This window comes from Hydra vulgaris, chromosome 13, assembly GCF_038396675.1.
Source record: "Hydra vulgaris chromosome 13, alternate assembly HydraT2T_AEP".
NCBI lineage: Eukaryota > Metazoa > Cnidaria > Hydrozoa > Anthoathecata > Hydridae > Hydra > Hydra vulgaris.
The window spans coordinates 40,239,157-40,311,245 of NC_088932.1; the positions used below are offsets into that span (position 1 = coordinate 40,239,157).

General features: G+C 28.1%; 3 protein-coding genes across 3 annotated transcripts; 2 read left to right on the forward strand and 1 right to left on the reverse strand.

Annotated features, from left to right (window-relative positions):
• Positions 1–12,724: 12,724 nt before the first annotated feature.
• Positions 12,725–49,526, reverse strand: LOC100205352 (probable serine incorporator). The gene is made up of 12 exons (XM_065814905.1): positions 49,369–49,526; positions 49,114–49,287; positions 44,380–44,561; positions 42,602–42,681; positions 42,279–42,372; positions 36,064–36,101; positions 32,820–32,896; positions 26,560–26,656; positions 22,345–22,434; positions 18,539–18,685; positions 14,895–15,024; positions 12,725–13,359 (listed from the first exon to the last, which is right to left on the reverse strand). Exons 1-12 carry the CDS (start codon positions 49,399–49,401, stop codon positions 13,209–13,211), a joined length of 1,293 nt encoding a protein of 430 aa, XP_065670977.1. The 5' UTR covers positions 49,402–49,526; the 3' UTR covers positions 12,725–13,208.
• A 942-nt stretch (positions 49,527–50,468) lies between these two features.
• On the forward strand, positions 50,469–54,149 carry LOC136089886 (uncharacterized). The gene is made up of 3 exons (XM_065815980.1): positions 50,469–50,619; positions 53,278–53,473; positions 53,864–54,149. The coding sequence occupies exons 1-3, from the start codon at positions 50,469–50,471 to the stop codon at positions 54,147–54,149; spliced, it is 633 nt and encodes a 210-aa protein (XP_065672052.1).
• Positions 54,150–55,393: 1,244 nt separating this feature from the next.
• Positions 55,394–55,876, forward strand: LOC136089887 (uncharacterized). The gene has a single exon (XM_065815981.1). The coding sequence runs from the start codon at positions 55,394–55,396 to the stop codon at positions 55,874–55,876; it is 483 nt and encodes a 160-aa protein (XP_065672053.1).
• Positions 55,877–72,089: the final 16,213 nt, after the last annotated feature.

Genomic DNA, 72,089 nt, shown 5'->3' on the forward strand with positions numbered 1-72,089 from the left:
AAAATAAGAAAATAAAAAAGCAATATTTTGCGCTAAAAGTAGTGTATTTCATGTTCAAAAAATTATTTTAAGTGAGTTTATATAAGAAATAGATAGAATGTTAACATTACATATATACATTTTATATTAACATATTCGAATCGTCATTTACGCACCGACCGCCACCATTAGATCTGTCGGGTGCATATTTCAACAAACTCATGATATCTATTCTGACTTCAGCAACCGTAGTAGTCGCTTTACTAAACATGACGCTCTCTATAAAAAAAGGTATTGCCTAAGTAGTTTGCAACAAGTACAGCAAGAACTTAAAATAAAAGTAGCACCAATGTGCTACAGTGTAGCACAAATGTTTGTGCCTTCAAATTTCTCTTTACCCTTGCCGCCAGCCATGTTGAATTTTGATTGTAAACCATTGGTCATCAACCTACAACAAAAAGTTATTATTTTTATAAATACATTAAACTTTGATACAATATCAGGTTAGGTAGCCCAATGGCACCGCGTATACCGCGGAATTCCGAATGGTTTTAAAATTTCAAAAATTCAATGACTTTTTTTTTTGTAGAAATAGGTCAATTTCAATAAAAATTATACATATATATATAATAGATCATCCAGGTCAAATTTGAAAAATCCGAAAAATTGTTTGCGGAAAAAGTCTGGAATATTCCCCCCCCCCCCACTCCCCCTTATTTTCCCTCTTAATTTGCTTTCATCTGAGTTGCTTTTATTTTTAGTTTTAAATTTCATCCTGTAAGATAGAGTCTGAATTATATTCAGAATCTACTATTGCAGTAGCCTCACAATTGCTGCTGCTACAGACATCTTCATTTAATGAAGCTGAGCAATCAATACCAATGTCACTACTAAGAAGCTCATTAACCAAAACATTATTCCGTCTCCATCGCTTTAACCGGGTAGCCATTTCCCTAAACAACAGAAGGCACTTTTATAGTATCTATATATATATATATATATATATATATATATATATATATATATATATATATATATATATATATATATATATATATATATATACAAGTGGAAGTTTTTAGAATAAAATAGCTAAATTAAAATAACATAAAACACACTATTTAGTTATATAGTGTGTGATTCTTCACCATTTCGTAAACTTGGCATCGATGTTCATTTTCACGGTATATATTATATATGTATATTTATTTATATATTTATATATACATATAATATATGATATATTTATATATATTTATAATATATATATATATATATATATGATATCATTATATATAACATATGATATATACATAAAATATATGATATGTTAATAAAATATCATATAGACTATAATAATCATAATACTATATTATAGTATTTTTATTATTGTTATTATTATTTTTATATTTTTTTTATAATTGGGAAGAGCGGAAGAAAAAAAGTGATTCTTACGCCAACACATACGTCACTTTTAATTTCTTTTGACTTTCGTCCAACATTTGCGAATTGTCAGAAAGTTAAAACCATTAATTGAATAACAAGCTGATCGTTTTTTAAAAAAACCACAAAAACGCAAATTTAATTGACCAGAATGTTTTTAGAAACATTCCGAATGTTTTTAACAATATAAACAATGTTTTTATTTTAATTTTTTTTAATAAAATGTTTTTATTTTTAATTTTTTTAATAAAATGTTTTTATTTTTATATTTTTTACTGTAAATCATCCGCGGAGTGTTGCTACATCGACTATCTTATAGCCTGACTCGCTTGGGAGTGCTGCTACATCGACTGACAAATAGCCTGACTCGCAAGGGAGTGCTGCTATATCGACTGACAAATAGCCTGACTCGCAACGGAGTGCTGCTACATCTACTATCTTTTAGCCTGACCCGCAAGGGAGTGTTGCTACATCGACTGAGGGTTTGGTTGGGGCAGGCAGTCTATCAATTTATAAAAAAAAAAATTCCGGTCTTGCATTTTAATTTTTACTTTTTGTCAACAAAATATGGACTTTCTGACAACATATAAGAGTTCTATATATATATATATATATATATATATATATATATATATATATATATATATATATATATATATATATATATATAAAACATATGATATGTACATAAAATGTATGGTATGTTAATAACATATCATATAGACTGTAATAATCATAATACTATATTATAGTATTTTTATTATTGTTATTACTATTATTATTATTTTTATATTTACAAATATATATATATATATATAACATTGATAATATATATTTTATATTTATATAATGTAAAATTAGTATAGTCAAATATACTAACATACATAGTAAAACAATTTAATCAAACTTTAAAAAACTACTTACTTAAACAAACTCTAAAACAAATTCAAGCAAATTCGTTATGCAATACACACTGATGAAATAAAAAAAAAGATCTATTTAATTTTTATCACTAATGCATCGCAAATTAAGCAATGTGGTATCGTTAAATTGACAAACTCAAAACCTTATGAAATGGCAATAGATGGCCTAATCAATGACTCGTAAAGTCACGCATGCGTATTTGAGTTCTCAAAGTGCAAAACGAACGGTGAAACTCATAATATAGACGTTGAATTAACGTTGATTTAACATCGCGTTAAGTTGATCGTTTTCAACGAATTTTCAACGTTGATAAAATGTTGATTTTTGACGTCGCGACTAAAAATCAACTGTAAATCAACGTTGAAATTACGTCGTGTGTCCACTGGGTAGTTGATATATATGCATATAATCACAATAATGATTATTAATTGATAATCACAATAATAACATCGTTATTATTGTGATAATCAATTAAGACTAGTATAAAATCTTACGCACATATAATTGTATGTAGTTACGCACTTATAATTGTTTGTAATATCGCCCCCTCAGTATTATCCTGATCAATCTACAAATGTAATAAATAAAATGTTCTATCTAATATATTAAATAAATACAATATATATATATATATATATATATATATATATATATATATATATATATATATATATATATATATATATATATATATATATATATATATATATATATATATATATATATATATATATATATATATATATATATATATATATATATATATATATATATATATATATATATATATATATATATATATATATATACAATGTTCTACCTGAAATAATATATTAAATTACATAGAACATTGTATTTATTTACATATAATTTTTATTAAAATGCAAAATATTAAATTTTGATCATAAATTGACTATTTAATTATTTAAGATAAAAGTTTTTTTTCAAAATGTTTTTTTTGCCTAACGCGTAAAGGGATATTTATTTATTAATTGATTGATTCTTTTTATCCCCCAAATTAGAGGTAAAACAAACAAGTGTAAAAAATTAATAGTTTATATTTTCAGTCTAAAGTCTAATTTAAATTCTCCTTGGAATATTTTCCTCTATCAAATATGTAAATATTAGTCTTTGTTCTCTGGTATTCCAGAATTCAAAGAAATGATTCAAATTTGCCGCTATATTGTCTCCAACGTCATTGTAGTTGATTGCAAATTTTTATTACTTTGTTGATATATAGGTTATCTTTAGTAACATCGGATATCTGAGTAAAAATACGAAAAAACAAGTTGGATTGTTCTGATTAACAGATTTAATTCGTTTAGAATAAGAATGGTAAACATTCCATCAATTTTAAAGAAGGGATGCAGGTAGTTTTTTCTGTACTTTGATTAACTAAAGAGGAATGCTGATCTTCCTACAGAGTCCAATTTATTAAGAAGGGAATTACTATAACAACAATTTCTAAACCGTATGATTGATTAGGTATAGCCAGAGATTTGAACAAATGTATTGTAAATAATGGTCGACAAAAAATAATACCAGATTGTAAAGAAAAAAAAAAAATACCAGATTGTAAATAATACCAGATTGAAAAAAAAATAATACCACATTGTAATTTATAAGAGCTTTGGGGATTGATTGAAACTGAATTATACGTTTGTTTACATTTGCTGTTTAAAGTTTAGCTATATTTTGTGTATGATTTTGATTATACCATAGAAATCCGAGATGTTTCCGTTTGTTATTGAGGTAATAGGGAAAAACCGTTTATTTGAATTGTGTTTTTTGTAATTGAACTTTTACCGGATATAATAAACTCGGGTTTTTGTTTGATATATGGGTATTGGCATTGTGGCTGAACTTTATTAGCCAACTCTTGTAAACCAGAAAGAGTAGGACTTTTTAGGATTATATCGTCTGCACAAGTAATAATACTAGTGAATACACCGCTTACTCTTGTTCCAACTTTGCAATCTGAAATAATTTGATTTAATATACTTCGAGTGAATATACATTATATAAATGTCGTGATAAAATCGATCCTTGTCGCACGCCTTGAGACAAACGGAAATAATTTGATTTATGACTAAGGTACGATATATTAGCAGTACCCAATAAGTATAATGATTGTAGTGCGCGAACTTTTGATAGCGGTAACTTGTTGTTGTAATAAAGTTTTTTAAACCACAAATCCTAGTTACAGCTATCAAAAGCCTTATTTGCATCTAAACTACAAATATATATTGATGAGTTATTATTACTGTAGTATTCTAATGTTTCACTTAAAGGGAACTCTGCGTGAAGAGTGGAGCTATTTTGCTTGGAACCAAACTGATGAGAGTGGCTATCTGATATTTCCGGACATTTTTTTATAATAATGTATTCAAATAGCTTTGTCAAAATAGGCATGACACTAATTCCGCAATAGATATCGAGATTATCAAGAGATTTTTAATAGGATTTTACTATTGGAACTAGGGATTGCTTTCCCGCACACTTTTCAATCCCGCGGGATCCGCGCGAAAATTTTTAATTTATTTGCGAATCCCGCGGGATCCCGCGCGGGGTTGGTAGATTTCTTATGCACATCATAAAAAGCAAAATGACGATTTATTTTTCTTTCAAGTATTTCAGAAAAAATATACTCAACTTATTCAATTGATAAGATGAGGTAAATAAAGCCAAAAATCACAATTCATTTGTAAATCAATATAATTCTTAACATTTTATGAATAAAAAGATAAGCCAAAATACGTAGAACATCTTTTAGCTTTTCATAGAACGTCTATTAGCTTTATATATATTTTTTTAATATCAAATATGAGAAAATCATTGTAAGAAATGCGCTCTTAAGAAACAGACCCTACTTAAAGTATCATCACTTAATCTACTCCTCAAAGAACTGCATAAGCAGCTAAAAAAGCTCGCTCGGCCTCTACACTTGTTCGTGGTATGGTCATCAAGTAACTATACGCTATATCTAGAAACTTGCCTCTTACTCCGTTACTTTCATAAGCAGACAATTCCTGCTTCAATAATTTAACAAAGTGTAAAGAATCTATATTTGGTATCTCCTTTACATTTTCTGTCCAGCTTTTCCTGTCTTTCTGTATTAGATTTTCTGGTCCACCATGATTTGGAGTTTGAATTTAGATTACCAGCTTTCTAAATTTTAACATTTATTTAAATATTAAACTACTAAAACTTCACACAAAAAAAAAGTTTTGATTTTATTTTATTTTATTCGTATTTTTCGATAAACAACCACTCCGACAAAAATATATTTAATTAAATCGTCAAAACTTTTTAATAAATCATATAAAACGAAACTTTGATTTCAAATTTTTTAATATTTATATTTTTAATATATATATATATATATATATATATATATATATATATATATATATATATATATATATATATATATATATATATATATATAATATATAAAATATTATTATATTTTTAATATTTATTCTTAATTTATTTTGATTTTTTGTACACTATGTCTTGCTGTTGAATAAATGTTACATAAATTTTCTAATAAAGTTAATACTAAACATTTTATTTACTTTACTTATGTAAATAAATAAGTAATAATAAACATTTTATTTACTTTATTTATGTAAATAAATAAGTAATAATAAACATTTTATTTATTTTACTTATGTAAATTAATAAGTAATAATAAACATTTTATTTACTTTACTTATGTAAATAAATAAGTAATAATAAATAAAGTAAATAAAAAGTTTAGTTTTTCTAAAAAATTAATATTTAAATTGCTCGTTAACCTAAAAACAATTTGGTGGCAACAGCCAGCTTGGAGGTAGATGTCACTGGAGGTGACCTCAAAAATTTTGTTTGAAGACGGACACCAATGACCTCCGCCTCCCTGTTGGCGTCGGCCTCCAAAACATTTTGTCTCCAAAAAAAATTTCTGGCTGCGGCTGCCAATAGAAAGGCGGAAACCATTGAAGGCAGAAGAAAGAACATTTTGCATTTAAATCTTTTCGCCTTTAAAGTGAAGCCAAAAAGATTTACACCATTTATCAACACTGTTTTACACTTTAAGAAAATTAGTTAAAGATAAAATGAGTTGCGGTTTTTAACTCGTTTGTGATGACAAACGAGTTAAAAACCGCACCCGAATGGAGACTGTTTATCGATAGCCTAATGCGAAACCTCAAAGGCGTTTTTTTTTAACAATGGTAATATTTTTGGTTCTGTTCCAATGGCCCATTTTGTTTATTCGCAAGAGACTTACCATGACATTAAAATAATTAACTTGTTTAAATATTCAGAACACAGCTAGATTATTTGTGTTAGTTTAAAAAACGGTAAACTGTTTCGTTGGTCAGTAGAAAGGGTGTACTAAATTTCCGTGTTATCTATGCATGTGAGATCTCGCAACGCTCTCACAGTGGGCATGGCAAATATAGTAAATGAACTGATTGTTAATAAGTGCATAATAAAACAGTTTTTTTCCATCTTAAACTCAGTTTTTTTTTAAACATATTTGCTTCCAACAAGGCTGCAAGCAACCACTAATTAAAGTTGGAAGTTACTGGAAGAGAAAAGATGAAGATTGTAGAGCAAGATAACGATTGACAGACGACTTAAAGGATTGCAAATTATATAAATCAGGAAAGCAAGACGAAGGAAGCGAATTCCAAAGAACTGATGTTTGAGAATAAAAACTAGACGAATAAGCGTTTTTGGAGCACTTAGGAACAGTCACAAAAAAAGGATGAGACTTATTTGAATGACGAGTAAAACGAGAATGAAATTTAGTAGATGGCACAAGAGACGCTAGCTCTTTAGAGCAGTGACCATTATAATATTTGTAGAAAAGAGAAAGAGAAGCAACATTATGACGATTTGATAATGGTTGGAGGTTGCCTGCAAGAGCAGGTCCATCTATGTTTACAATGCGTTTTTGCACCTTGTCTAAAAGAGAAAGGGCATCATTAGAAGGTCCGCCCCAGATATGGCAACAGTATTCCATACAAAGCCGGATTTGAGATTTAAAGAGATAAAGAATAGAATCCGAAGTAAGAAAGTGTCGAGCTCGATAAAGAGATGCAACCTTAGCAGATGCTAATTTTGCAACTGATTTGATATATTGTTTCCAAGAAAGATTGGAAGTAAAAGTTAATTCTAGAAGATGAAGAGTAGATGATTCATCGAGTACATCACCATTAATAAATATAGGAAGATCTAAATTATTGCGATAACGATTGGCTGAAAAAAATTGATTTTTATCTGTATTGAAGTTCACCAGCCACTGTGAGCCCCATGCTGTAGCAGTAGTGAGATCCTTTTCAAGCTCAAATGCTCCCTCCAAGGAATCAGAGAGTGTTGGTTTCTTATTTCGACAAGACGACAAGAGTAAATGGTAGTATCATCAGCAAACAATGCCACCTTAGATGTGAGAATATCTGGAAGTAAAATAATGTAAATTAAAAAGAGTATAGGGCCAAGGATAGAACCTTGAGGAACCCCTGAAGTTACAGAATAAGAATAAGAGTGCTGTCCGTCGAGGGCAACTTTTATACTACGATTAGAAAGGAAGGATTCAATAATCTTAAAGGTGTTTCCAGATACACCATAAGAAGAAAGCTTTTGGAGCAGACCAGCATGCCAAACTTTATCAAAAGCTTTTGAAATGTCAAGAGCGATTGATTGAGCGCAAGATTGTCGTTTGTGTCTATGTTGTAAAATATTTTTTTGGAAATAGAAAAGCTGAAACTATGCAGATTTAATTGATAGAAAGTTAAAAGCCTTTGGTGATTTTGGATGTAAAATGAATATAAAACTTTATTATATAAATAGTAATTTTGGCAAGTTTCCTGAAAATCTTGGAGATATGAGTGAAGAATTTCACCAATTCCATCAAGATCTTAAGACAATTGAAGATCGTTACCAAATGGATTGGGTCAAACACATGATGGCAGACTACTTTTGAAGCATCAATGGAGATGACTCAGGAAAAGTTTATAAAAGAAAAACCAATAAACAAGTTTTTTTCCGAACAAATATTCTTTATTAAACAATATAATTTATAATATAAACAATAAATAAAAACTACTTAAATTTTAAAAAACAAAAAATTGTTTATAGCAAAAAGTGTGTAGCTTGCCAAAAAATTAACGAAATTGATAACCGAAAACTTAATTAGGTATACAATTTTTTTTTTATTTAAAAAAAAAAAAATACAACAAAAAAAATTGGGCAACTTCTAGAAAGTTTCTAATTTTTGGAATTTTATTTTCCTAACCTATTACTAAAAGTTTTCCGAGAGTTTCTTAAGTTTGCTACGTCTTTCACTGAAATCATATTACATCCACGCGCAATCGAATAGGATTCATTCAATTGCACGTGCAAATTAATTACTCATTTAAACCAGAGAAGTTCAACCTTTTTACAGTGAGAGCTATTATTTTATTCTTATTACCTAAAATATAAATTCCAAAAAGCTTAATTATTGAAACTTGAAGGTTTTTATTTAAATTTAAACAAACTTAAAAAAATTTATTTAATGTGAAACTTGTTTTGTTTTTTGATTGCCTCTATTTACATACTTTTCAAGCCTGCATTTATAATGGTTGAAAAATTCGAAGAGTATCAGTAAAGGTGCTCATCTTTCATTCTTTTAATTTACTTGATAGAAAATAGGTTTACACAGTTTTTATCAAAACGTGTAAATATTGCTACGAATTAGACAAAACTTCAATAAAGTAAACAAAAAACTAGTTAGTATATTATAACTATAATAGTACATGCTATTGATATTAAATGAACAAAAACTAAAGATTGAAAAAGTTAAATCAAATGAAAAGATTGAAAAAGTTATTTTTTAAGTCGATTAATTGATAATAACATTAGTTTTTGAAAATATAAAATAAAACAAATAATCTTTAAGAAATGTGCCTGTTTTTGTTGTTATTTAAAATGTTTTTTGCACTTTTTCAAGTGGTTTTTATACATTATTTAGATTGGGCTCAAACTAGGGCTGCTTTGGTAGAAATGCCCAAGTTTAGGATGTGTAAATACAGCCGCTAAAACCACCCATTTAAACTTTTTATTCATAGCTCATTTTTACTATTTGAAGTTTATTTTTTGTCACAAGATATCTTATTGTCAATTTGATGGACAATTGACGTGAGCCCATAAGAGTAAAAGTGGACCAAGTCCATATTTCTATATTATTAGAAATAAGCGTTCTTAGTGTTTGCATATATTATAAATCAGCCATATGTAATATTATTGATGTATCATTTTAAATCTTTTTTCTTAGACAACAAGATATCTAAAATGCACAAATAAATTTTTGAATAATTATTAATAATATAATAATAGTTATGGACTTGGTCCATTTTTTCTCTAAACATAATCAACAAATCGCTAAATCATTTTAGTGTAAAATCATGAACAAATTTCATATTAGCAATAGCAATTCAAATTAAGACAAGTAGTACAAATTCATACTATGTTGTAAAAAAACACAATTACTATTTACTATTTATCGGCAAAAATAGTCCTCATTATTACAAACAGTACAATAAAAACCACACGAATTTACTGATCATCATCGCCGCTGTCATCGAGCAGTTCATCTTCTAGTACATCCTTGTTGTGACCGCTGTGTTCCAACTTTTGATAGAAGTCATGATAGATGGGAGGAATATACTTTACCAGTTTCATTAGATCTGAGTATTTTTCTTTGCTCAGTTTTGTTGCTCCACAGTACAGTGGAGCCAAACTCACTTCACTAAGATTCGTTTGACGTCCGCGTTTCGCTAGCGAAATGAAACTGAATGATGCGTCATCATCTAAAGAGTATTTAAAGAACAGTTTGTATGGCTCGTTCTTTCTAAGTTGCAGCCATTGCATATCCAGCCAGTTGACCTTCTGATCACTCTCATCCACTTTCCGATTTGTAATTAATTTCAATAAGGGCTCCACACTCTTGAAATTGTCAGTGCTTAATCTTGCAACACTGAAGCGCTTCTTCATAGAGCAGTTCTCGATCAATTTGTACCACTGTTCTGGCACGAAGATCTCTGTGGATTTTGGTTTTGCTCTCTCAATTATTTCAAAATCTGCATCGTTAGGCAAATAAGAATGCCCAGAGACCATAAACTTATGATTCACCAGTTCAATACTCGTCGTCTGCGTCAAATGCATCCATAACAGTGCAATTTTTATATTTCGATTTTGGCCGCCGCACGAGTCGCTGAATGCTGTAATAGACGTAATATCCCTATTTGCCAGATTTTGACAATATGCCAATAAGCATGAACCGATCTCACCTGCACCTCGTGAGGCTGTTCTCTCATGCCATACATTCATCACTGCATTGTCATTTTTAAGGTCATGAATGCCTAGATTATACACTGATAATTGCCGGCAATAATAAACTTCATTGGTTGTAAGGCAAGGCAATGACATGACCTTTTGCAGGTCAAAACAAAAAGATGCATGTTTATTGTCTTCATTTTCCTTTTCTAGTTTTAAGGATTGACGCGCCTTCTCTGCTTTGCGCAAATGAATCTCATGCGCTGCTTTTAGTTGAGCTTTTTTGTGTTCAGTTTTTTCTATTTCAATGTCTGTTTTAAAAATGTCACATTTCTTGCACGTATCTTTTAGTGGCTGATGGAACGTCAAGTTAAATTCATGATTAAAAATGTCCCGAAATTTCCACTCTTTTTGGGGTTCGACTGAATCCAGTATGCATTTTTCTCTATACATGTCGTACATAGTGGATACCGTCAAATGAGCAGGTAGAAAGCGGCGAGATGCACTGTGACTTCTAGTATAGTGACTTTCGTATGTGGGAAACATGCGAATATGATCTTTAATGCGAGTGATGTGTTCCTCATGAATGCGTTGTGTCTTGTGATTATATTTTCCTCGTCCATCTTTGCCTGACACACCACCATTCTCCCGTTGGTTGACTAACGCACGATTTAGTCGACCGCTGCTAATGTCAAATATCGCCAAGAAGTATGGTTTGCAAACAGTAACGGGCTTATTATCTGCAAACACAGAGTATACTCGTGCAAAATCCTTTGCATGTTTTTTTTCATTTTTCGTAATTTTGTTTTTTCTTATTCTTGGTCGTCTACGTTCTACTGTTGATTGTTTCACGCAGCCAGCAAGAAACAGATTTTGTGCATCAAAATCTCCCAATTTCTAGAAATTTTCAAACATAGTTTTAGTCTGCTCTAAAGTCAAATTTTCAGCACATTTGTTTTTGCAACTGTGATTTATTAAATAATGTTCGTTTAATTTCTTAGCTTTTTGTAACGTTCCGCCATGCTTTACATATTCGCTACCTGTATTTCGTAAGCGTTTAATCACATTTTTCTTCCAGTTCGTTACACAACGTTTTCGTTTTCGAGGGCGTTGATCGGTTACAATCGGAGATTCAGTTGTTACAATCGGAGATTTAACTGCTACAACCGGTGAATTATCGGCTACAATCGGAGATTCAGCTGCTAATGTAGAACGTTCCGTCTGTATATCTGCTGCTAAGTTAGGATCTGCAATTGTTGTATCTGTAGCTAGAGATCTCTGAACCTTCTTGCACTTTATCAATGCCAGTGACACCATGTGTGCGGCTCGTGAATGCATGTTTACACTATTCTACAATAAATATTTTTTAAATATTACATACATTCAGAATATTATTAGAAAGAATAATGTACATGTACACAACATGCATGCAAGTGCTCCCCTAGCTAGATGTTATTAAAGCCACAAAATAGACCTTTCTAAAGAGGATGTAACTTTGGTAGTGACAGACCATTATATCTACTGCCTAACAAATCAATATTTATATTCCTGCTGAGAGCAATTGAATAAATCTTATATTATCGCTCACCAAACTATTTCAGTTTTGTCACTTTATAAAGTGTGAAAGTGCTGTATACTTCACTATATTAATATAAAACCATAATCAGATATTCATTTAAAGCATCTTACCTGTACAAATGTTGTTCTTGTTCTAATATAATAATAATAATTCTAAGAAAATGTGTAGTTTATGTGGTCTTGAATCTTGATTCCTTACATTAAAGCACTATCAGTGGACTTGGTCCACTATTACTCTCTATACCTGGTGATTTATTGTTAGAGTAAAAATGTGCTGCCCTCTGTTGAATAAGAAATAAATGTGTTATGGACTAGGTCCATTTTTGCTCTAAAAATATAGCAAATTTTTAGCAGTTTTACATACATTTGAAAAAAATTGGACTTGGTCCACTTTTACTCTCATAGGCTCACGTGTTAATGCGAATGCTATTGTGTTATGTTAGTTGACCTGTTAATGCGAGTGTTAACAATACTTATTTTAATAAAAATGACATTAAAAACTCATTAAAATTTCTTTGTAAAAAAATATTTATAAGTATACACAAAAATTATTTTACAATTTTTCATTTTATAAATAAAACGATAGTATGAACGATTATGTATGTTACATTAGATACATAAAAAAAAAAATTACATAGATACATTTAAAAAAATAACTACATTACTAGCTCGTTAAATTATTTTAATAAGAGCGATCGTTATTGGAACGCAAATAAATAAAAAAAAACCTGAAAAAATTTTGCGATTTGCAGCAATAGTTATAAAAAAAGCTATTAAAACAAGTTGCCAAGTGATTGCCACAAATAAACTTTCAAATCCGTACATAAAGCCTTACAATAGCCCATACATGTATTGAATATGTTTAAAAATCATTTAAATATCAAAAGAAAAATGCAAATAATTTTCTTTCAAAATATTTTATTATTTCAAATCCAATTTATCATTAGCTATAGTTAACATATCATATAGTTAAATTATCAAAAACCGCTGCTAAATCGATCAGGAAACAAAACTGGTGCAACCATAGTCCACATATATAATAAAATGCAAACCCAAGAAGCAACAACTTGCACCCACATAGAGGGCCAACTAGCAGCAAACACAAAACCGTTATTAACGGTGTCCGGTCTAAGAAAAATCACCAAAGCTTAAGGGTTATGATTAAAATAACTAAACATTATTTTTCTTGAAGCACGAAAAAAATAAAGAAAAAAATAAGAAAGAAAAATCTTTTAAAAACTATTAAGAAGTTTTTTTTATCAATTTCTTAATTTTTATTTAAAGTTAAGAAACTAGTGTATAAAAATTTTTTTAGTTTCAAAAAATTTTTATTCTAAAAAATAATTGTCCATTATTTGTGATAGTACCCATTAACTTTGGCACAAATGCTCATGTCATTTTTTTGCTTATGGTTGACCACGTTTTTAGCAAAACCTGTACTGAATAATCTTGCCTATTTTAGGCCAATATCCGTTGTCAATACATTAATAACTTTCGATGGGCCTAAAAATGTGGGGAATTTGGTGGATTGACCTTTTTTGATATAATATTAACCTTTCTCAATTTATATCACTCCAAATTTTCTTAAAGGTAGTAGCAGGAAGCCAGGTTTAAATAAACAAGGTCTGGCCGAGGGAACTTTTATATTTATATTTTACATTTTATGTGTGTCTCATTGTCCATCAAAATGCAGCCATTTAATTTTGTCTAAGCTTGGGTGTAAAGTATTCGACCTCGTGTTTAGGAAGTGGAATATTATGTCAGAACAATTTGGGTACTTAACTGGTCAGAAAAACTTGAAATTGTAGTATTTTTTCATATTCCTTACTAAAAAATCAGAACCATTGTACTTTTCAGCTCAGACAAGCCTGGATTTGTTTTAAAAGAACGACGAGTTTTTACCATTAATTTATTGTTAAATATTTTCTTCCGGGTTCTTTAGCTCGTTCTGATATTTATTTAATGAGGTATAATGCTATAGGTTGTTAATGGTAATGCTATTGGTTGCTAATGGTAATGCTATAATGATTCTTTTTTCCAAAATAAAATTACTTCTACATTTTTAGTAATTAAATATTGATTTTAGTAATTAAATATTGATAAAGTTTTAGAAAATATTTTTAATAAATCACAGTTACTGTGATTTTTTAGAATAACAAGTTTTTAGAACAATAAATATACTTGTTTACGTATGAAACAAATCAATAAAGTTAACAAAAAATTTTAATTTTTATATAATTTTCTAGTGGTGGTTCAATAATTATGAAGCGTGATTTTAGCTTTTGCTTATAAATGGCTGCACTTTTTTCATTACATATTTTATTTTTATTACATATTTGACCGTATGTTGGAATTCTTTATCGGATTTTCAGCATATATATATATATATATATATATATATATATATATATATATATATATATATATATATATATATATATATATATATATATATATATATATATATATATATATATACACACACACACACATATATGTATATATACATATATGTGTGTGTATATATATATATATATATATATATATATATATATATATATATATATATAACTTTTCATATTTAACTTTTTTTATAGAGTTTTTTTGTGTGTATTATGCAAACTTTATTTCCATTTGATTTAATGGAGTCAAAAAAAACTTACTTAAACCAGTTCGTCAGAACCATCATACAGTAAAATGAGGCTAGCATGCACGTTAAATGAAACAACCAATAAGAATATTGTACACTTTCCATTTCATCATCAGCAACCTTTTGTATATGTGATTGTTCATCTATCAGAAAAATTTTAAAAAATATGTAATTTGTATGTATACAAACTATATATATATATATATATATATATATATATATATATATATATATATATATATATATATATATATATATATATATATATATATATATATATATATATATATATATATATATATATATATGTATATATATATATGTATATATGTATATATGTATATATATATATATATATATATATATATATATATATATATATATATATATGTATATATGTATATATGTATATATATATATATATATATATATATATATATATATATATATATATATACATATATATATATATATATATATACATATATATATATATATATATATTGATTATTACTTATAAATGCAAACCATGGATGCTATATATATATATATATATATATATATATATATATATATATATATATATATATATATATATATATATATATATATATGTATATATATATATATGTATATATGTATATATATATATATATATATATATATATATATATATATATATATATATATATATATATATATATATATATATATATATATGTATATATATATATGTATATATGTATATATATATATATATATATATATATATATATATATATATATATATATATATATATATATATATATATATATTGATTATTACTTATAAATGCAAACCATGGATGCTTGCAACACACAATCATATATTACATGGGTGATTGTGTTGCTATCAACAAATAAAAAAATATCTTTTATGCTCTATACACATTAAAATCATGTGTAATTCCACCATAATTATCTTACAGGATGGCTACAATATCACTTGCTAAGTATGCACAAGTACAACTTTTGATGAAAGATAGCAAGGCTGAATGAATAATTGCTGCGCATTAAAAATGCGGTAGTGGTGTAGTGGTAAAGCGGTCGCTTCATAAGCGAGAGGTTCAGAGTTCGATCCTCACCATGTCCCTGGTAGTACCCCGCTCAACTTGTTTCACCGCGCAGCGGCCTTGTTCGTCAAGGTTCGTGTTTCGGAGTTATAGAGTTGAGAGAGGGTTATAACCACTATCAAGTAGTCTCCTCATCTGTAGTGTTCTTCTTGGCCTTGAGGAGGTGAATAACAACAACAACAACAAACAAAAAAAAATTTAAAATGCCTGAGACAACTGTTTATAATATCATCCAGCAGATCATGTCAACAGATGGAATCAATCCAGGTTAACCCTTTAAAAGAGCAAGAATTACCACTTTAAAAACCAAAAACATGATAAACCATTTGGTTGTTAAGGGGATACAGATTTCAAGCTCACAAATTCTTACTCAACTGTCTCGTAATGTGAATGTTATTGCCTGCACAGTTCAATGACACTTTGCCCTCAAAGGGGCAAGGTGTCATTGAACTGTGCCACTTTAATCTTCCATCATACCATGCTGCATCAATTCCACACCTTTCTAAAAAAAGTATTTGAGATCGCCTCAAATTTTACAAAGAACACGAATATTAAACTGTATAAAGGTGGTGATGTGTCATGTTCTCAGACAAACCATAAGTTGAGCAGTTAAACTTAAAATGTGCAAATAATTCTCAAGAACATTGCGTTTAATTGGTTATAAATTAGAAACTTTGATATTCGCATGCACTATGAGCAAACTTGCCATCGGGCAAAAAATTGTTAAAACATAACTCCTAAAAAAATGTGATTAATGTTCTTGTCCCATGGCCAGGCAATTTACCGAATTTAAATGCCATCAAAAACTGTTAGATGAAATTGATAGCAGAAGTTTCTAAACTTCTGCTATCAACTTCACTAGCAGATCTGAAAAAAGCCATAATGAAAGCATGGTGTCATAAAATGAAATTTTTTTTAAATGTATATTTTATGCTCATAAAACTGTTAAATATATGCATGTTACCATCTAATGCTAAGATCAATTTAAAAGCGCTTCTAAAATTTACATCAAAATATTTTTGGTTTCAATAAATGTTAGAAAAGAGAAAGGCAATGTCTGCCATAAAAATAGGCAGTATAATAAAACAGTTTTAAATATCTTTTATTAAGCGACTTTGATCTACAATGACATAACTACTAATACTTAAATATTTTAAATATCAGAAAAAATAATACAATAAAAATTACTTATTGGCTGCAATATTCACAAATATAAACAAACAATAAAATTTATGTTTTGTTTTAAAGATGGAAATAAGCATAAAGCATAATAAATAAGACTTATGAGACATAAAAACAGTATAAATAAATTTAAAATCTAAACTTTACTCTGTTGACTTATTTTTTATTTGATCACAAAATATTTCACTAGCAGGATGTTAGGGAGCAATTGTTTTAGATATGACTTACAATATGGTCTTCACCATGTAAACCAAGGGAAAAATTTTATGTTAAAAAAATTAAAAAATTATTATCTGCATATCTTATAATATAATATCTTTTTTCTATTAAAAATTATCCTCAATTTTTTTTTTTTTTCAATTTTCAATTCAACTCCTGAATGCTATGAAGGCCACTACAGTCAAAGAGGCTACTTGAGTTGTAATTACAATCCTCTCTCAATTCTATAACTCCAAAACACGACCTTGAAAAAACAAAGCCGCTGCGCGGATAAAAAAATTGAGCGAGGTACTACCAGGGACCAAACTCAAAATTTGCTAATAATATATCCAAATTTATAAATTATCTAATAAAAATAAAATAAAATAAAAGAGTGATGTTAATAGTAATACTGTTAACATCACTCTTCAACAATAAACAGATTTTTTTAAATTGTCAACAAATGTCACCAGAAACATCAAAAACATTGATGTAGCAGAAAAATCAAAATGTTTTTGTATGTGAGGATTGTAACAATTAAAAAAGTAATAATAATAATAAATTACTATTAAACAGTATGGTAAGTTACATTTAAAAAAAATAATTTTTATTTAACTTTCAAGATCAAAGGGGATACTCATTATCATTAGTATTATTACTATTTTATTTATTATTATAAGCATCACATATACAATAATTATTATATACAATAAACTCTTTCTCTTCACTACTACCTAATTAAAATTCTCTCAAGAATTATATAATTATTATATATTAATTCTATAAGTTAAATTGATCCTATAAGAAAAATTTTGTCTAGACAGACAAGACTCTTTAACTAGGGTAAAGTCACCAAGGTAAGTCGCCAAGACAACATTGACTCAAAATCCTTTTGGTATGAGTAAAATACAGTATGATAAGTAAAAAAACTCATTAATTTTAAATGATGGAGATAGTGTAAAAACACTTAGCTTCAAGAACTGTAAAACGGATTAACACTTGGAAGGATATCTAGTTATCCAAATCTTTTCCAGAATATGGAAATTGTGAGTGTACTTGTTAGGGTGCATAAAGGAAGGTTAAGATGGCACATAGAATGTAGCATTTAAAATAGCAGTTTCAGTATATAATATGAATGTATAAAAAAAAGTTTAGAATCACTCACCATCAATTACACCAACATCCTCATGTGATTTCTTGAAACTAGCATAAAAGACAGTAATTAATGCAATCACAATGCCTACTATAAGCATCGCAACACCAGCACCATTTATATTTGATAAATTGTTAGGACACTCCCAAGACTTGGTACCTAAAAAATATTTAAATTTTAAATATTGTATCACTACAGCTAAAAGAAAATTCATGAAAAGTTTTTTCTATCAAAAATCAAAGATAATTTAAATTGAATCAAATGTAAAATTTAAATTTATTTATTAGCAATCAATTGTAACATATACATATACAGAATTTTTATATTTATAATTTGACCTACATTTTTTTTATAGTTTAATTAAATATTATATAACATATGGAGTATTATATAACATACTATTAGATATAATAAATTACTCTTAAAATTTAAAACTGCTCTCTTTAACTACTTTAATAAAAAATATTGTTTATAAATTTTATAACTTTCTACAACATTATTTTAACCCTAAATCTGAGCTTCTATTTATCTAATATTTTTAACTTAACTTTCAATAAATTTATTTTTTTAATATTTTGAAATGTATTCATTAGTATTTACTTCATCACTATTATTGTATCATTATAGTATTATATTAGGAAAGCATATATTTTATATAATTACTACTATTATTCCTACTTGTATCATAATTATTATTAATACCACTATTTTTATTATTATTGAATTTGACAGGTGTTTACTTAATATTAGTTCTTATTACTATTTGTAAATATCTTTGAAGTAGCTTCAAAGAATGCATTTTGATTTCAACTTTATTTCAAGCTTCAAAGAATGCATTTTGATTTGTATTCAGAATGCATTTTGCACACTGTATTCTAAATATTACTACATAGAATGCAGTATACAATAATTGGAGAAGCATATTAAATTTAATTGTTTTTAAATAACAAAAATAACCTTGTTTTTAAAATTTTTTATATATATATATATATTTTTTTAATTTTCTTTATTTTTGTTTTATTTTGTTTTTTTACATGCTACAAAGTTTGTTGTGCTTTTAAATGTAGCAAAATGTATATTGCTTTTACATTAAGCAAAGTGCATGTTGTTTTTACATAAAGCAAAGTGTAAGTTGCACTAGTTTATTGCAGCCTAGCTTCGTAGTTATTTTTTAAACAACATTTAATTATTTGGATTAAAACAACAAATAAATGAAAATATTTTTGATAGCCAGCAAGTATGTGAGTTGGTGTCTATAAGACAACCGGAAAAAGATAAAAAATTTCAAAGTTCATTTCATTTCAAAACTCCAATTAAATAATTCAATTAGAAACTCTGCAAATTCATTTGGTGTGGTCTGCAAATTCATTTGATGTAGTCCACACACTTGTACTTACAAAGAAGGACGGGATGGAGGAAAGGTAGCTTATTACTTTTATAAAATATCAACAAGTTTTCTGCATTATATTATTTTTACTTTTGCTAACCAGTTAAAACAGTTAAATGGTATTGCAAGTGGTATTGCGTTTAATGTTTCAATAACTTTAAACCAAATAATTCAATAAAAAAAAAAAAACTTTTCAAAATATTATCATTTGCAGAGATTAAAAAGAAAAATTTAAGTTGTTTAAATTGATTGAGATGAAAAAAGGTGGAAAAGATTGAATTGGGAAAAGAGACACAAGTGAAACTAATAGAGCAAAAAACATTTTAATTTTTTAAAAGTTTATATTATACTGAAGAAGTTTATATAATACGGAAGAAGAAATATAAAAGACAGTTTTAGTCATTTAAATTTTGGTAAAATCTTTTTTAAATAGTACTTTTAATGTTAATGTGAAAAGTTATGGAACATTTTATGTAAGAGGAGGGAACAAATAGGGATTTGGATGTTGGGAACAAATAAACCCAAAAGTTTTATCATCCCTTCCTCACCCAAATGTGAGGGCCAACAAGTTGATAAAAATTTTTTAGTACTATTCTTAACTAGACTTATATTTATCCATAAATTTTAAGTTTCATAGTATTATCTGTCAGCGTTCAAAAGTTATGACCATATAAATTTGTAACTTCCTCAAATTGAGAAGGGTTTAAACTTTAGACGGTCATAATTTTTGAATGCTGAAAGATAATACTATGAAACTTAAATTTTATCAATGAATAGAAGTCTAGTTGAGAATAGTACAAAAAATATTTTGTCGACTTGTTGCCCTCACATTTGTGGTAGGATGGGGGGGGGGGTGGGGGTGGGTGGGGTGGTAGTAGGTTTCTCCAGGCCTCAAACAAATTATGATCTTATGATGAAAATGGTTTGCAGCTACGTTACTGAGGTGTACAGAATAAGAAGGAGTCAGGAAAAAGTCAAAGACTCCAATCAACCTGAGGAGGCCAAGGGGCTCTTGATGTACGAATGTATGATGTATTATAGATTATAGAATGTATGATGTATTATAGATTCTTATATATATATATAAAAAAAGTGGTAACAAAATTTAACTTTTTTGAACATTGTTTGTTTATTTTCACAATACCAAAGATATTAAGTACATAAAATTAAAAAAAATAAAAAAATCTTAACAACCCATGACCACACTTTCCTATGCAATTATAACCACTCCTAGAGACTAAATATGGTCATATTTAATTTTCCTGATATCAATTACCTGTATTTAAACATACAACTGTATCATTTAATTGAAAAACCATTGGGATATTCCAGGACCACCCTTGACCACCACTAAAATGATCACCTGAATGTTCATGACCACTTTTGAAGACCGAATATGCCCACTTTCAAATTCCCTGACGGTAATTACCTGTATTTAAATATACAACATGCCCCAAACATGTATCATATGTCTATACTTAACCCATAAATAGTTTTGCCAATTATGGGTTAAGTATAGACAATTCTGGCCCACTGTGCAGTGGGTTCATACCTTATTAAAACAACAAAATCTGAAAAAAAAGCAATTGATGAGCAGATAGCAAGAGTGATTTATGTTACTAACTTGCCTTTCAGAATGGTTGGCCATCCAGAGTGTATCAAAATGATCCATTTTTTATGCCCTGGATATAACCTTCCTAATAGAATTGATTTTGGAAGAAAACAACTGTTCACAAGAGCAGCTTAACTAGCTACTCAGGTTTGCTTCATGATCAGTCTGTAACCATGATTACTGATGGGTGGAGTAATGCCAATAATGAACCAATATTTACAGTAACAACAACCAACTCAGATATCTATCTTGCAGATACAATTGATACCTCTGGCCATTCACATACTTCTAATTATTTGGTTGCATTGCTGTTAATTCAATAAACAAATGCAAGACAATTTGGTCGTAAATTTTGCAGAGTAGTAACTGATAATGCAGCAAGTGTGTCAAAAATAAGACAACAATTGGAAACTCGAGATGATGTTAATGTTAATATTACCTATGGATGTTCACCTCATATTCTTAATATATTGGCCTAAGATTTGGCAATTCCAAACATCAAGAATAGTTCATGTTGTTAAATATTTTGGAAACAACCACTTTTCTGCTGCTACATACAAAGCAAAAGAGGGGCTACAATGTCATTAATAAGTTACTCCTAAGCAGTAAGTTACAACAACAAAAATACTGTTATGAATTTGTAAACAATAACTGCAACAACAATAATATCAAAAACTTTTTAATTCAAACAGTTTTGATGACTTTTTAATTTATAGACAACATACACATAATAAATAATAATAAAGGCTACCTTAAAGAAAAGTGCAAAATAAAATGTTACTTAAAAGCTTGATGAACACCAAACCACTTCTTACATACCTACGGGCTCAGCACCCAGTGCTGAAAAATTTAGATATATAACATACACGGATATTACACTTGCTTGTAGGATACCAGATTTTTGATTAGCTAAAAATTTTTAAATAAATATTAGTAAAAATGAATAACTCAATTCATACACAAAATCATAAGACAAAAATAAAATAAAAAAAGAAACAAGAAAAAAAACAGCAATATATCATACAATCGAATAAAATAAAAAAAACAAGTAGAAAAAGTTTATTATTTTTTTTAATGTAATATGTTTTTCTGGATTAGAATTATGTAAGCAAACAATAATTTTTTGTTGTATTTTTTTTATACTATTGTTGTTTTTTGTTTTCCTCTTTGCTCTCAAAATATTTTTGTAATAGGAGAATATTCTCTATTAAAATATATTTATGAAGTTATTATTATTATCATTATTAGATTCATGATGTCACTCTTTTAATATAAAAATAAGTACTTCTTTATCTCAATTTTTAAATTGGAACAATTTCATAATCTACTTTGTTTAAATTTAATGATATAATGATTAGCTGAAAAGATTTGAGTTTTTCTGAATTAAAGTTCACCAGCCACTGTGAGTCCCATGCTGTAGCAGAAGTGAGATCCTTTTCAAATGTTCCCTCCAAGCAATCAGAGAGTGTTGGCTTCTTATCATAAAAAGAATAAATGGTAGTATCATCAGAGAACAATGCCACCTTAGATGTAAGAATATCTGGAAGATCGTTAATGTAAATTCAAAAGAGTATAGGGCCAAGGATAGAACCTTGAGGTACCCCTGAAGTTACAGAATAAGAATAAGAGTGCTGTCCATCGAGAACAACTTTTATACTACAATTGGAAAGGAAGGATTCAAAAATCTTAAAGATGTTACCAGATACACCGTAAGAAGAAAGCTTATGGAGACCAGCATGCCAAACTTTATCAAAAGCTTTAGAAATGTCAAGAGCGATAGCCTTAACCTCTCAACCTCTATCTAATGCACGATAAAACTTATCGGTTATTACTGTTAGCAAATCAGCTGTTGAACAAAAAGATCGAAATCCATATTGATGATCAGAAAGTAAGTTATTAGATTCAAGATAAGAGATTAAGTGTTTGTTAACTAAAGATTCAAAAGCCTTGCTTATGATAGGAAGAAGACTAATAGGACGGTAGTTAGACGAATCAGATTGCTCTCCAGAATTTTTGAAAATAGAGATAACAGATGCCGTTTTCTAGTCGGCTGAAAAACAAGACTCTGATAAGCACTTGTTGAATAGTTTTGAAAGTATAGACAGCTCTGGAGAACACTTCTTTAAGACTATTACAGGTATGTTGTCCGGGCAACAAGCTGTAGAAGAGTCTTAGCAGGAAATCACTTTAGATACAGAAGCTAGAGTGATACAAATGTCAAGCAATGGATAAACTTGTTTGACAGCTATATCAGGTAGAACGCAACTAGTGGAATCAAAAGATGATATTGATGAAAATTTCTTAGCAAACATTTCAGCTTTGTCTTTAGGTGAGGTGTTAATTGAGACACTTCTAAATTAAAAAATATATTTGTTTTATTCTTTTATTTATTTTGATTTATCCTTAATTTATTTTATCATTTGCTAAGTTTAATTCTCTTTTTAGTTTATGGTTTGTTTCTTTTTAATTTTCTCTTTATTAGTTTAAGTTTTTCAGTGCATTTTTAAAACATGTAAATTATCAATATATATAAAAACCATGGCCTATTTGTTAAAAGAAAAATTGTAGGCATGGTCATATAAGGTGTGTAACCACACACATCTCCTGAGAAGGCTTGATATCTATCTAACTATCTATGTATATATATATATATATATATATCCAATAAGTAACATAACTGTCCTGAAACTTTAAACATTTTTAACATAATTTTATTCAACATAGTACTATTACACTTTTTTATGTAATAATTACTCCCAAATTACTCTTTGTACACTTTGCTATACATTCATTGATGTTTACCTTGACAACAAGTAAAAATGTGACTGCTTTAAAACTTTTAAAGGCAAGCCAAACTGTAACTAGTAAAGGACCGGGGTTGATATTTGAGCAGGGCTGGGGCCGGGTTTGATAAATTATAGCCAGGGCCGATATACATAACATAATTCAAAATTCATGTTATATTTTGTATATATATGCATATATAAACATCATTTTGATCAACTTGATCATCATAATCATCATCATCATCACTTTTTCAGCAAATACTACACCATATAAATACTAAAGTTTATACAAATATGAAAGGATATTGTATGCCAACATCTAAATAAATTGCAAATATATGTCTATGTCCATAATATGTATGCATAAAGTGCATCTCAGAAGCTTTTTTTCTTTCTGGACTAAAAGTTTGTAAGCTTTTATTCCTACTCTTCAATTTTAAGTTAAACCTTATTCTACTCCATATTTTTTACTATCTTGAGCAGTTACTTTATTAATCATTTATTTCATCTTTTTTACAAGAACATCTCTTTTAAGAATAGATGTCCTTTTATTATTCCAAGAATCTAATGTAAAAAGGTCCTGTTTGATGTTAAACTCTGTTATTCTCTGTTTACTAAATCTTTGATCTTACATCAGATGTTTGGCTCTAGAGACTTTTGGTTCGTCTTCAACAATGTCATTAACTAAAGTAAGTCTAACATTTAATCTTATCAATTATATAATAAATATTTAATTTTTTAAAAGTGCTAAATAAATGGTTCCAATTTTTCAAAACTCTAGAAAACACTTTGACCTCTACAACTATCCTACGATTAGTCCTGACTCAGCTATTAGTTTCTTTATATACAGGTTTTGAGATTTTTAAATTATTTCTTTCTAACTGCAGTTATAAAGTTAATCTTTAAGGCCTACACTCTTCTTTATTTCAAGTAACTTTAAGGGTGCCGCAAGGTATTTTGTGGTACCCTTAAATCTTTGCTCCTGTATTGTTTCTTATCTACAATATCAATCTTCATGAAAATTTAACATCTAAAGTGGCTCACTTTAAATGTTGACCACTTAACTTTATACTCTTTGTTTGTTGACCACTTAACTTTATACTCTTGCATTGACAAAAAATCCTCACTTTTTAATTGCTTAAAACAAGCAGCTGATTTTTAATCTGATCTCTCTTCTGTAACAACCTAAGGCTTGGTGTGGTCATGAATTTAAATTCTGGACTTAAAATCTGCAATTTTTGTTGGACATTTACTGCAAAATGTAATGGAAATCATCCAAAACTGAACTAGCAGTTGCGCCTCAAATATATAATAATAAATCAACCTAAGTGCTACATTAACAGCAATTTAGGAAAAATTACTAACTTTAAACTATAAATTGAGATGCTTTCAAATTAATTATTTGTTTGAACTATTAATTGAGTTTGAACTATTAATTGAGAACTATTATTTGAGTTTGAACTATTGAGATGCATCTAAATTAAAAAATATATTATTTTTATGCTTTTATTTTCTCTGGTTTTTCCTTATTATATCTTATCATTCATTAATTGTATTTTCAGTTAATGGTCTATTTATTCTTAATTTTTTCTTTAAATTAGATTGGTTTTTTCAGCGCATTTTTAAATGTGCAAATTATCAAAATATACAAAAATCTGTGGTCAAGTTGTAAGAAATAAAAAATTATATGCGTGGTCATGTAAGGCCTGCAACCACAATCACACCTCTCCTGAGAAGGCTTAGATTTATGTATATATATATATATATATATATATATATATATATATATATATATATATATATATATATATATATATATATATATATATATATATATATATATATATGTATATATATACATATATATACATATATATATATATATATATGTATATATATATATATATATATATGTATATATATATATATATATATATATATATATATATATATATATATATATATATATATACACGCACACACAAACTCATATATTAAGGTGCCAATTAAAATATTTTTTTCGAAAATGTCTACTCTTAACCCCTAGTTGTGATCTTTATAATAAACTGACATAAAATAAGATTAATTTTGAAATTTTGCTTCGAGGTTGATTAAAGCCAATGTCAGTTCAAATTAACTTTTGACTTGCTCTAATATTTAAATAGTAGTTTTAAACAACAACTACAAAAATAAAATTATAACTATACATGGCTATAAAAAAAAAATACTGATGTGAGTGAAATCTAACCTGCTTGAATAGGAGGAAGTACACTGACAATAGATACAACAATACAAAGAAACAAACTGATGGAGATTAATCCTTTATTTAGATTACAAGCATTGCTCTAAAAATATAACAAATTATTTTGTTAATTATTTAAGAAAAAAATTATTAAAATTGATCCTTCATAGCATAACTCATTATTGCTACAAGTTTACTGTCCAGTGGTCCACAGCTTCATACACATATTCATATATATATATATATATATATATATATATATATATATATATATATATATATATATATATATATATATATATATATATATATATATATATATATATATATATATATATATATATATATATATATATATATACATACATACATACACATACATATAAATCAGACCTTAGGATAAAGCATTAAACATAAAGCATATTCATGTTTGTGACTTTTCATTTTAATAACTCAACAGATATTTTTAAGCGGTATGAACTAATGACCGAATTAACATTTATTTTAATGGTATTTTAATAAAGTAGTTAACAATGTAAAAACCGTATACTGCTGTTACAAAAGTTTAAATTATAAATACATAAAATATGCTTATTATAAATATATAATAAATTATAAATACATAATAAATATTATAAATTATTTATAAATATAAAAAATTCAGATAAAATAAAAAAAATAAAGTTTGAATTTTTATAAAACTAACTTTTTTTATTGAAATAATCAAAATATTCTGCTACAAAAGAAAAACTTTTGTTTTTAATACAAGGTAAATAAACAAAATAAATAAAAGATAACCCAGAAAAAATAAAAGCATAAAAATATAATATGTCTTTGTTTTAATTTAAAAGTGTTTCACTTCATTGAATTTAGAAAAGATCAAAGTTTCAAAGTTATCTAACCAAGCTTAATTACTTTGAAACTTAATTATTTAAAAATTTGAAACTGATATTTTCTGATGTCTACTAAGAAACTAAAACATAAAAAGAAATTATCTGTTCAAAAGATTTGATCACTCATCAAACGCCAAACTAGCAGTCACAACTCATAAATATAGTAATAAATCAACTTAAGCGCTACACCAATGTAGTGATTTAGGAAAAACTATTAGCTTTAGTAAATTAACTATTAGCTTTTAAATTGAATTATTAAATTAATTTATAAATATTTAAAATTATTATTTATATTAATTATTTACGCTTTTAAATTAATTATTAGCACTTGGACGTAGGTCCATAATAGCTGAATTTATGAAATTTAAACTACTTTCATTTGCTATCAGGTCAACACTTTAAGGTCAGCAGTTAGGTTTTCTTTCTATTTCCTTGGGCTGATATATTTATACAGAGTGGCACAAAACTATCGTTATGGTTTGAATGTTTAATAACTTTTTAAATTCTTTTTTATTTATTTTTTTTATTTCAGAATTTTGTGAAGAAAACTCGGGGAATTTGAAATGGAACACTACACAACAGAACAGCGATCAAAAACTGTTGAATTTTATTTTGAAAATAAATGGTCAATTGTTTTGACCATTGTCTATTGTGTTGATCATTGTTTTTTTAATATGCATACTAAACCTTTACACTAACAATGAACTGCCTAGTTGCAAATCTTTGACAATATGGCACAGTGAGACACCTTCCATGTACCGAAAGACCACATACGGTCCACACAGAAGCAAATATCCGACATATTGTGGATAGACAGAATGTCTACTTTTGTATGTTTCTGGACAGTCCAGAACGTCCAGAAACATACAAAATTTCAGAATTTTGTGAAGAAAACTCGGGGAATTTGAAATGGAACACTACACAACAGAACAGCGATCAAAAACTGTTGAATTTTATTTTGAAAATAAATGGTCAATTGTTTTGACCATTGTCTATTGTGTTGATCATTGTTTTTTTAATATGCATACTAAACCTTTACACTAACAATGAACTGCCTAGTTGCAAATCTTTGACAATATGGCACAGTGAGACACCTTCCATGTACCGAAAGACCACATACGGTCCACACAGAAGCAAATATCCGACATATTGTGGATAGACAGAATGTCTACTTTTGTATGTTTCTGGACAGTCCAGAACGTCTACTTTTGTATGTTTCTGGACAGTCCAGAACGTCTACTTTTGTATGTTTCTGGACAGTCCAGAACGTCTACTAGTTGATGTTTCTGGACAGTCCAGAATGTCTACTAGTTGATGTTTCCGGACAGTCCAGAACGTTTACTAGTTGATGTTTCTGGACAGTCCAGAACGTCTACTAGTTGATGTTTCTGGACAGTCCAGAACGTCTACTAGTTGATGTTTCTGGACAGTCCAGAACGTCTACTAGTTGATGTTTCTGGACAGTCCAGAACGTCTACTAGTTGATGTTTCTGGACAGTCCAGAACGTCTACTAGTTGATGTTTCTGGACAGTCCAGAACGTCTACTAGTTGATGTTTCTGGACAGTCCAGAACGTCTACTAGTTGATGTTTCTGGACAGTCCAGAACGTCTACTAGTTGATGTTTCTGGACAGTCCAGAACGTCTACTAGTTGATGTTTCTGGACAGTCCAGAAAGTCTACTAGTTGATGTTTCTGGACAGTCCAGAACCTCTACTAGTTGATGCTTCTGGACAGTCCAGAACTTCTACTAGTTGATGTTTCTGGAAAGTCCAGAATGTCTACTAGTTGATGTTTCTGAACAGTCCAGAACGTCTACTAGTTGATGCTTCTGGACAGTCCAGAACGTCTACTTGTTGATGTTTCTGTACAGCCCATCAACGATTAGACATTTGGCACAACTAGGGCTATTGTGAAGGTCCATTTGGAGGACCAACAACAGCTTGATTATGCCATTTCATTACAACAAAAAGCAGAAAAAAATTGCAATTTCATTGACAATTTGACAATGAGCAATGAAGCCCATTTCCAATTGAATGGTTTTGTAAACAAGCAAAATTGCAGGATATGGGCTACAGAGAATCCAAGAACAGTTTATCAGCAACAATCACACCCACTGTTTGGTGTGGAGTATTGTCTAAATAAATCATTGGCCCTTTTGTTTTTGAAAATGCACATGGCACCTCAGTTATGGTTAACATAGCTAAATATTTAAGATGCTGAACAATTTTTTAGAGCCAGCCATAGAAAACCATCAACAGTTGTGGTTCCAATAAGATGGAGGCACAGCCAACACTGCAAGGGACGCAAAGGCTCTGTTATGCGACCTCTCTGGCGGAAGCATTATTTCGCTTAGAAGTGATTTCAACTATCCTCCACATTCACTGGATTTAACAGTGCCATATTATTTTCTTTGGGGTTATCTTAAAGAAAGGGTATACATAAATAAGCCAGCGATCATACCACAGCTGAAACAAAACATTCGCAATAAAATTCAAGTCATATCACTGGAAATTTTACAAAAAGTTATGCAAAATGTACTGGAAAGAGCACAATGTGCAAAGCCAAAAATGGCCACCACTTGCGGATATAATTTTTCACACTTAAGCCAAAAATATTTCCAACCAACATATTGCATAACAAAAAAAAAATAATAATAATTAACCATTAAATAAAAAAGTTATTCAAACCATACATACACACCCTGTACATACACAATTATTTTTGCATACTAAGTTTAGCATAAAACGTTATCAATGACGCCATACTGAAATAGGGAGCTGCAGGGGCTTCATTACATACATTGATTTTGGGTTTGGGAGTGGGCAAGTATCATCGAGGATATTAAAGGACTTTCATTAAATGCTGATTTAAATATGCAGGTACATATACATATATTTGTTACATTTCTTATTTTTAAATATCTTATACTTCGAGTACTATTTAGAGTCCTCACAATATGTTTAAAGAATTCCCAATATACAAAAATGTATTAAAAAATAAGTGTTTTGTCTGCAGAACTTTAATACTCTTGTTACATAAAAAATGTGTTGTTGCGTGTTAAGAACTATAAACAAAATTGCTGTAAATTATTAGTTTTTTAAGATATTATGAATCGAATACTGGTGAGCTCTTGGTACCACATACTTTATGATTACCAAACTATTACCTGCAGGTCAAAAAAAAAAACATTCCAATAGTGCCTCAGCATATATGTTTTAAAAAGATTATTAAACTTATTGATTTTAAACTTATCACAAACTATATAAAATATATACTAAACTCTATACAAACTATGTAAAATATATACAACTCTATACATTTAAAGGCATGTGGAATCCAAAAAGAACTCTGGATTCAAATCTCTGTTTTTTCCTGGTCTCTAATGTCCAGGAGCTCTAAAAATGTTAGGTGACTTTTAATTTGCTATATCGCAAATTATCACAAGATTTAATGACATTATTGTTAAGCCTGGAGCCCTGGAGTCCTTGCCACCATTGTACATAAAAACACCAGGTTGAAAAATTGATTTTTTCTCAAGCCTAGAAGTTTTTCCCCAAAGGTAGTCCAAGCTTTTTGTACATTTTTGGAGCTCCTAGATCCAAAAATGTAAAAAAATCTCCTTTTTTTTTTTTGGGGGGGGGGGGGACTCATCACAGCCCACAATAGTTTAAAAGCTTAATTTTTTTTGGTGTGACTTAGCAATCCTTTCAAGGATTACTAAGTCACACAAACCATTAAGCATAGGCTAGAAGACAGTAATGTATGATTGCTTTAAACTTTTACGGCCACCAAATGTTGAGGATTTTTATCAAGAACAAAAAGAATTGTTTTTTCTTGCAATCAAAAAAAATTGACAGAGCACCCAGCTTTAGCTTGTTCAACAAACTACTGGCACAAAAATTTCCGCAATATAACTGTTATGATGTAGCAGGAATACTAACATGCTGTTAACATTTTATATATATATATATTAACTAACATGTTATTAACATTTAGGCATGGGTTGATCATGTTGCAAAGAACTTTAATTCTGAAAACAGTGAATATGGAGAATTGCTAACCAAACCTCTGCCCCAACCTCTGCATTATCTAGACTATCACCTTGGAAGAAACTAATTGAAACCATTGTTTTATTTCTGCCAGATGTACTTAGTAAACCAGAAATAGCACAGAACAATAAAGACCAGTGGAAACCTCAAAAATGCTGTACACTACAGTATTCCAACAATAAATGTAATAATTTGTTGCTCCACGGAACAATCTCTAACTGTTCAAGCAGCTAATGCAGTATGAATGGGTCGATAACAATATTTCACAATTATCAACTTGGGCCTTTAGCCAGTATTTCTGGTACCTGACAGTCAAAACAGCCCCACTTGTTTAGCAACCTTGTACTTTTAGAAAAACATCAACCTCATGGTGATGTAAAGTCCTGCTAAAAGTGAAGCCTTCCAACCTACTGCAGTCAACAGAAAATTATTTTGGTTAAGGAATGGTAAAGCCATAGTTTTCAGTTCCATCATCAATAAATCTGTCCACACAGCTGTACAATATTGTTGAAATTGACTACAGGTTCAAAACTTTCCCACCCTAGATCAGTAGCAACTTTCTTCACCTGTGAGTTACTGAATGAAAGATCATCAATGCATATATGTTTGAATGGACAAGGTACACACAATTGATTTCATTAATGATGCTGCAGAGCAAATAATTAAATTAAGAACTGATTTTGTAGACACAAGATGCAGTGACAAACACTTCCAAAACATTCTACAAGTTCTAGAAAGTAATTTCAAAAACAAACTCAAGAGTCAAAAGAAACTTTAACAAACAAGTTAAAACAAATGAAATGAACACTGAGAAATTCAAAATAATTTGAGACATTTAATGCAAATATCCGTATTTGTCAGTTATTATTGGAATACTGTTTGTCCATCATAATATGTCATACCATACATATGATTAAAATTATAATATATTTGTACAATATATTATAATTTTGCCCTAATTTTAGCAATTTTTTAATAATGATTACTTTTATTGCTATCTTATAGGCACAACAAAACTTCCTCTTTCGCTTGTGTAAAATCTCTATTGGTCATAACTAAGCTACGATATACAGCAACCATACACATTTTAAGCAAACTGTCTTTGAACTCTACTTGTTTTAAAAAAGTTTCATCACTTTTATTTTTAGAAATTGCCACATGCAATTCAGATTGTGTTGTTATAAAATACTATTTTCTTTGAAAAAAATGAAAACCGCTTTATTTATTTTATGACAAAGATGATAATAAAAACAACATAAACAAGAATAATAAAAAGAATAAACATTATAACAACTTAATAATACCACATATGTGGCTCATACCACAGTGAAGTTTATATACATCCCCACAACTCCAGCAATAGCAAGTCCATACATTATTAAACACAAAATGACTATGACTAAATTCAAAAGAAAAAGATTAAACAAAAAAAAAACAATAATGAAACTTATAAAAACTTATAAAAATACTTTGATTTAAATATTTAAGAATTATTTACGTATTTAAAAAGAATGTGAATTTTTTTTTTTCTAAAAAAAAGTCTTAGTTTAATGAAAAATGTTAAAAACATTAAAAATATAATGTTTTAAACATTCAACTAAATTAAATTCGATTGAAGATTGAAAAAGAATAATACAATATTTTTCTATATATAAAACATTTCTTTGCAGTTTTGGCTTTCAACTTTTTTGCTTCACGTAATAAAGCTTTTGTTAAGATTGACAAAAAGAAACAAAACAATACAGATATTAGGCCAGATGAATAAAAAAAAAACAATTGCTTTTATTCAGCATTTTTACAGAAATATTGTTCAGGTTTACGTAAATAAAAATTTTAGCAAACTAATTTAAATTTTTACTTGCGTAAAGCTAAGCAATTTACTCCAAAAATGCTGAGTTGTTCAGCTTTACGTGAAATAAAGTTTGAGCATAATTGTTGAAGTTTTTATTCACGGAAAGTTGATTACTGAGTAAAAGCAATTGCTTTTTTTTATTCAACCGGCCTATTGACTATGACAAAAATGACATCAGATCTTTAATTAATTTAATAAAAAAAAAAAAAAATTAATTCATTTTTGAATAAACCATTTCTTATTAGACATATTTTAGTAGTCAGACATTTAAATTTTTTTTCAGTAATTTCACCCAAGAAAAAATACAAAAAAAAAAACTTTTACACTGGACTACTAATTATCATAGTGGACAACTCAAATGAGAAATAAAAACTGTTTTTGTCGACTGGGAAAAAACCAGAGGGTACACCACTGCTTGAATCATAAAAATTACTCTTTGACAATTAACACTGACTTTTATTATCGCAGTTCACTTTGACTTGTTAACCAGTATACTAGAAGGGTTTTATTGTGCATTAAAATAAAGCAGCAAGGCAAAGGTTATTGCTCTTGATATATTAAAGACTTTTGATGAAATCTAGCATACTGTTTCTCCCTATAAGTTTGCTCAATAAGGAGTATATTGGGAAGTTTTTTGAAAATATTGAAACATTCTTTTCTAATCGTAGTAATAAAGTTATCTTCAATGGATAACACTCTCCTTTATTTCCATACTTGCTGATGACACAACTATATAATCTAGTCTTAATAAAAAGTCATCACTTTTAATCAAACAAGCAGTTGAACTTAATACTGATTTCCCTTATGTGACAGCTTGGGGATAGCAGTTTAATTAGTGAATTTTAACCCAAACAAAACTAAGTTATTTACTTATTATATATACTATTGCAAAATTGTTGATATTGATGAATAGCAACACTTGTACTATATACTACATCTTTTCAGATTATCACGATAATCTGAAAAGATATAAATAACCTCTTATAGAATTGTGTCATACAATTTACAGTATTTTAAGTTTTCTATCAATCTCTTTTCCACTTCTTTTTTATTAGCATTTGAAAAAGAAATCAAAAATTTTGTATTATGTGTATGTTAATATAAAGAATATTTTTTTGTATACAATTACAAATGAAGGGTGCAAGGGGAAAACCAGAGATGTCACATTTTTCGAGTTATTCACCCTACTATATAGCAAGTATGTTGCTGCATGATTACAATTAAATAAATCATTAAAAAAAATTAACAGATAATACTAAATTTAAAACCTAAAAAGAAATTATGAAACTAAGCATAGATTCTTCAAACTTCCTTTTGTCGTTTTCTTAAATGAAAAAATTTGTGCTATCACCGGTTTTCCCCTTGCACCCTTCAAATCTTAGTAAAAATAGTGTTTTACTTATTCAACTATATTTTTCTTTCTTTTTTTAAATCGAACAACTTGGACAAACAAGTCAAAACAAAAAATCAGTTTTGACTTGTTTGTCCAAGTTGTCGCGTTGTTCCTTTAAAGAATATTTATTTGGTAATAATAAAAAGTCATAAAAAAATTTTTTTTTACAAATTTAAAAAAATTTTTAAACATACTTTTTTTTCCTAAAGTATATACTATGAGCTAACTCGCCCCATGAAAATTTTACCAACTTACCCAAAAAATCTTTTTTTTTTTAATAAAAAGCCTATAGTTATAGGAAAAACACTAATTAAAAAAAACGGTCTGGAAATAGTAAATCGATTGAGACAGAAAACATAACAATAATTTTTTCTTTTCCTGTTATCTCCTTTAAGTAAAAGGGCAGCAATGTTCCAAAAAAATTTTTGTCCTTAATATCTCCAATGCACATGTGTGAACCTTTACAATACTAAAGTCATAGATGAGATGGTCAATTAGGAAGGTTCCATGTAATCTCTGTCACTTTCTGTAAAAATGCTCTGAAAATAAATGTAATTCATCAACTTACCCCTGTTGCCAATTAGCCCTGGTCTTCATTACATTCTAATACTTTTGTAAAGAGTGTAAGGTAGAATATTCCAAAAAATAACATTTAAAAAAATACCTGTTGGCACCCCTAAGGTTTGCTCTATATAATGAAATAACACTGAATTTAAAAACTTTTTGAATAAAATATTTTTAGAGGTTGCTACCAAACCCTCGAATATTAAACGAGTTGTGTTGGTTCTCAAATGAGCAAAACTATAAAAATTTGAAAAATAATAATCATTTTATTAAAAACATTGAAAAAAATACTATTATTAAAAAATCTTGTAAATATGGTCTTTTTTCATTTCTTATTAAAGTGAAAAAAGAATTTTAAATATTTATTCTTTATGCAATAAAATTTAATACAATTTAAAAAAAACAAAAAAAAAACCTTTAAAAGAAAAATGACTATTGATTACTTTGATTATAGTAAAAAAACCTTCTGCAATGTCTTGCAAAATTTTTTTTTTTTTAAATCTGTAGATAAACCAGATAAAATTTAGAAAACAACATTTTGTTATGAACCTTAACTAAAAAGTATAAAACTTAACCCCCCCCCCCCACATACACATTGCAGGGTGGTGCAGTATCAATCAACATCGGGTAGTGGTGCAGAGCTGAAATAAACTTGTTTCTGCACACAGCTGCCTTGTTTGTTAAGGTTCATTTTTCAGAGTAATAAGTTTAAAAGAGGGTTTTAACAACAATTTAAAAAAAAAAGTTAAGTTCTAACCAAAGCCACAACATTTAATGTCATCTACTTTATTCAACCTGTAACAAATAAAGAAATAATAATATACATATACATACATACATATATATATATATATATATATATATATATATATATATATATATATATATATATATATATATATATATATACATATATATATATATACATATATATATATATATATATATATATATATATATATATATATATATATATATATACATATATATATATATATATATACATATATATATATATATACATATATATATATATATATATATATATATATATATATATATATATATATATATATATATATATATATATATATATATATACATTTTAGGGTGTCCCAGAAAAAAAATTTTGAATTTAATATTGTAATATGTCAATCCTCCTATTTGGTCCCAGTAGACCACCATAAAAAAATCTGGGCTTAAAGTCACTGTTTAGCTGAAGAAATGGTTTCAGAAAAAACTTGCATATAAATTTTAATGAGTTTTTCCCCCATTTATTGATTGAAATTATGGTAGTATTTAATATTTTTATAAAGTAATAAAATTAACTTAAAGTTAATCATCCAATTCATATATTCTGACTGCTATAATTACTGTAACTTTGAAAAGGTTTCATAATTATCTTATTCTTTATTATGATTGCATTGTTTTTAAATGTTTTTTAAATGAAATACTACGGAATACAAAAAAAAAATTAGGTGAAGCAAGAAATAATAAACTTTTTTTGAAAAGAATATATTTGAAAAACAAAATTGTAGCCATAAAGTGCTTCTTTTATCTAAATATTCTTCAAGTCTTTTTTAGTGGCACATTAAGACACCTTCCACCGGTTGTCTAAAACCCCCCATTATTGTGTCTTAGATGCCAGTCTTTGAAATGTGTCCTTTTAATGAAATCCTGCACTAATTTGATGTGTCTTTCAGCCCTGTCATTAACAACTGCTAATTGATGTACACTGGACAAAAATGTCTAGAAAGATTTATTATTGTTTTACTCCAAATTTGATATTCCTTCTTCTTTCCATGAGAGAATGTCATCTTTTGTTATACCAAGATGGAGAAAAAGAGATAAGACTCCTGAGTAACAAAGTCTGATAGCTTTGGGAAGAGATAGACCTGTGTAAAAGGTTCTGGTTGTTCTTTGTCAAAGCTCTTCATCTCTAGAACATCATATTTTAACAATTCTACAAGTATGCCCATCCTTTCTTTCTCCTTTAAGTGATGGTCAGCTAAAGCAAAGATAACACACTGTGGTGTAAAATGACAAGTTTGTCTGAGAATACTAAGATATGGAGCTTTTCCAATCTTTCCGTGCTTCTTGGTGTAAAGTGGATCTATCATGAACGCTCTAAGATATTGAATGCTCTAAGATCATTGGATAGAGCCTGAGCTACCATTGGGCTCTTCAGAAAGAATAAACAGTGAAAGATCACTATATAATTTGTTGCATCCTGTATCATCTCAATCTCATTGATAATGAGTCGCTTGTCGTAATTCTTGGTCATTTGCATTGCTAATAGATACAATGAATCAGCCATAAATCTTGCTTCTTGATGTGTACCTGGTTGTAGAAACCTGAAGCTCAATAAATCTGCTCTGAGGTAAAAAGCTACCAGTTGACATAAATAATTGTATTCACCTCTATCAAAAATATTTGTTTTAAGAGGTGTCGTGCAGAACTGCATTGTTTCATTTGCAAGATTGTAAAAGAGGGTTCCAAAAACAAACTCAGGTCTGTTCCAATTAAATTTCTCAATGTTGGTCAATGTATTCACACCTTTTTCAATCTTAGACCAAAAATCTTGATGACTTTTGTATAAGGATTTCTTTCTCTCTGTTATTCATAACATTGATGAACATGTCATTCAATTATATGGTGCCTAAATTTATTATTATTATCATTTTTTGTCATTACTCTCAGAAAAAATGAAAAGAAAAAAAATGGCTGTAATTTATATAGCAAATCATCATACCTGCACATTAACCAAAGAATTGGACAAGATAGAGAGTAACCTGTAATATTTCTTATTGCACTATTGTTTTCCAATGTTTGAGTGAGTTGTGTCAGCACAACAAGCTATGATCTGGTCTGTGAAGTCATAATATTCCACTAGACTTTGGATACCCAGTGCTTTATCTTTCCCTTTGTAGGAGGATACTTCAAGTATTCCCAGAAGAAAGTCAAGTAAGTCAGTCTCTGAAGAGAAAAAGCTTTTTGCCAACTTTTCTACTGTTTCTGAAATATTGACCTCCATCCTGTACGGCTTGACCAACTTTCTGTCAAAGTGAAGAACAAGTTTTAAACCCCTTATCTTATCCAGGTTCTGCTCTCTTACTATAAGTGCTTCATTCAAGATGTCAATATCATTCAAGATGTCAATATATTGCTCTTAGTCTCTCCTGTTGCTTTTTTTCTACCATCTTCCTAAGCAGGTTTTTCACCCTTTCTTCACATTCAGCAACTATTTGAGCAAATGCGGTAGTGGTAAAGCGCTCGCTTCATTAGAGAGAGGTTCCAAGTTCGATTCCCACCACATCTCTGGTAGTACTGCGCTCAACTTGTTTCTCCGCACAGCAGCCTTGTTCGTCAAGGTTCATGTTTCGGAGTTAGAGTTGAAAGAGGGTTATAACCACAAGTAGCCTCCTCATCTGTAGTGGCCTTCTCGGCCTTGGGGAGGTGAATTATAAAAAATTTTTAAAAAATGTTTTGTCATTTTTATTGGACATCTTGACCATGTTCCCTTTTAAACATCTCTTTAAAAAAATAGAATCCTCCTTTACAGCCTCTTTACTCCTTCTAGGATCCTGGCTAATTAACTTGAAAATGTCTTTCTTGTGTATAGGAAACAAAACATTGGCTTTGTCTAAGAACTCTTGAGTGTGTCGGCTCATGGTTTCTTTGCTCATCTCTAGGGTTCTCATCTTTAAAACTTTAATATACTGGGTATACAGAGCAATGATTCTATTCCTAAATTAAAAAGTTACAACATTTAAAAAATGTCAACATTTTAAAATATAGCATAAAAACGTATATGTAAATATATTGCACAGATAAATATGTTTCACAGAATACTTAACTTTTATGACAATAGATTTTTCACTTACTTAATCGACCATTCACAGATGATAAAATTTTCATCAAAGCCTGTCTAGTTCCAAATGTTAATCAGCTCCCTTATGATGCACACATTTGATATTTCACATACACACACCACCACTGCATTTAAGCTTGCCTGTACTCCCCAGAGGACATCCAATTTTGGATGACAATGTTTTGATTGCAGTTGCTCCGGTTAATCCAGTAAATTCTGCGGACTCCGGTTAATCCAGTAAATTATGTGACAAACTTCCCCACCGGTTGGAAGTCTATTTGGAGAAAATATCTGAAAAATTCTTTATCTGTTGGGTACCCCAACAGATAAAGAATTCTTCTTCCACTAGCTTTTCTGACATGCTCTGCACTAGCCATATTCAATATTATTTTCTATATTATAAAATACAACAGAATTGATCACAAAATAGACAATGTTTTTATATATATTTTACATATATGTAAAAATTGTCATTAAGAAATTAAATTTATTTTACTCAAATTAGAATTAAGTAGCAGTATACAATACATACTACTATTTATGCTACTCTCAACATCCTAATAACTGATAGTTTATTGAAAACTCATTTCTTGTATGTCTAAATATATTTGTGGAGTTTTAATCGTAAAATGCAAAAAAAAACTCTGCAAACTCTTTGAAATATATATAAAACTATTTTCTAAAATACCTTCTTCAGCTTAACAATGACTTTGAGCCCAAATATTTTGATGGTGGTCTACTGGGACCAAATAAGGAGGATTGACATAGTGCAAAATTATTAATTCAAAAATTTATTTTTTCTGGGACATTCTAATATATATATATATATATATATATATATATATATATATATATATATATATATATATATATATATATATATATATATATATATATATATATATATATATATATATATATATATATATATATATATATATATATATATATATATATATATATAGGGCCTTGTTACGAGATTTCGCTGCGTCTCAAAAGATAAAAATAAAATCTTATTTGTAAAATAATATATATATAAAAAGTTCTTATTTAAAAAAATCATTTTTATTATTTTTTTCAAATATGAACTAAATTTATTTTGAAAAAAATATTTTTTTCATGAAACGTAAAATAATGTTTGTTTATTTTCTTATGATTTTACAGTTGATTTATTGTTATTTTATTTATTGTTATTTTATTTTATTATTGTTACTGTTATTACAGTTGGTTTATTGTTATTAACTGTTAATAAATTTTTTCTTATTTAATTTGTGAACTTTTTTTAATAATGTTTTTAAACAATAAAGAGTTTTTTTTTTTCTTATTTATCAGTTACCGATAACGTATTCGCGATCATAATTTATTTTCATAAATTAAACCAACGTCATTAAAACTTTACATTATTGAATTAACAATAAACAAAATATCTTATTAATAAAATATTTAAATCAAAATAAATCGTGCATTTTTGTAACTATTATGACTAAAAATAATTTTTATATTTAAAAGGAATATATATATATATATATATATATATATATATATATATATATATATGGGGATTTCCATTTCCGTGCGTGATTTTTATTTTTCTTTGTTTTAGCAATTTTAAGCTGGGACTTTCTTTTATTTTTAAAAAACATTTACAACAAAAATATTTTTATCATATTTTAGACAACCTGAATAAACTAAATATATACATTTTGATCTTTTTTTTTTTTTTGCGAAATAATACCGCTACAGTTTGAAAATAAACAACAATTTTCAAAATGCTATACTTAAGCTAAAAATAATAATTGATGATTTTATTTTCTTAAAAATAAATTTTGTTTTCTTAAAAATATCTACATGAAATTAACAAATTTGCAACTTCCATGCATGATCATTCATGAACTGCATTTAACAATTGCTGTGACTCTATGATATATAGTGCAATCCTGTAACTTTCTGGAAAGCTTTGCTGATATTTAAAACATCATTTAAAAAAAGATATAATATGCTGAACTAATATTTTTTGAGGAACTAAAGTTTATTTATCTAGTAACTAAAAATTCAGTTATTCTGTTCTGTACGTGATTCTGCTTCAAACTTAATTTCTTCTTTGTTAACATTATTAATGTATACCATTTTTTTATTTACAAAATATTTATGTAGGTTAGAATTAAATGAGAGCAAATAGGAGATCGTCAGTTTTATTATTATGAAAATAATAGACAAAACATATACCAGTTTCCAATAAATGATTTTTTGGAAATGCCCATATAAATATATGTATATATATATATACATATATATAAATATATGTATATATAAATATACATATATATATATATATATACATATATATATATATATATATATATATATATATATATATATATATATATATATATATATATATATATATATATATATGTATATATATATATATATATATATATATATATATATATATATATGTATACACACATATATATATATATATATATATATATATATATATATATATATATATATATATATATATATATATATATACATATAGAGTAAAATCAAATATCTTTATGTAAATACTATTAAATTATTTGAGGAAACTAATTAAATATCAAAATATTTTTCTAGTCTGTTGATATAAAAATAAACATTGAAAAGCAAGACTAGAAATTCTGTTTTTGTTTTTTTGACAAAAGTAATTAGTTTAGACAGATGTAGGAAAAAGACTAAGATGCAAATCCTAAAAAAATGTTTAATTTGAGGATTTTAATTAAAACGCGTAAAGAATGGGAAGCACATTATAACTTTAAAATAAAAAAAACAACCTAAAAAACCAAAACAAAAGCTGTATATCAATAGACCGATTTAAAAATATATATTCCAAAAGCATATTTATGATGTTTATTGGTGATTTCCCAACTATGTATTGCATGTGTAAAAAAAAAAAGTGCTGCTCTAAATCAGGATTTGTTTCCCAACTCTATGTTTTTAGTGAACTTAAAAATAGCTTTTGACAAGTGTTGAGACGAGTGTTGCATTTGTAGAAATACTTTTGACATGCAACAATATTTTTTTCTTTTACTAATGTTTTTTTTAAAAAAACTTACAAGGCTTCTGTTAAACGATGAGCAAATTCAATCAAAAATAAAACTTGTACCATAATGAAAATTACACCACCTACTGTACCAATGTAAAGCCAAACTAAAAAAATTATTTAAACAATTACTTTACATGTTTCATATAAAGCAAATTAAATACAGCACATATTTTATATACATATATCAAATACATCACACATACAAGATAGTTCAGATGGTTTTGAGAAACTTGTCATTTAATATTTAAAAATTTCAATATTAAATTACAATTTTGAGCAATTTACAGAATTTCAAAAAGATATAAGTTACTTGTAAAAAAGTTTGTAAATTACTTTTTGTGAATGGAGTTGCTGGAAGAAAGAATGCTGCAATCATTACTCCAATAATTATAAGAATTTTGAAGAACCAAAACCTATCAAATTACTTGATTTTATATATATATATATATATATATATATATATATATATATATATATATATATATATATATATATATATATATATATATATATATATATATATATATATAACTACAAAATTGATAATAAACAATATAATGGAAAAAGGTATGCCAAGCAAAAAAAACAATTAAATTTTTGAAATTTGAAAAAAGATTTATTTCTTTTAAATAAATATATAAATGATAAAAAAGCACTACTTTATAAGCACTACTTTATATATATATATATATATATATATATATATATATATATATATATATATATATATATATATATATATATATATATATAAATTATATATGTATATAAATTATATTTACATATAATGTAAATATATATGTATATAAATTATATTTACATATTTATATATAAATATATGTATAAATATATACATATATTTATATATAAATATTAATTGATGGTCACCAGCTGTATTAATCTTGAGGAGTTAGCATTTTTACACTTTAAGTGTGCAAAATGTATTAAAAAAAATAAAAAATAAAAAAAAGTGCTGCTCTAAATCAAGATTTATTTCCCAACTTAATGTTTTTAGTGAACTTAAAAATAGTTTTTGATAAGTGTTAAGACAAGTGTTGCATTTGTAGAAATGCTAAGATCTTATTTTCTTTTACTTATATTTTCTTTTAAAGAAAAACTTACAAGACTTCTGTTAAACGATGAGCAAATTTAAGTGTCTATATAATTTAGACTTGTAATTAAATTTTGTCTAAATTTTTGTCAAAGTTATTCATGTATTTAAAATTCACAAACTGCTTTTTTTTTTTTCAAGTGAGAAAATATTTAAAACCCTCCTTAACTTCTATAGAATTGTAGGAGATTTCAAAACTATTGCTGGACCACCCTGCAGTTCAGTTGTCTTTTAGGAACAAATTTTATCAGTTGAATTAATGAAAATGAATTTAAAATATTAACTTTAGGGGGATAATATACAAAATTTTAGCCATAGAAGTGACTTGATATTTTTTTAATATCTATATACTACTAATTTTATTAAAATCAAATTTGAATTTTTTCACAAGAAATTTGGTGTGGTGCAAAAAAAAAACACCATTCTGCAAAAACTTCATAAACGGCTTATAATAAACTGTTTTGTTGTAATTAATGGTTTTGCGATAATTTAGTTAATAGTAGTTTTAAAAAATTAGTTTTCAAAATTTAAAAACAATAAAATTACAAAAAGTAAATAAAAATAATTAAAAAAAAAGTAAAAAGTAATTAAAAACATCTCTATGTCATAATTGCATAACATTAGCCTTACCTCACATTGTAAACCATTTAAAATTCACGTTGTAATTCAATTTTAAAATTATAATTACAATTTACATAACCTTGATTAATTCTTAAATTTCTTAAAAACAACTTACACAATCTAAACTACATTTTGATTTAAACTCAATCTAAACTACATTTCAAAAAGGTGTAGATTAATTAGATTGAAAAGATTCATGTCTTGATTAATCGTCAAGACATGATAATTAATCATTTAGATCAATCATCATGTCTTGATGATTAACCTAGAAGATCTAATAGATTCATGTCTTGATGATTAATCTAAATGATTGATATTTATTATATACATTATTTAATGATAACTTGTAACATAATAGTAAATTAAACAAATCACTTACCCATTGTGCAAATAAGCTCTACAATCCTTTGAAGATCTAATGCCTAATGTAAGAAAAGCCATGAGCAGAAAAAACATAACAAAAGCAAACCATACTCTATATACAGATTGATAGCCAACAGCTTTTTGACAGTCCTTTCCTAATTGAATTATACCACAAACACTGTTGTCATAAAATGGAATCTAAAAAAGTGTTATTGCAACAATTCCACTATTAAAAAACAAAAACAAGATTTGAAAATCTAAAAACATATGTAAACAGATTTTGCAATGAAATTTTACAAACTTCTTAACACGCACTTAAACTTTTATCATTTTCAAACTTATTTGACAATATTTATTAGCAGCATGAAATCATGTTCATGCTAAAGTTCAATTAGTTTGGAAAATATAAAAAAATACAATTAGCAAAATATTTTGGATTTAGGCTTCCAGTTGAAACATTTTTTTTTTTTAAGTTTATACCTAGACAGGTTTGAACTACTTTGGAAAAAAGCTCAAAATAATTTGAGCTTCACTTTTCCATGTTAAAGTATACAAAAGTAATACTAAGTATGCATAAAAATATTTATTTGTTTTATATCATTAATTAGAACAAAAAAAACCACATACTATAAATGAAAACTTTTCATAGTTTGATTAAAAAAGGTTCGATTAAAAGGCCATATAAAAAACTTATTTTAATTGCTAATAGTCCAAGGCCAGAAAAAGCTCTCTCAGCTTCTACTGATGTAGGAGAAACTGTTTGAAGAATTTTTAACAAGATTTGATTAAATTTACTAATGTCAAGTTTCATTTCAATGTCTTATCAATGTCCAATTAAAAGTTTGACTTGTTGAGCTAAATTTAATTTAGTTAAGTTAAGTCTCAAACTAACAATTATACCACCAGTGTTTCTTTGTCATTATCAGAGCTATCATCAATATCATCAGATGGCTAAAATAATTGCAAAATGAGATTAATCGCAAGGTTAATAATCTTATTTTAATCTTGTTCCCAATTCGGCCATCTTTTCTCAAAACATTCGGATTTGACAAGTACTTAATGAGATAAATTAAATCAATGTCTTTTCTTTCAATAATTCTATTTTCAATAAAATGTTTAACAATTTGAATTATTAGCCTTGTCAAATGAGGTTTTGACCCAGAAAAAATAAGAGCAAACTTGAAATTGCTGGAAATGTTCTGTATGCACTCCTGATTCATATTAGAAAAATCAACCAAAAATAGACTGGAGCCTAATCTAAAATCCAAAATGGCGTCCAAAATATAATTTGTAATATCTGAGCTTGTAGATCACTTAAAAACATGATTGTTATATCTAGTATAACCTTTGGGAGTTCAAGGAACTGATTTCTTACATTTTTAATTTCATGAAAAACAAAATAGTCCTCAAAATCCAAAATGGCGGCCAAAATAGCATCCAAACTAAAATATTCAGCATCTTAGATGTATTTCATTTACCATTCACATCTGCAGGATTTGAGAAACCCACTAGGGATCTTGATCTTCAATAATATCTGTGATATTATTGATACTATAATCTTCAATAATATCTGTAATTGAAAATACTTTTGTAACAGCCTTTATAACATTAACTGAATCTGATTTCGCACTTTATCTAGTTTTCCAAAGTGGTTTGACCATATATTCATGTTTTTTAGAACTTTTTGTTACATTTATTGACAATAAAAAATTAAAACTTTGCTGAACAACACCAGAAATATTTATGGCTTCCAGACAAACATCAGCTCCTAAAGATCCAACCAAGTTTTAAAAAAACTCAGCACAAGGAAAATATTTTGCAAGTCTGTTTTTTTTTAAAACTTTAGTTTGAACTTTATTATACTTTATGGATATTATATGCATTATTGTAAGATAGATCTGCAATCTGAGAAGTTTACTCAAAGTTTATTCAAAAAATTTACAGTAACTTAAAATAATGTGACTTGTCTGCTTAAACTCAATATATTTAGGTACTTGTGAAATTCAATATGAAATATCGTCCTTGGAAAGAGTTCCTGTTAAAGCTCATTTCTGTGGATGCTCACAGTGATCAACAAATGATTCAGAAATTTCTGGATGCATAGAATCTTGAATAACATTTTCAGAAGCTAAATTTAATAAGCTTCTGTAGGGCCCTAGGCCATGGCCTAGTTGGCTTTTGGATAAGTCCAGCACTGCAACCTTTTGACGATGAAACAGAGGCTCAAGCCTAGCAGCTAGAGCAGGTCAAAAAACATTTACAATGCAATTTTGCACTTTTTCTAAAAGAGAGAGTGTCTCATAAGAATAACCAGTCCAAATATAAAAACAGTATTTTTAACAAGGTTGAATAAGAGATTTATAAAGGTAAAAGAATGTAATCAGAAGTAAAAATATAACGAGCGCAATAAGGAAAAGCAATCTTAGCTAAATCTAACTTTGCAATAAATTGTGTAAATGCAGTAAATATCTTTGTTTAAGTTAAAATTCACCAGTCAATGCATGCCCCAAGCTGTCACAGAAGAAAGATTACAATCAAGATCAGCTGTCTGTTCAAAGCAACCAAAAATTGATGACATTTTATGAACACTAGAGTGGGTAGTTATGTAGTCATCAGCAAATACAGCCACTTTAGAGGTTAAATTATCAGGAAAATCATTAATATAGATAAGGTAAACCACAGGAAATAGGATGGAATTTTGAGGTACTCCAGAAGGCAATCAGAAAGAAATCATTCAATAATTTAAAAAAACTTTCTTAGATACACCATATGAAGTGAACCTATGGAAAAACCAGCATGCCAGCTTTTATCAAAAGTGTTTGACATGTTGAGAACTTTATCTCTTGCCTTCTCAGGCAACTCCTTCCATCTAATTCACAATAAAACCATTCTGTTATAATGATTAGCAAGCTAGTAATAAAAACAATTGCAATCAACCAATTGAAAGATGTATTACAAATCAATCAATAAATAAATTAAAAGATGTATTACAAAGCTTATTATTGCAGCTTTGTAGTACATTTTTTTAATCAAACACGTTGACACAACAGAAAAACAAAAAAATGTAAACATACCAAGATTCAAAGGGAAGTGTCTCTATAAACTTGAAAAACTTGAGACATTGAAAAACGCAGACAGCAAAAAGCACCAAAGCAAACTAGGATACTAATTTTATGCTGTTTGAATTATCTGCATAACTCTGCAAACAAAACGAACAACAACAACAACAATAACAATAGCAACAAGTTCAGCATTATCACAAGAATAAAAAGTGTTATCAAAAAAGGACTTAAATCCTTTTAAAATTTCTAGAGACACTATTTTTACTGATTACACCTTTATGTTTAAAAATAAAAAAAAGTATTTGTTAATTTTTTTTAGTAACATTTTTTAGTATATATTTTTCTATTGTAAAAAGTAAGAACTCAACGTAAGACTTTTGTTCTTTCACTTTTTTTTGTTCAAAAGTGCAAAGTTAGCACAATTAAGTTAAAATTATCTTATAGCTCTTTTTTATATCAGTTTAAAATAATTTACTAGTGTGAACTTAATATATTTTAAGATTTAAAGTAATAATTACTTTATCTGATAAAATATTAGTTAAAAAATACAAAAATTTTAATAAATTTTAGTTGTTACCTACTTTATTAGATGTAAAAAAAATTTGCCATAATTTATGAAGAAAATCTTAATATTTTTAGAACCTGCAGTCTAAGCATATTTTTTTATACAGCTATAGCATAAGCTCTGTTTCTATTGTGAAATTTATTCATATATAGCCTAAAACAAATTTTATGTGTTGCTTTTTGTTCAACTTTCTTATTTGCAAAAATTTTGTGTCTTTCAAACAAACATATTTTCTAAATTTATCATGCTTTCAAAATAATTTTTTTAATAAACTGAAAATTTGTTTTGGCGTCTTTAACAACTAATGTAAATTCATTTAATTGCAACATTGATTTTTGAATCATTTGCTGCTCGGCCTACTGTGTACTGTTGTTAACTTTTTGAGTTTCATAAAGTGATTTTTTTATGTTGTTTTGTGATATTTTGTGAATTTCTGTCTCATAAATGTTAATATTTTTGTAGTTGCAAAGTTTTAAAATTTTGTTGTGTAGTTGTTAATTATACTTCCGTTTGCTTTCTTCATTCTGTTTATTTTGCTTTTTTATTTTTTGTGCAAAGATGATTTTTCTAAAATAACTTATAGTGAGTGGATCAACAAGTGGTAATCCAACAGTTAACTGGCCTAAAATAAATTAAAGATTTTTCTTGAAAAATGGAGAAGGGTGTAAAAATGCATGTTATAAAAATAATATTTATAAATATTTATAATGATTATTTGTATATTTATAACAATAATAGTTATTATTATTCATATAAAAATATTCAGTATATTTTGTATGAATCAAAAATATTTTAAATATTTTTGATTCATACGAAAATATTTATAAAAAAATTTGTTTGAATCAAAATTGTTATATATTAAAATAACAATTTTGATTCAAAGAAATTTTTCAAAAACTTAAACACATTTAATATAGAAACAAAAGAAAACACAGAAAAATGGTTATGAATTACTACAGCTACTTTTTACTACATACATTTTTAATACTACAATACTTTTTTTCTGTTGTTGCTAGTAATGAATATATAGCCATAACACATGTTTTCAACAATAGAATAAAAAATTCGTCATAAAAATAAACCCAAGTACAATGCATTAACACAATACTTAAAAAATACATACGTTGACACTTTTTGATAACGACTTTTGTACTTGTGGAATTAAAAAGACCGATGAAGTTAGTACTCCAAGGACAATAAGAAACAAATACATTAAACGTGTCATTACTGATGTCACACTGTTTGGGCAACATGAACAACACAATGAACATGCAGTTGAACAGCAACAACATGCAACCTAAAATTAATATGCAAACTTGAAAACGGTTATTTAAAAAAAAAAAAACTGAAAAATTTCTTATTATTAAAAAATTATTACCTGTGCTGCACAAACACCGAGAACACAGCCCATTTTTCGACAAAACTAATCAAATACCTTTATGTAAATCTTTATAATATAAGATGCATATGTGATATAGATTAAAAATCCCTAAAATAAAGTTTATATTATTTCAAACTTTAAAGAAAGCAAATTTCATTAACAAAAACAATATGTTATCATTGCTTTTTAAGATTTTTATTTTAAATCAATACGGACTATTTGTAACCCTACTTAACGAAATTAAAAATAAAACTGTCAAAAAATGAGTTCGTAGTTGTTACGAGATAATTACTGTCAAAACTATGATGACGTGTACTCTAATTAGAATTTGTTTTAATCGCTTATAACAATAGCTTCAACGAGAGATATCTTTTTAATTGAGTCATTCAAAAAGTTCAGGAGTCAATAAAAAAAAAATTTGTTCAAACCTACAACTTAAGGCAATGAACAAACTCGTAAAAATAAACTAATAATTTTAAACAACTCCGATTGGTTGTTAGTAGCAATCTTAAGATTTTTATTTTCATTCAAGGCATTCATAAGAGAAGTAAGTTTTTCTTCCCAAAAAAATGAAACAAAAAAATAGATTTAAATATCCTAAACTTCTATTTAGTGGATTCTGAGAGAGCTCCTGAAATATCTTAGTTAAACTTAATCGAAACGAGCCTTAGACATGTTTTCGCGTCACGGTAAGGAAGGAGGCGTGAACTTCCTGGTTAAATGCACTTCCGCGGTGCTCTGTGACAAGACCGTTAGGACTTCTTGGGGCACCTAAATAACAGTATTAAAAAAAAAAAAATTCTAGGTTACAACTTAAAAGATTCATTCAGTCTTAAAAAAATTGATTGCAAAATAGTATACCAACATCTGAAGGGAAAAACTGCTACTGGTTACAATGATCTACCAGCATTTTTTTTCTAAATAAACTGCAGCTTTTTCGCCAAACGTAACAGCAATTATTAACAAAAGCATTAAAGATAACTATTTTCCAATTATGTGGAAAAAATCAAATATATTAGCAGTCTGGAAAAATAAAATAACCGAAATCAAAACCAGAGAATTATAGAGCTATTTCAATACTTCCCGCATTAGGAAGGATGTTTAAAAAGATAATAGCTAGACAACTGTCTACTTTTTGTGATTTGAATAAGACAATTCCTCCAGAACAAAATAGATTTAGAGAGAAATCGAGTTCTGAGTACGCTCTTATAAATATTGTGGACGTTTGGATGCGTAGCATTGATCAGGGTAAATTTGCAGGTGCTATTATGATTGACCTGTCTAAGGCATATGACTCCGTTCCACACTAACTTCTTATTAACGAACTATTCAACATAGGCTGTAGCTTGAGCACAATATTGTGTTATTTATCCGATAGGGAGCAGAGAGTCACTCAAACCAACCAAGTAACCCAGTGGAAGCCAGTGTCATGTGGACTTCCTTAGGGAAGTGAACTTAGTCCTAAACTTTTTAATATTTATATTAGTGATCTTCTAACTAGCCCTAATTCTCATACAACAGTTTTCTGACAATATTACCCACTCCGAGGAAGATGTGGACTCGTATGCACTAACAACAAAATTGGAACATATATTTTATAAAACCAAAGACCTCTGTACGTCTTATGGCCTCACGATAAATTCGTAAAAGACACAGTTTATAATATTTAAGAACCCTAGAAAGAAACTGCCGAATAATTTATAGATGGTAGAAAACGGTTGTAAAATCAATCCAGTCAACACAGTTACGTTTTTAGGAATAACCCATGACCAGCATCTAACCTTTGGTCCTCATATATAGATAACGTTTTTTAAAAAAATGTCATGTATCTTGGGAATTCTTTCGAGAGCTAGTCGGTACCTAACTCGGGACCTTCTAAAATTGCATTATATATCATTCGTAAGATCTCAGCTTGAGTATTCTAGTGCAATTCTTGTATCTGCATGACCATCACAGTTAAAGAAACTAGGCATAGATCAAAAAATTGCTTCACGAATTATTTGCGGAGCAAATCAAGATGCTCATTCACCCGCTCTTTTTACAAAATTAAAACTGGACTCACTAAAAGATAGAAGAGAAAAGCATACAGCTGAAATTGTTTGTTCTATTATAAGTAGAGGCTGTACTCCAGCCTTTTACGACCTAATTGGAGATTGTACCGAGGGGGAAACTCATAAAGAAATTCACTCTCATAATAAAATCGGTCAGAGATGATTTGGTTGTAACTGGCCATCAGATACTAAATAATAGTTGAGCAAACAGAGAGGGAAATACAAAATAACAAAATCTACAAAAAATAAAAAATTCATAATATAAAAAAGCAATAAAATAAAAAAAAATACAACAACACATCTCAAGGAGCGGAAGAATGATCGTTTATTTAAACTATTGTAAATAAAACTCTTAACATAACGGCATTGTATCCAGCTCTTATCGAGTATAAAAAAGAAAATATAATAATATTAATGAAGAACTTTTATATTTATATTGTTATATTTATATTTATATTTTTATTATTTATTTATTATTATCAACTTTATATTTATTGGTATTTAACTTATGCAAAAAAATAGTTCGTAAATAATGGCAAAATATTATAAATAACCGAAGCGTTTGGTATATTTACAAAACAATATGCTATTTTTAAAAGTAGCTGAAATAAAGTATATAATATATATGTCATTATGTGCTGCTCTAACAACACAAATTTATTATATATAATATGAGATTTTATAAACAACATTTTGATGCTTGAGTTATGATTTAGTTCTTCATTAATTACACCATATGATTTTATTTATATAACAGCATTTTCTTTCATCAAGTTATGCTGTATTTTCAACAAAAACCATAAAAAATATTAATCTTCGTTTTTCATATATAAAACTTATTGTAGGGTCATGGCACCCCCTACCGTGAAGAAGCACCTACCGTGGTTTTTGAAAAAATTAGTAAATTTTTTTTTTTTCATTTATCTTTCTAGTATTGTTTTATACAAAACTAACTTATTTCACTAATAAACAATTTTTAAAAAGATATATTTTTAAAGATTTGAGATGTTTTTTTACCCGCAAATGATTTTTTATTGCTTTCTTAAAAAAATCTTTAGCAGTAAAAAAAAGTTTGTCTGGTTTTTTTACGGCTTAAAACTAACATAATTTTTTTGATAAAAGTTTAAAATAGTTGTAAAAACATTGAATATTTTAAATTTTATAAAAAAATATTAGTAATATTTGTATACCATTGTTTAATCTTTTACACGGTAGGTGATTACGAAAATTATAATAGCACTTACCGTTTATAAAAATATTTTTTCGGACGTGTTTTATTTAGTGAAATTTTCTCTTTAAAAAACCATTTTAGTCAGAGGCTGCCTTTTGGGGGGAGGGGGGAGCATTCCGGAATTTGCCGGGGCCTCATAATTTTTATGGCCTCATAATTTTAAAATTTAGATATATATTTTTTAATAAAAATTATAATATTTTTACATGTCAAATCTTTTTCTTTGGATTTGCGAACTTTGAACATTTGAACAATTTGAATGAGAAAAGCATACCAACCGGAATTAATATACTATAACTATGGATATACTCGTTTTTCCAAAGTACTTTGACTTTTGCTTTCATTCAGCCAGTTCTGTTTTTTTTCTCGATCCTTGTAGGCGCAGAAGGAAATTGCTTGCTACATCAAAACTCATCAGGCAGTAATTATGACTGGGAGAAAGTTTGAATCTGGTCATAATAAGAAAACTCGAGGAAGAAAAATACCTCGCCACTCAGAAGAATACAATTTTGCGTCATCTTAAGCCACTGAGTGATGCAAATACTCAAGAGATCGCTATTTTTAAAGTTGCACATCGTCCTCATCCTGATGATACCCCTCATCTTGAAGATCCTTAACCTCAAGATGATCTTGACAATCTTCCTGCGCTTGAAGATGATCCAGATACCATACCTCATCATCATGGAGAGGATGATCCAGGTCCAATACAGCTTGAAGAAGATGATAATGGGATTTATGGCCCTCAACCCAAAGATGGTCAACTATGTGTTCCAGAAAATAATCTTGTTGAAGAAAATAATACGTTTCCATCAACATCACAGTAAGTAGGAAATTATTTTTGTATGAAAACAGTAAAGTCCCTGTTATCCGTCACTCAGTTATCCGAAAATAATTTTTTTTTCCCTTTTTCTTTTTTTTTCAATTTGTTAATTTACCTTTCCTTTTCATAGTTTCTATTAACATTTTGCATATTTTTGCCTTGTTTTGCGTTACTTAAATAATATAAATACGCACAATTACATCAAGAACTGTAACCTACTAATACATATAATTTTTTTTTTCATTCTCCATATCCTTGTTATCCGACAATTTTTTCTCTTATCCGACACCCCTTAGTCCCGTATTAGTTGGATAATCGAGACTCTACTGTATAAATCTTTCTTCTCTTATGAAAGATCCAATTCTAATTTCCTTAATTGTTGCATTTCAGAATTGAGGATCCTGCTCTTTGGCCCAAAATCTTAATAAATTCATTTAGAGAAATTCTGGTTCAACAAGGTCCTAGAAAACTGAAGGAGAAGGATTTTCCAAAAGATGACCATGGACAAAAATTCTCTGTGATATTTTATAAAGGGCATTTTCCAAATGGGGAAACCTATGAAAGAAAATGGTTAGTTTATTCCAAGCATTCAAACAGCATATTTTGTTTTCCTTGCAAAATATTTTCTTTCGGAAAAATGAGCAAAAAATTAACTGAAATTGGATATTCTGATTGAAAACATATAACATCAGATCTCAAGGACCATAAGAGGTCCGTAAACCACAAGGAATGCTTTATAAAGTGAATGGATTTGGCTGCAAGAATGAAGAAAAATGAGACTGTCAATGAATGCAACTTAAAAAAAATCAAATTAGAAGTGGAGTATTGGCAAAACATTTTGAAGAGAATAATTTCAGTTATAAAATTTCTTGTCTCTCACAATTTAGCATTCCAAGGACACACTGATAAATTATTTTCTAAAGGCAATGGAAATTTTTTGGGCTTGATTGAAATGATTTCAGAATTTGATCCAATACTTCAAGAGCATCTAAGAAAAATTAAATCACACGAAGTAAGTGATCACTTTTTTGGCAAAAACATTCAAAACCAAATTATTCAACTTTTGGGTTCAGAGATAAAGAAATCTATAATTTTAAATTGTCAGATTGCAAAATATTATTCAATAATTATGGATTGCACTACAGACGTAACTCATCAAGAACAATTAACCCTAATTCTTAGATTTTACAACTGCAAGTTATTTGCAGTTAAAGAGCATTTTATTGGATTTGTTGATGTATATAGGACAACTGGTGAAGTTTTAACAGAAACTTTCCTGAAACATTTGACAGAAGCAGGTCTAGATATATTAAATTGTCAAGGTCAATCATATGATAATGAAGCAACATGAAAGGGATTCATTCTAAAGTGCAAAAAAGAATAAGAGACATTGACCCTAGAGCGTTTTTTGTGCCATGTAGTGCCCACAGTTTGAATTTGATGGTATGTGATGCTGCAAAATCTTCTTCAAAAGCAGTGTCATTTTTTGATTTGGTATAAGAAGTTTATAACTTTTTCTCAGTTTCTAATATCAGATGGGCTATTTTAATGTAATCAGTGCAAACTTTGACTTTGAAGCCACTGTCTGATACTCAATCGGAGTCTCGAGTGGAAAGCTTAAAGACATTAAAATATGAATATTCCAAAGTTTATGATGCTCTAGTTAAAATTGTTAACAGTTCAGAGTATGATACATCTACCAAATTTCAGGCAAATAATCTTGCCAAGCAAATGTCCAAATTTACATTAATGGTAAGCTTGAGTGTATAGGTATGACATATTATTTCAAGTAAATTTGGTCAGCAAAAAAATGTAGTCTCCAGACTATGATCTATCAACAGCACAAACTAAAATTGACCAACTACTCAAGTATTTTAATGACTTTTGTGATAAAGGAATTAAGGATACCAAACTTTTGCTATGAAAATTGCAGAAAAATTAGAAGTAAGTCCTCAGTTTAAAGCTGAAAACACAGTTTGTCCCCGAAAGAAAAAAACTCTTTTTTCCTATGAATCTGCAGATAAACCAGTTTTAAATCCAGAAACACAGTATGTGGTGGAAATTTTCAATGTACTGGTAGATCAAGTGCTATCATCTTTAACAAGTCAATTTAATCAACTGAAAGAACTTTCTGAGGTTTTTGGATTCTTATATTCCAGAAATAAAATTCCAGAAGTCACCCAAAATACTGAAGCACTTAAGAAACATAGCAAGGATTTAGAGGTTGCCTTAACTGAAGATGGACATTCAGATGTGATTTCAAATCAATTATTTGATGAAATCAAAGCAATATCCAGTATGGTTCCAGGAAAATTGCTCCCTAAGGCACTGATCAAGTTTATTTTAGAAAATCACTACGAACAATCTTTTCCAAATTTAGTTATAGCATTGCGAATTTATTGACATTGTCACTCACTGTTGCTTCCGCAGAAAGAAGTTTCTCAAAACTTTAATTAATTAAAACCTACTTAAAATCAAATACGTCACAGTGCAGACTTACAGACTTAGTTGAGACATCAATTGAAATTGACGAGTTAAAGAACATTAGTGATATTAGTGCATTAGTTGAAATATTTGCTAATATTAAAGCTCGTAAAGTCAAGTTTTAATGAAGTCATGACTATAATAATAATTTAATAAAAATAATTTAAAAATTTTTCAACTCAAATTTCAGTTCAATTCAATTACCAATTAAAGTTAATTTAACCCTTGGAAATATTTATTTAATATGTTTTTTATACTTTATTTATTATGTGAAATGAGTTCGATTACAAAGATGCAAGGTTCAAAAAAGAAAAAAATTATTCGAGAAAAGCTTTTGTATTCAGAAGAACAACTGCATGCAGCACTTAGAGCTTTAAATAAAGGTGAAAAAATTTTATGTGTCAGCAAAAAGTTTATTGTTCCTGAAAGTACGCGACAAATTATCTGGTAAAAGCCAACCCAAACGGCAAAACTCTGGCTTTAAATCATATCTTGGAGAAGAAATAAAGAATGAATTGGTTGCTTGCTTAATGCAGTGCGCTATAATGGGTTTTACGATAACAAAAAAGTTATTAATTAAGGCGGTACAAAAAATAGTTTAAGGGCGAGGTATAAAAACACCATTTAAAGATGATATCCCAAGTAAAAACTAGTTTTATAAATTTATGCGTCGTCATTAGGAATTATCGCAAAAACGAGCAGAGCATATTAGTCGAGCTAGAGGTCTTATAACTGAAGCATCGATAAGAAAATGGTTTAATGAGGTGTATGAATTATTAGGCAATGATGCGCATTACCTTAATAATCCATCTCGTGTTTTTAATTTAGACGAAACTGGTTTTGAGTTAGCACCAAAAACTGGAAAAGTAATTGGTATTAGAGGAAGAAATGTTTATGAAGAATGCAACAACAGCAATAAGGAAAACGTTACAACTCTATTTTGCGTAAATTCAAATGGTGAATTTGCACCATCATAAACATTGTACAAGAATGTTCGATTGCCAAAAACTATTGCTGCTGCTGCACGACCAAGTTTGGGGACTTGGTAAAAGTGACAGCAGCTGGATGACCGCCGAATGCTTTTATGAGTGCTTCACAAATGTGTTAGTACCATATTTGAAATCTATTAATACACAATTATCTATATATATGTTTATGGATCGATATTACTCGCATCTGTCTAAAGAGCTCAGCATGTATAGCTCTTCGGAAAGAATTCATTTGATTTTGTTGTTTCCTAATGCTACACGCATCTTACAACCATTAGATGAGTTAGTTTTCGGACCAATCAAAAAAAAAGGCAGATTATTTGTCGGCAATTTAAATTGGTATAAGATTTTAATAAAATTCGCAAAGAAAATGTACCAATGTTGTTGAATAATTTAGTTACGGATCAAATATGAAAAAAAATATTATTAACGGATTTAGGTCGACAGGAGTATTCCCATCTAATGCGAACAATGTTGATTATAAAAATGTAATTCAACGTGTTAAATTGAATTCCACAATTGATAATAATGAAACGAATCTTTTAAGCCATAATAACGTGGGAAACATATTTGAAAACAACGTTGCACCTGAAGTATTGCTACAGTTTGAAAAAACTGGAAATAAAGAATGGGGAGGTAAAACTGACTTCAGAGAATTATTTAATTTTTGGAAAAAACTTAAATTTAATGATAGCAAACGATAAATTTAATAAAAGCCAGCAAAAATGTAATGAACAATGAAATCGATAAAGAATCGTATTTAGATATTAGCAGTACGCAAAATGAAATCGTATCTAGTAATGTTAGCGAATATGGAAAAAACGTAATAATTGATGAATCCGGTAAAAGTAAATCAGCAGCAGATCCACCAGATTCATATAAACAAATAATAAAAGATGTAAACCCATTACACGAATTTCTTTTATGGTCAAAACAACCAATCACGAAAAAAAAGGCTGAAACAAGTTGAATGATTACCGAGCGTTGTAACTTCATCCAAATGATTAGAGATTCAAACAACTAGAGAAAGTGCAAAGGAAGAAGAAGATATCAAAAAAGTTGAACGTAAAAATAAAACTGAAAAAAAAAAGAATTGAAAGAAAAAGAAAAACAAGAAAAATCTAAAAGAAAACAAGTAACAAAATAAAATAAAAATAAAAGACAAAAAAAAAACATTAAAAAAAAATTTAAAAAGAAAAAAAGTTTAAATTCAGAAAAAAGCTTTGGTGAATAATTTTATAACCAATGTCTTCTTTATTTTGTAATCGTATTAAATTTATGTATTTGTTTCTCGATTTAAATATATAAAAGAAAAATTAAAATATACGATTTTTTTCATACACGGTAGATGTACGGTAGGTGGTGCTTTATCACGGTAGGTGAAGAAATGTACTAGATCTTACAAAAAATTAAAAATAACATTAAAAATAAGTTTACTCAATTTCGAATTATACAATTTAGTTAATAATTGAGTATAAAATACTAATTCGAAAACCCTAAATTAAAATCTGTTATGGTTTTGGAGTTAAGAAGTTTTGAAGTTCAAAGTTTTCTATAAGTCGCGGTAGGTGGTGCCATGACCCAACTATATATAATAATTTTATTAGCCTTGGCATGCCTTACAAAACTTTTATATTTACATGAGCATTTTTATTTCGCTTTGGCATGGCTGCTATCTTTTAGTTAGTTTTCTTTTATTTAAAATAAAAACGAAGTCTGGTAACATATAATTATATTTAATGATATCAATATATTAATTATTTATCACTATAACATCTTAATATTATAGCTTTAAAATGCTAATCATTGTCCATTAAGATTCTAAACATAAATATTTAAAATAAAAATCCTGTTAAAAATTCATACTGTTCTCAGTAAATTTATTTGTTTTCTTTTTTTTATAAGCTCGTCATAACAAATTTTTCTTCTTTTTTTGGAGTTGGTGTTAAATTGCTTAAATTTTTTAAGTGTTAAAAGCTTAAATTTTGTCATATACTAAGAGTATTTGTACTTCTATTTCTGTAAGTTTATATTTATATTTTGCAATAAGATCTTTGTCTAATTTATTCTGCTCTAAGTCAACTTGTGCTTTCTCAAAAGATTCGCAAAAATCATACTCTTCTGGTAGAATCTTAAATAGGAGTGCTGTTGTATGTGTTTTAAACAAAAAACTGACATTAATATTACGTTTTATTATTAACGGTTTTATTGCTGATATCTCCTTATCTCTAAGATTAACTGTATATGTATTTGATTTGTATTGGTAATAGAGTTATTTTTGTTTTGGTATTTTTGTTTTGGTAATGGTGTTATTTGATAAATGTAGTTCACTTAAAGACGTTGTTACTGGTTGATATCTTTTAAAAATTTTATTGGTGAAGTGATTTCCTTAATAACATTCCTTAATTGTGCTGAACATAAAGCTTGGTTGAAACATCTGATAAATGGGGAGTACTGGTTGCTTTGTTAATACATAGGCTCTTTGATTGGATTATTTTATCCATGCTCACTATGATGGTTTGTAGTTGAACTATTTATATTTTTAATTGGCCGGCGCGAGTGTGTAACGTGGGGGAGGGGGGGGGTACCACCACAGTTTTTACCAACTAAAAAAAGTTGTTTTAAAGACTTGTCTAAAAGGTTATTATAACTTGTTTAAACGGATCATATTTGCTGACTAAATTAACAAGAGTTCATTGATAGAGCGGTGTCAACGCTCCCCTCCCCCCTACCTCCACACACACATAAACACACACACACACCTTCCACCCTTCGTGCCGAGCTTGTTGCCATACATTTTTCTCTGTAAGACTGCTTTTAGTTTGTCTTTTGACGGTTAATTTAAATAAATTGAATGCAAAAAAGTATGATTGTAAAGAAACAAAACATTTTCAATTGTTTGACTGAGTTCATAACAAAGCAGTATGCCTTGAATGTTAAACGTTGTTAATAAAACATAATAGGCTTTTGAATCAATTTTCGTTTTTGATTTTAAAACTAATTTACTTAAACTTTTACAATAGTTAATGTCAAGTTTGCAACCTTTGTTGTCAAATGATAAATTCACCATCTCCTTAAACAGTTTTCTTTCAATAGTATTCAAATAAAAACTGATTTCTCCATAAAGATTAGATGTGTGACTATTCACATCATTCAATGGTTCACATGGCAAGATTTTATATTTAGTCATATTTAAAGCCTTTCTAGGTCATCGAAATCCTCATTAAACAGCAAAGCTAGTAATCATTGCACGCCATGCAGCGATTACTAATTTATGCATTTTTTTACCAAGTTTTTGTTGAATAATGTTTTTGTATGATTTATATTGAAAATATATTTCTTGTTCATTAAGTTTGTCAATAATTTTGTTCATTAAGTTCGTCAATAATGTTCCAGTAAGTTTTTGTACTGTTTGATATACTGTTTATTTATATTATTTCTATTTATTTGAGTAAGAATGAGCTTCTTTGCTCTATTTTTTACGCTCAGCAAAGGTTGATAGAATAAATGAGCTGTGTTGTTAGAGCAAAGTATATCAGCTACTTTTTACTTTCCAATCTAAAACCGACAGGCAGGTGCACCACCATGAAAAAAACGCATTACATCATTAATTATTTTACCATTTATATCAAAAGGTTCTCCTAAAAGTCTTTTATCTTCATTTCTGGTACTTGTGCACTTAAGTTTTTACCTGTTGAACAACGAGCAAATACATAAACTTCAGGTTTTTTAATCTGATTTTGAACATCAATTTTATTACCATGAATTTCTAATTCTCCTTTTTAGTTTAATATATTATCATACACACAATAATTGTGAATGGTTGTTTATAGTAGATCCATCATGCCAAAATTGAATGTGTCTTTTTTTGTTAAAATATAATAGTTTATTTCGCAAATCCTAAAGCGCGTGAATGCTATTGCCGTTTCCATTAATACTATTTAGTTTTGCCTTGTCATTTTTTTTTAATTTTTCTTTTAGGTGACCCAAGTAGACTTGAGAGTCTTGTCAGAGAGCACAGCGGAACAAAATTTAACTAGAAAGTTCACGCCTCCGCTGATGCGTAATATGCAAACAGTTCGCTACGAACCCCGGGTCTCTTGCTTCTAAAGCAAGCGCTCTTATCACTGCGCCACGGCCGCTCAATATTTTAGATTCTGAATGTAATTGTATAAAACATTTTAGCTTTTCAGTAAGTGCTTTTCTGATATGACAAAGAGGGTTTTGTCTACTTGCCACCTCGGCTTTAGTAGTTTTAAAAGATTTTTTTGTCTATTATTGTAAGGATTCGGAACTTTTTTGGTGTAATTAATTCACCAACGATATATTCTCGTTTAAAAACTTTCTCTTTTATTTTTTTTATTTTTCATTGTTGGTTCAGCAGATATACTTATATTTGTTGCATGTGTTCTCTTTTCACATCGTCTTATTATTTTATTTCCTTGGCCTTTATATTTAAAACAACTTAATTCAACATCTTTGCTTAATAAAAACAGTTTTACAATTTCACGCCCATTTTTAGCTATCTCGTTGTTACTGTTAATAACATTTTTTTTGTGCTAGTTGAGTAAAATTGATCTTTGTACTTTATATATTAGAAACTACTTCCCTCCAAATATTGTTTTCTTTCTATTTATTTGTGTAGTTTTTAGTATGATATGCAACTGCTTTTTCTTCCAAATATTTTTCAAAACTGCATTCAAATAACGTTGCATGTTTATTTCATAATTTTTTTGTGTTTGTTCTTGATACTTTCTGAATTAGGTTTGAATTATGTATCAGGGGTATCGCATTAGTTATTGGCATAAAAGAGTATTACTTTTGAAATTTTCTATTCGCTTCACGCAATAAAGTACTTGCGCAATTTATTGCGCAAGTACTTTATTAGTATTTGTTAGTGTCGGGATCATGAACAACACATTTGTATAAAGCTTAACACATTCTTAATAGTTGGAGAACCTGTGTCAACATTTATCTATCAAACTAACCTTTAAGCAGGTTAAATACAATAACTTTGAAATAACAACATATTAATGGCCAAAATAGATCCGGATCTATTATAGATATAGTGGTGATCTATAAAGCTTAAAGATTCGAAAATGTTATATTAAATGTAATATATAACAAAATATAAATATCCCTTTACCGTCTTTCCGTACTTTTATTACAAAAAATCAATAATACCAAATACCGAAAATAGTTTTTCGAATGGGGCTAAAAGTTGTGATTATATATGTTAAAACGACTTTTGTAGAAACATTTACACTACTATAGTTTATCTGAATCTTAAGTGACATTATTGTTAAACTTATATATTGATGTGCGGTATTGAAAATAATAACTTTCATTAAAAAATAGTTTTTCATGGATATTTTTCCCAAATAATTTTGAAAACAAACACCAAGACGTGCTTTTATGAAAAATTCAAATCCATAGACTAGTCTATAGCTAAGCCCTGTGATGCATTTTTTTAAATAAAATTACGCTTGAAGATTTGTTATACTTGCATTACTTTTACCAGATCATAACACTGGTTAAAAAAATCTTTTCATACATATCAAATATATTATACTTTTTTATGAAAGAAATTACATATATAGCAATTAAAAAAACTTATATTTTTATTCGGAAAAACGTGTATTATGCCTTAGTTGCATTAAGTAGGTGAACCTACTGTTCGCATATTTAAAACTCTAAACAGGCTCACAATCTGATTGAGTGATTTTGAAAATGGGGCATGTGTGCATTTGACAGGGCCGCCGGCATTTCTATTATACAAGTTAATGACTGTGTTTTTGTTTCTAATACCGTTACTTTACATCCATTTTTTCATGAACCGCGTCGGAATTAAATTACACTTACGCACAGATTTAACATTCACTGATTAGGATTAATAAACAGATTCTTTAAAGTTAATATTGAAAAAAATTCTTTTTTGCTTCTTTTATTAGCAAAAATTCTTATTCTTATCATGTCATCTTACGACAGAGATGTATCCGGAGTTGTATACAGAGTTTTATACATTTCAATATGTTTGTCCGATAGACGCTCCTGTTCTTAAAAGGCCCTCAAATTATTTTTAAAAATCAGTTTTTGTTTACTTAAATGTTGCTCACCTTCTGCAACATGGGTTGACATTGTGTTAAAAAATTCAAACTAGAACGCATATAGATTGGGAAATAGGCTATAGCCCTTTTTAGTATATTTAGTTAAGAAAAATTTAAAATTTAAATTTGCACTTCATTGGCATATTGCAAATAAGCCAGCTCATCAATGTTGCCAAATAGTTTCAGGATATTTTTTGCGTGATTTAAGTGATTCATAACATTTGCTGTATAATTTTAAATTTAGTGGTTACTAATGGTTACTAATGTATTATTATATTCTAGTTTTGCCCTACTTAATATTTAGAACAATTTCTTAAGTTTGTTTGTTTAAGAGTATTTTATGATAAAACAGAAAAAGTTTTTTTTATTTTAGCTGTTATTCCTTTTTTGTGGTCTATGGGTGTGAAAATAATTATTTTTTAGAAATTTACTATTCTACCTGATTTCTATATTAATTATCAAAAAACTGAAAAAATGAGACTAAGATAAGAAAAATTGGACAAGAATTACCCCTTGCAATAATTTTCAGCCAAATTGGACAAATATTCAGAATTTGCCATGTTTGACATTTTTTATTTAAGTAATAATTTGTAGTATTTTTCCTTTTGAATGTTTTTTTTTTTATTCTATTAACATGTGGTATCAATGCGGTGGTTCTATAGTGGTAGATCGCTTCCTTCATAACCAAGAAGTTTCAAGTTCGATTCCCACCACATCCCGCTTAACTTGTTTCTCCACCCAGTGGACTTTTTTGTCAAGGTTCGTGTTTTGGAGCTACACAGTTAAGAGAGAGTTGTAACCACAATTAAATTAGCCTTCTTGACTGTAGTGGCCTTTTCGGCTTTAAGGAGGTGAAATGACAACAAAAAAATGTTATCTTAACCCTTTAAAGCTCACAAGGAACTGAGCGTGTTTTTTTGTTGCAAATATTCTTAAATTATAAGATATAAATATCTTATGATAAAATAAATTGTTTTTTTTTAAAAAAAAAAAAATTTCGAACCTGCTTTCTGGCTTGGGACACTGGTGTCCCTGTGGTCGGTAAATGTAAAAATAAAGATTTAAAAAATAACAATTTTTTTCCCCAAATAACTTACTAATTGTTAGGTTATTTTAAGCATTCCGTATATTACACATACAAAATAAACAGCATAAAAAAAAAATATTGAGCAAATAAAATAAACTGTATTTTTTTGGTTTATATATAGTTAACAGGTACAGTCTGATAGACTCTAAATCTATTAGATGGAGTTTATTTATTAAAAAACTGGTGATGTTTTAAAAGTTAATTTCGTTCTTTCAACAAGCAAAATGGGGAATCACAACTTGAGCATATAACAAATGTTCTTTGTTCAGTCTTGTCCTCATCACATTGGACACAGCGTCTTTGTGTGTCTCGAAATATTGGTAAGTGACTGAGCGGATATGCACCTGCCATATGTATTGATTTGGTAACGTGTTTAAATAAAAATTTTGTACAATAAGAAGTATATTCATTTTTAAAATGTACAACTGATAGAGTTTGCAAGCTCATACCTTTGATGGTGACTTCCTTTTGCTATATGAAAATCTTCGTGTCAAGCTGTCGGCAACACATGTTTTGAATTTAAGTAGTGTCAGCTTCTTCGGAAATATTGCATTATACAAAATAAATGCATTTACACAACTGTAATCAATAAGTTCAAAGAAAATGCGAAGGTAAAAGCGTAATTTAGATTTTCTATCTAACTAGTAATATAACTTCTTTTGATCAAGCTGATCAAAACCTCCCATTCCATTGTTGTACAAGGAAATCAGCTTTGGGCAGGTCACTTTAGATTTTCTTGAGAGCACCTTTTCCTTTTTTCAACAAGAACACAGCCAACATTGTCAATGAAATTTTTTGCAACTAAAGTAACAGATCTAAAAAATAAAGTCTAGTAATATAATCACAAATTAGCCTATATCCTATTTACAATGCTGAGCTATCTTAGGTTTCCTTCCTGTAGGCCAAAAAAAAAAGTTGTAGCTTGTATATTTATATACAAAAAAAAGTGTAGGCTCACCTGTTGTCCATCCATTTGCATGCAACAACATTGTTGGCAAATACACATTGGCTTTCACCTCTCTTCATTTCTTTGTCTGCCTGCAACATAATACAAACCAACACCAAATGTAAATTACTCAGAACAAATATAAACAAAAATTATATGCATATAAATAAACTGGTAACAATAGTACTTACAGTTAACTTAGGCATGAGCTTTCAATTGCCTCTCACAGTACCCACAAAATAAAGCCCTCAATCCAGAAGGATTTTGACCAATGTTGGTGAAGTAAAAAAGTTGTCAACAAAAATAGTAATATTTGACCCATTCAATCTAGAAGTCAAGTTTAAAATGACACTTTCACCTAATCCAAAATAACCGCACTAAAACCGCACGAACAGCACTAAAACCAAAATTTGAATCCCCACTTGATGGGTTTGTTCTTTAAGCACTGCTTTATCAAGTTCCGTCCTTTGAATTTTACCATGTTTTATCAATACTTTGTCTGTCAGTATCTTCACGTGCAGCCAAAAATTATTCGTTAAAGTGCTTTAATAGCGGGACAAATTTCTTTGCCCTGTCCGTGTCACTTTTATCATTCCTAATATTGTTTTTGAAATGCAAATTTTGAAGATTTGATTTAAGTCTTTCTCTTGTTGCAACATTTTGAATTCTTGTATTACCAACAATTAAATCCACAGACCAATATGACTGCAAATTGCTGAGAGCATTAATAGACATTACAAAATTAATTCCAAGAAATACAGCCATTTCTTCTTGATCAATAGTAAATTGTCAACCTGATTGTTGTGCATAAATGTTTGATTCTGTAACCAATAAATTAAAAAGCGTATCCAAACCCGCAACTTTTTCAAAAACAGACAATAGAGTAGCTGTTTTGTCAATATCTATTTTTATGCGTCCTTAAAAATCACACTTGTTCTTCACAATAGGACCTATTCTTTTTTTCCAATTCCAAACCACTTTCTCTTCAATGTGTACACTATTATCACTTTCATCTAAATTTTCATGCACTACTGCTTGGAGACCAACTTCAATAGTCTCTAGACTTGTTATTTGATTGTTATTTTCAACTACCTGCAATACAAACTCAGTGTCACTGTTATTCATTATATTATCAATTTATTTTTCATTATCACTGTCAACTGAATCCAACAATGCATAATTTTCACCACTGCTCATCTTATCAATACAGTAAGACACCTATATATATATATATATATATATATATATATATATATATATATATATATATATATATATATATATATATATATATATATATATATATACATGTATATATATATGTATATATATATGTATATATGTATATGTATATATACATATGCATATATATATATATATATATATATACATTTATATATGCATGTATATCAAATCAACACTTATCAACCAGAGGGACGCCAGTGTCCCAAGGAATGCTTTTAGTCATAAAGTGTTTCAAACACCCAGTTGGTATGAATTGTTATGATCAGTACATAGTATAAGAATAGGTTATTACAATCGAATTAATTATTTTTATCCAGCTCACATATAAATCATAGCTTCAAGTGTCAAAAATAAATTATTATATATACGAAAATATAAAAAGATTTTTCGTATCAGGTGTAAAACAACTTTCAAATTTTTCAAATTTTCTGCCAGAATAGTAATTATTTAATATGTATTATAGTTAATCAATGGCAGAAATTTTGTCAAAACTTAAAAAACATACCTTTATTAGTGAAACAATATGCAGTATAGGTTGCTCACATTTTCTCACAAATGCACCATATACCGCATCAGATCTAGTCCTGTTGGCAGTTACACCTCAGAGAGTGGTTTTAAATATCCAAATAGTGATTTGTTTTATATTTTAACATTCTATTTATTGAAATATAATATGCGAGGCATTAGTATAGTACTTGTTACCATAGTATTAATAAGCACAGCAAAGTATTAAGCTGTACAAAGAGACATACATAGTTTTAACAATTTTTTTTTAATGAAAAACATTATAAGAAATGAATTGTGTAATAAAAAAGTGAAACAGTTTTATGCTAATAATATTAAAAAAAACCAGTTTTTTCAAAATTAGTTATATAATAAGGCTAAATTCAAACTGAATTCAAACTACAATATAACTTAAAATAAAATAAGTAAAAACTTAAAACGAATCACAAAATGTTTAAACAGAAAAAGTTAAATATTACGCATATGCCATTTATTAAAAATTATAATAATTACCATTACTATCACTTAGAAATATGATTTGTGTTAAAACTCGTGTAGAGAATGGATTTTAATATATACCTAACATTAAATTAGATAACATTAATATGGATTTTAATATTATACATATCGTAAATGACAAGCATTTTTGTATTGCAGTATGATGTCACTGCGTACTTCGAGTTTATTTAAGTCTAGTATTTTTAGTTTTTGATTAGAACCAAAATTTTTAGTTAATGATATTGCACGTTATTAGTAACGTTTAAGTGGAGTGATTTTTGAGAAAAAATAACCAAATTTGCACACAAAACTCTAGGTGCGGTGCTTAGTTTATATCCATGGAGACCTCCGACACCAAAATGACTTCTTGAGGCGACCAAGTATTTAATTCCCTACCCGAGCTGCTGCTTTTACTAGTACTTTAACTTTAAGGTTGTTAGATATTAGTCTCTAAGGTCTTGATCAATGCATGCTGGAATAAGATTGCGTCCGTTACCTTTAATGTCAACTATAACATTATTAATTTGTTTTTGCGACAACCAAATTGCGTCACTTTGCCCTTCTTGATGTTAAAATTCCCAAGTAGTATAAAAAGAGCATTCCAGCTCGTTTTTTTTCAACCATTATGCTATCCATATTCTCATATCATATTTCAACCATTATGCTATCTATATTCTCATAACTCATTTCAATCATTATGCTACCCATATTATCATAAGTCATTTCAATTATTATCTTAACCATAATTTCTTAACTAATTTTAACCATTATCTTAACCATAATTTCTGAGCTAAAATACATTAATATAAAAATAAAATAATGATAGTATAACAACCATAATATATTAATATATTATGGTTACATCATAACTATAAACTTTGAGCTGAAAAATTTTTTGTAATTTTTATAAATCAATTTTTTAAGTTAAGATATAATTTCACAAGTGAAATCTATGCATAATAGTAAAGTACACCTACTACAGCAGCAAAACTTCCAGAATATCCAACTTGTGCATCTCCAGAGTTTTATGTAATTACTAATCTTCTTTCACTACCAACACTAGGCATAGAATCGGATTGATTAATATTTCTGTAAAATGAGATAATTGTTGTAGATCCAATTGCTGCATTTGATTGATACAATAGTTCAGATTCTGTATTACTAAATGATGTAGTATTAGCACCGTTCCATGAAGAAAGATAAAAATCTTCTAATCCAGATGAACAGAATATACACATACTATTAACATCAAATCCAGGAAATACTGAATGATTGCCATATTGATATGGTGTCCAAGGAGTTGTCGTATTATTAGTATGAACAGGAGAATTGAATGCATCATACATGCGTACTCTTGATTCCCACCAATCCCCAGATTTGCCAACAACATGCATTCTAATATATTTTAAACAAACACCATTCCCAATTCCTGCAGTGTTCAATAATATATATTCATTACCATAAGTTGTGTTCGTACATCTAAATATTGATGAATATAATTTAAGAGATGAAATGTATGGTGGTAATGATGGGTGATAATCTTGAAAAAAAAGTTTGTATCCAATATGTAACTAGATTACCGGTATTATTGTAAAGTTCAATTGCTAGATTGTTATTGAATGGTTAATGAAATGTGAAGTATCCTCCTATTCTACAATTAGTAAAGTTATTACAATCTTCTAAAGAGTTATAATAAAATAGTTCTCTAAGTGGAGAAAATAAAAAATCACTGGCTAAACCTATAGTATCAATTCCAGTAGCATCTGTAATATGAGTATAATCTCCTATGCAATGTCTATTATCTGCATATATTTTAATAAATACGTTACCTGGTACAGTTCCACCACTTGGTGCTGTTCCATCTAGTAATAACCATAGTTTTCTGAGAATACCAGAGCTATTATTAAAGGTTATACTATATACTAATGATCCATTAGTACCTTTATGTGGTTGAAGAGTCTGTCATTTTGCTCCAAGGCATGTTAAACTTGAATTTGCTATTAATTCTAAACTGTTAGAAGAAGTTACTAATTTATCAACATAATTTTTTGTAGTAGCATCACTTGGGTTTATAAGTTCTGCTACATTTACTAAGTTGTTTTAATTCATGTCAATTCTACTAATTGCATTATCTAGTCCATCCCTCCTAATAAACAAATTATTAGCTTCAGTTGATGTAATTCCATTTGTCACTTATTTTAAATTTGAATCAGAAGTGCGTCTGAATTTATTAACAGCCATTTTCTATTTATATATAAAGAAAAAATTTTTAACTACATTTTTTTTAAAAATTACCATAGATTATGAATAATACTCTGAAAATCATGTCCTTCATCTAGTTTTTTTAAAACATATAAACACAAGTGTCCACAGAATGCATTTACAAATTTTACTATCACTATTATAATAAACACTAATATAATAAACTATTATAATAAACTATTATAATAAACACTATTATAATAAACTATTATAATAAACTATTATAATAAATATATTATAGTAAACTCTATCACTATTATAATAAACAGGACTAAATAATTAACAACTTCAACTGGTGGTGGTAGTCCATAAGAGTCAAAATTTATTTTTTTATCTCCGTCTTTGTACCAGCAAATTCAGTGGAATTCATGTGTACTTGAATCTCCTGTATTTAATATTCCACATTCTTTTTTTTTGTGTATTTTTAGGTAATTCATCTTATACAAATACACCTTTAAAATGTTTTATTTTTATTTTTTTTTGCTGCTTTGATCAATTAAAAATTTATTGATGGTTTATTTGGTAAAATTATTCCTTTAACATTGATAATTTTTTCCAATTCCTTATAAATTGTTTTTTTGTCTTTAAAAAAACAATTTGACCTCTTTGGGCTCTTTGGGCTCTTTGACCTCTTTGGGCACTTTGACCTATAAATTATTTTCTTTTAGTTTGTAGTGTTCAAATGCTAATGTGTGTATACCATCTTCTAAAATAATTCTTTTATCATCTTCTGCGCTTAATGCAACTTTATTCATCTCTTCTGTGTAAATTTCATGTAAATTTGCTGGGTGCTTTGGGTCAAATTCACTTGTATCAAATTTGTTTTCAATATCTTTAGAAAAATCTGCGTAAAAGTCTTCTGTTTTAATTTCGTATACTAATGAATCTGTATCTGTGAATAATAGTTTTGCTCGATCAGCATATTTTTTCTTTATGTAATCATAATGAAATTCATACATTAGTGTTTTGCTCAAATTTAATATACACATTTCTAAGTAAATTGGTTTAGTATGTTTTAATTTTGTTCTTTTCATATGTATTGCTATTTAGTTTTCATCAAATATTGTTCTACTTTAATAGTTTGGTTTTGATGCTAATTTAATAGCTTCATTTCTGTCTGTTACTAATCTAATATAAACTCTGTTTTCAACATTCTCCATTGCTTTTCCAAATACTGAATTGTTCATGAGTTTAAAAAAGTCTTGTTCAAAATCATTAGTTGCTTTAGTTCTAAGATTTGTATTTAGCTCAATGTATTAATTTAACCATGCTCTTTCTTCTAATTTTATTCCTCTATGAAATTTTGTAGTTTTTAATCCTAATCTTTCATACAATTTAAGATTTTCATAATGTACTATATAATTTTTATTATTATTTAAGTTAGGTACTAGTTCTTTATTATCAACATTTATCCTTTCAGGTGGAAGTGGATAATCATTATGTTCATCATGTAGATATTTAGGGTAATCTAAATCTACCTCTAGTATACATGGAATTGATTTCCAGTTCATCAAATCATTTTCATCCATCCAATTAAAACCATGTGTAGGAAGCGATTTACACTTTGCACACCCATATAAATTATTAGCATCTAGATACTGTTTCTACATTGATGGTTTGATTTAGTCACACTCATCACCCATGAACTTATCATTAGAAGATTCTAATCTATTTGATATCATACTAATTCCACCTCTAATACCTTTCTTAATTATTAGTATCATAACATAATCACTTAGAAATTCTAATTTTATTTTGGTTTTCTTTAGTGCTGCATCCCATGCTAATCCTGATGATGTGAAGTACCAAGCAGGATCTGAGTTATAATAATTCATACAAGTATCTCTAAAATTTTCGTCAGCTAGTAAAAGCACATCTGAAACACCGTACAAATCATGATAATCTCTAAATGTTTTGAAATTAAACTCTTTCCATACAATTTTTGTATGTGAGTAATCATCATCACTGTATCTTCATTGTTTAATTTTGAAAATAATGATTCTTTTGGTGGTAATTGTGACTCATAAATCTATTAATAGAATCAACCAATCATATGGGTTGATTCTATAAATAGAATCAACCCAATCATAATAACAAAATGAACTTGGAATATGCCGTTGATATTGCTTAGTATAGGAATCATCCGGATTTGGTTCACAAGTGTCAATTGGTTTGATAAAACTTTCAAAGTCAGCATACACTACAAACGGAACTCTCATTGCCTTATTGTGATTAGTAAATTGCATTTCTGAATTTGGTGGTGGAAGTTTGATACGTACTGAATCATGTGTTTCACAATAACGTATATGTTTACATAAAGATTCTTCAGAATTAAACCCTAATAAACAGTTTCTACAATAGTGTTTTTTACAATGTTTATAAGATGTTTGTGATGAAAGTAATCTGCTTAAATTTTTTATTAAACAGTAATGATTAGTTTCATCATTTGAGATTAGTAGTAAATCTATTAAATGTTTGCGATCATTATTCTTTT

Excerpts from the sequence above, each read along its gene's own strand:
- LOC100205352 (XM_065814905.1), bottom strand. The coding sequence starts at position 49,401 with ATGGGCTGTGTTCTCGGTGTTTGTGCAGCACAG. Across the intron at positions 32,897-36,063 it reads CATTAAATGTTGTGGCTTTG|TCATAGTCATTTTGTGTTTA; the intron begins GTTAGAACTTAA and ends TTTTGAATTTAG. Across the intron at positions 18,686-22,344 it reads ACTGGGTGCTGAGCCCGTAG|GTACCAAGTCTTGGGAGTGT; the intron begins GTATGTAAGAAG and ends AATATTTTTTAG.
- LOC136089886 (XM_065815980.1), top strand. The coding sequence starts at position 50,469 with ATGTTTAAAAAGATAATAGCTAGACAACTGTCTACTTTTTGTGATTTG. Across the intron at positions 50,620-53,277 it reads GATGCGTAGCATTGATCAGG|ATGATCTTGACAATCTTCCT; the intron begins GTAAATTTGCAG and ends CTTAACCTCAAG. Across the intron at positions 53,474-53,863 it reads ACGTTTCCATCAACATCACA|AATTGAGGATCCTGCTCTTT; the intron begins GTAAGTAGGAAA and ends GTTGCATTTCAG.
- LOC136089887 (XM_065815981.1), top strand. The coding sequence starts at position 55,394 with ATGAAAATTGCAGAAAAATTAGAAGTAAGTCCTCAGTTTAAAGCTGAA.